Source organism: Sylvia atricapilla, chromosome 1 (genome assembly GCF_009819655.1).
Source record: "Sylvia atricapilla isolate bSylAtr1 chromosome 1, bSylAtr1.pri, whole genome shotgun sequence".
NCBI lineage: Eukaryota > Metazoa > Chordata > Aves > Passeriformes > Sylviidae > Sylvia > Sylvia atricapilla.
This window is the reverse complement of record NC_089140.1, coordinates 4,988,551-5,059,031: the sequence shown is the minus strand read 5'-3', so window position 1 is coordinate 5,059,031 and position 70,481 is coordinate 4,988,551. Positions and strand designations below refer to the sequence as shown.

The 70,481-nt window shown below is 45.1% G+C and overlaps 3 protein-coding genes across 3 annotated transcripts in view; 1 reads left to right on the top strand and 2 right to left on the bottom strand.

The window, feature by feature from the left end:
- Positions 1-9,191, bottom strand: part of GORASP1 (golgi reassembly stacking protein 1) — a 9,239-nt gene extending 48 nt beyond the window's left edge. The window contains exons 1-9 of the mRNA XM_066314078.1: positions 9,052-9,191; positions 7,099-7,179; positions 5,904-6,107; positions 4,615-4,701; positions 4,150-4,280; positions 3,467-3,608; positions 2,820-2,958; positions 2,375-2,530; positions 1-2,078 (exon numbers count right to left, since the gene is read on the bottom strand). The exon at positions 1-2,078 is cut by the window's left edge and continues 48 nt beyond it. Coding sequence (XP_066170175.1) covers positions 1,795-2,078; positions 2,375-2,530; positions 2,820-2,958; positions 3,467-3,608; positions 4,150-4,280; positions 4,615-4,701; positions 5,904-6,107; positions 7,099-7,179; positions 9,052-9,114 — 1,287 coding nt within the window. The 5' untranslated portion in view covers positions 9,115-9,191 and the 3' untranslated portion in view covers positions 1-1,794. The remainder of the gene's footprint in view (positions 2,079-2,374; positions 2,531-2,819; positions 2,959-3,466; positions 3,609-4,149; positions 4,281-4,614; positions 4,702-5,903; positions 6,108-7,098; positions 7,180-9,051) is intronic.
- Positions 9,192-31,342: 22,151 nt separating this feature from the next.
- Positions 31,343-39,860, top strand: LOC136359395 (elastase-1-like). Its single transcript, XM_066316009.1, has 6 exons — positions 31,343-31,374; positions 32,859-32,990; positions 33,655-33,791; positions 33,893-34,020; positions 35,034-35,183; positions 39,807-39,860. The coding sequence occupies exons 1-6, from the start codon at positions 31,343-31,345 to the stop codon at positions 39,858-39,860; spliced, it is 633 nt and encodes a 210-aa protein (XP_066172106.1).
- Positions 39,861-44,507: 4,647 nt separating this feature from the next.
- Positions 44,508-60,550, bottom strand: CSRNP1 (cysteine and serine rich nuclear protein 1). The gene is made up of 5 exons (XM_066314064.1): positions 60,437-60,550; positions 53,271-53,466; positions 50,715-50,974; positions 49,958-50,254; positions 44,508-48,823 (listed from the first exon to the last, which is right to left on the bottom strand). The coding sequence occupies exons 2-5, from the start codon at positions 53,440-53,442 to the stop codon at positions 47,840-47,842; spliced, it is 1,713 nt and encodes a 570-aa protein (XP_066170161.1). The 5' UTR covers positions 53,443-53,466; positions 60,437-60,550; the 3' UTR covers positions 44,508-47,839.
- Between the last annotated feature and the right edge of the window lie 9,931 nt (positions 60,551-70,481).

The window sequence follows — 70,481 nt, the reverse complement described above, 5'->3', positions numbered from 1 at the left end:
TTGACATTCCCTGCTCTTAGATTTCTAAAAGGTGTTTATGGTACAGAGCCACTTAAATGAGCTGTTACCTTTTCATGGCCATTTTTAAGGTAAAGGACTAGAAATAGTCCTAAATAAACAACATGAATAAAACACCACCTATGTGTCTTCAGGCATCAGGCTCTAAAATCAAACAAACCTAGGAATACTTTAAATTACATTTATTTTTAGTGTTTGGCTGTTTGCCTTTGTAACAGTCAGCGGGGAGAACAAAATAGGAAATTTATTTTAGCAACATAGGAAATACAATTGGCTCACAATTAACAGACCCTTCAGCAGACCAGAATTCACTGTCAATTCTACTCCCTTTAGTTAGAGCTTAATACATCCTTTAAAGCAACAGGTACTTTGACAATCCCATTCAGAACTACTGTCCTTGCAGTATTTCAGACTAACAACAGATCAAGGACAGATTTTTTTATCAGGGTGGACTCATCTGAAGCCCTCATGTGCTGTGACTTTGGCTGAAGCTCAGCTGTGACAGGCAAATGCGTGGGACCCTGAGTCCCTCCCTGCATCAGTCCCAGATTTCAGCCCAGTCAGCTGCCACTTACTGACCTGCACAGTGCAGAAACAGGGCAGGAGCCAGGGCAGGGCAAAGGAAATCAGGCAATATTGTGCTACATAAGTGTACACATGCTAGCCTTGTACCCCATTCACTTAATTTACAAGGCATTTTCACTGCAGTAGCTGTATTATTGTCTACCAGCAGCTTTAAAATTCCATTATAAATCACTGCCCTGAGGATTATAAAACCATCCATGTCTTCCATTGTTTATGTCATATTTGCCATTACATTCTGAAGTGATTCTAAAGACAAATGCAAAAAAAAAAACAAAAAAAAAAAAAACTACACAAACCAATTGCTGGTGCTGCACAACAGCCCCATGTCTTAAACTTACAATTTGTATAAAAATAGCACTGAGTGAATAGAAAAGCAAAGGAAATCTATTTCTCAGTCACTACAGAAGCCAAGACATTCAATCTTCACCAAAAAGATTCATCACCTCTACTTTAAAATCATCTTCAATTCGTTTCAAGTAACCACCATCATTCCCTCTCCCCTCATGGTTTATTTAACTTCAAGGCCACCACCTGGTCCTCTCAAGAGCAGAAGTGAATGACAGGAGCCACCACCATGGCTTTTTCCCATTTGGGGCTGCAATTTCAAACCCCACTGTTTCCTTCCTTCCCAGGTAGGTATGAAGAAGGTACAATGAATGACTGTTGCAGAGAAGGGAATGAAACCAAGAAAAATAACAGTCTACTAGGAGTACTAGAGTAGTAAGTAATCTTAGTGTAAGAATTGCCTTGCAAGTCTATCCAGGTAGTATACCATTAGAAAAGCTTTCTAACAAATCAAAACTATAAATATTTTTTAGTGCCATCAAACATACCAATAAAAATCATCACTAAGTGTCACTGTTCAGGCACAGTGCCTTTGCAAATACATTCAGGAGCATTTGTAGACAAATGTGAATTCCAGAACCTGACATTGTGCCAGTGTCCAGCTTGTTTCTGCATCAATTTCTCTATTGATTGGGTGATTTTGGACAGCATTTAACTTCTGAACATAGCTCAAGCCATTAAACACTGATTGGAAAAGACAACAGGATATGTACTTCATGTGATTTCTTTTCTAGTATTGTCTACACTAACAAAATAGAGTAACTGTAATTCTTTCAAGATCAGAAAAATATTCCAAGCTGTAGCACTGCAGCATTCAGCAGTCTGTAAACAGCAGCAAGGTCCATTTCACTCAGGGCCTTGTGCAGCTGCTTCTCCTTTCTGCTCACTTGGTGCTTCGTGCTCTGGTGTCTCTGGAGCAGTGGTCAGTGAGCTCTCAGTGCTGTCCACAGGCAGCTGGGATTCCTGGTTCTCAGCATCAGTTCCTAGTGTTGTTTTTGAAGAAATGTCATGAGGAAGATCAAGAGAAGGTAAAGATGGAATTGAAGGCAGGAGGTCATCCAGTGTGGGTGGCTTGTCTGAGCCTTCAGGATATGGGCTTAAACCATCAGGGTCCAAAGCTGAGGCATTTTCTGGGAATGGAGATAATTTGTAAAAAACCAAAACGTATCAGGCTAACGCAGTGCTTCAGCATTTGCATTTAAATGAAACGCTAAAGAGATCCACATTCTATAAACATATGGAAAAGCACATTAGAGATTTCCATTTCTAAACCTGATTAGTGCTACTTTTTTCCATCCCATTTTTTGCCATTCTTGCCAATTTTTATTAAAATATGTCTGTTTCCAAAAACGGTGATGATGTTAAGTGAGCATGAATTGGTGCCATTCCAGAAATAAGATCTAAAGGAAATCTTGAGTGCACTTACCAAAATAAGCAGAGGCTTCACTATTTGGCATTAATGTGTCAGAGCCTACAGAAGCCCCTGCTACTGGCGTGTTGAAAGAGGCAGATGGGGACAGGCTGGACACTTCTGTTAAGCTTGTGAACTCAGAAACTGAAATTCCAGACATATCCAGAAATCCTGAAGGAGAAAGCAAGTATTAGTTAGATGCAACACAAAATCCTAGATTCAAAAGGAGATGCTCTATCCAGCCTGAAGTCAGTGAAGTCCCCTTCCCTGCAAATAAATGTAACTTAAGTGGTAGCCAAATTCTCCACAGCTCTGAACTCCAAGGAAGTCAAAAACCTCAAGGACAACCACCACCACTGCTCACAGTTCTGAATTTAAACCTCTAGCTTGTTTAAGACCATATTAGTTGATTGAGATGTACTCTAAAGAATTGGTGAAAAAAGCACCCAAGAAAACGTACCTGGATCCATAACTCTCTGGAGAGGGGGAGGAGGAGAAAGGGAACTTTCTGGTGAGTATCCACTCATTTCTGTGGAATGATCCAAGTTCATAACTGTTACAGAGCTGTCATTCTGAGAGGTAGGTGCCAACAATGGAGTCTGGAATAAGACAGCAAGAAGTAAAAACCTTGTTTTACAGCAGAAGCTTCACCTGTAGCCAATTGTCCCATGAAAGCATCGTGCCTGTCTCCACGTGCACCAGTTCAAAAACTGTGATGCTGAAACTGAAAGTCAAACACCACTTAGGACATGTTCCAGTTCAGCCTTTTAAAGCCATTCTGTTCTCAGAACTTGGTTCCTGGAGGTGTGTCTTTCTCCTAGTGAAGGAGGAGTTCTGGTATGATCCTCATTGACTGTCACAGCTGTAGGATGCAAGACTTGAAAATAGGGAGGAAATACCTGGCAGGAATTTATATAAGCTGACATTAGTAACCTGGCATCTGCTCAGTAGCATCAGCTCGCCCTTTCTCTTCACCCAACTCCATTTCATTCAAGCAAAATTGAATGCTGCTGTACTCAAATATTCTGCATTACCATTGTCCCAAACAGCAGAAAATTTTGAACCTCCAGAGAACACAGCAGAGATTGGAATCTATTTCTTTCTTACCTCTGTGTAACCGTTAGTGGATGGCACAGGAGTTCCAGCTTCTGGTGAGGGTGAAGGTGATTTGCTTTCTGACTTTTTCTTTGATGTCGTGGACTGTGTTGGAATTCTGTGCAAATAGCCATATCCAATACCACATCCTAAACTGTACAAGAGAAAAAAGTCAAGACACAAAAAAGGTGTTCTTAACAAAGCTATTTTAAATTTTGACTCTTTTAAACAAGAAGAGTTTGTGTCTTTTATCTATAGCAGGAAATACCTACCTGCAAGAATTCCCACTGAAGAGTACTCAAGGAATATTCTACAATCACCTTTGAGACATGCACAGCTCAGCTTTCAGTGCATTATTTTATATCTTTACAAAATACCTGACCTGATATGGGTTTTGTTCTTGCTTTAGCTGCACGTTTTGACTATGAGAAGCAGATAATGAATCTGCTAATGGGGAACTCAAGATAGGAGTTTTGCCATTTGATTCAGCTTGAACAGGATTAGATCCTGAAGGTGCTGAATTTCTAGTTCTAAGCTGATTTTTTTTAATGTAAAGATTAACAGTTTTGGGTGACAAGTGTGAGGAAACAAGGCTTAACTTGGAAACACCAGTAACTGTATTAACTAGTAGTAATACTCCTAATAGGAGCTCATTTACAGCACATGTAAAACCTGTCATCAAGAGAGATCAGTACCTTCCTTCTCCACCCCAAGCTCCATTGGGAGTCACAACTACCTCTCGGATGGAATCTGCTTCAGTGTTATAAACCATCAGCTTCAGGGGCTTCCCCTCATGGGCTTCAATCAGGGAAAAGAAATCCTCTGACTGGGAAAAAAACCCAGAAACAAATAGTAGTTAATAAACTCAAATGTACAAGTCAACATTTTACATAGTTATTTACCCAATCTGAGATATTAAACACTCAGAGACAGAAAAATCACCAATGTAGTTTGACCTTTAGTGGCAACTTCTTTTTATTGGCAGACTAAAAAGATAATATTTACCTTAACAATAAAGCTTCTGACATAAACATCAACCTTCCAAAATCCAACACCGCCGCCATCTGTTTGACTAGATTTCTACAAAACCCCAATCCTACAACAAGCACTTGGCAGGCACAAAGACAATCACTCCCTGCTGGAAGGAACATGCACCCTACCTCCTGGAGAATCTGATCAGATCCAACGACGTAGTCAGTGTACGGCTGGAGGCCGGCCAGAGCCGCGGGAGACGAAGGCTCAACGTCCTGGGGAGGAATGACACGAGTCATCTGCACCCACAGCAGCAAAACCCACCGAGATCAAAAACAACACCTAACTCCCAGTGTGGAGACCCTCGTGCCATTAAAGGAATTTCCAACTGCCCTTCCCTGGAAAAGTGAAGATTAAGGATACCTTAGAGGTAAAAGGCTTCTCCCCCATGGATCCTTGCAGACAGTGTGCAGTCTTCTCCCTGGGTTTCACCAGTCCATCACCCACCCCATGGCATCCCCTTTCCCTGTTTCTCCATTGGCTGTGGGGCCTGGTGTCCTGTTCCTCTTCCCTATGGTCACTTACCCCCTGCCCTGCCCTGCCCCTTGTTCCACCCACGAACCTCAGACCCTATATAACAGAGAAAAAACACACGTTCTCTCTCTTTGGCTCCGGATTCACCTTCAGCACTCTGGAATAAACACTTGCTGGAAATTGATCTGGGGCTGGGAGCCTTCTGCCTCTCTGCTGAGCCAGCCCAGCAATGTGTGTGGTTGTGTGAGCTTGACTGCTGCCTGAATACTTCTCAAGCAGTTTCTCTACAGAGAGGCTGACTGCGATTTAGAAAGGCTGTAGCTGCACTCCAAAAAGACACACTGTAACATCCCAGAGCAAGGAAGGAAAGACTGTTTTGTTTATGGGATAAAAAAGTTCTTGAATAGTCTACATCTGTGTGTGAAATTCTGTAAAACATCCTGAGTAAGAAAGATTCAAAACATGATGAGTAAGAAAATCTTGCCAATTTAAAATTACATCCTCTGAAGATGTTGAGAAATTGCATTTACTTAAACAACCAGAAACATAAACATTCTTTCCTATTCAGCTCTTCCTCTTTAATTTTAAAATAAATTTGTGGTGCTTTTTGTAACTTAATGAAGTTTAGCCAGCATAGACATCAATCAGGCCAAAATCTTTTTTGCTTTTGCCATTGATTCTTCAAGATAAAATTAAAAAACCCTTCCCACCTATCCTGTTTGGTCCAGTTGGGATGGAGTTATTTTTGTTACTGTCACTGGGAATCCTGACAGACACACCCACTCCTTGTCCCTACTCAAAAACAGCTCAGACAAACCTTCAAGACTGTGTTCCCTTCCTCTGTGTGATTGCATCACTGTACTTTACCTTACTGCTAAACATCACATTGTAAAACAAGGTTATTGCATGAATAATAACGGGCCAGCCAAGAATTCCTCCTCACCAGAACATGCCAGACGTGTTCATTAGCTCCCTGGAAGCTGCAGAACCTCACACTGGCTCCAAGGAGGCCTTGTCCTCCCCACATGTTACTGGGGATCACCTCCACCTCTCGGATTTTCATTGTTTTGATGTTATACACCTCCAGCTTCACTGCCTTCTCAGCATTTGCCTTCAGCAGGTCTTTCAACATATTGTTTTCCTTGTTCTGTAGAGCAGAGATTTAGGATTATTTCCAGTTGCACCTGTAGCATTTGTGGCAGAATTTGAATACAAAGAACCAAAACTATTACAAGTTTAGGCTCATAAACAAACCCAGCAATTTCCAATTCAGTTTTCTTTTACTAAAAAGCAGTCAGTAGTGTCAACACACATCCCTCTACATAAATACTTCCTGTTATTCCATTTCATCACTGGCATTCCTGTCCTTTACAACTGCTATTACATAATACCAGCAGTATCAGATGCCAACTGTGTAGTCTCACAATGAGCAGCAACATTTCACTTCATGTCTCTGAGTCCCATTCCTCTTCAACAGCCCTTCAAAGTCGCTGCAAACTGACTGTGAAAGAATATCTTAATTTCTGTCACATCAGAAGATTAAATGATCTTCCCCCAAAACCTGCCCTTCTAAAAAAACATCTCCTCTCATAGAACCAAGACAAACTTAATGAATTCAGCTTGCCTGTGGTTAGGGTGGATGGAGCATATGAGGGAAAGCTCTGAGCCTTTAAAATAAACAAAACCTCATCAAACCAAAACTTAACTCTTCTCTCATAACACACAGGAACTGTGCTCTTGGTCTCAAAAGTATAAGTAGACAAATGATTATAATGATTCTTTTTCATGTTTTATCAAATTTTGAAACAAGCTAAACAAATGTTGAGCTCTTGACTATTGAGTCACCAGTTCATTATTCACCTTGTGGTAGAAACTATGTACGAGTGAGCAATAACATAAACATTGTGTTAACCTGTTAAAAAGTCAAGGTGAGTAAAGGCATAAACAAAACCTTTTCTTCAAACTTGGATGTAGCCAAAGAGACTTTGAACACCTGCAAGTTTTATTTTACTTTCAATGTCCAATGTGAGAAGTTTCTTTGCTTGTGACAGTTATGGCTTTTACCTTCCATCATCACTACAGCACCCACAGTTCATGGAGGGTGGAAAGAAACAACACTGACATTGCTTGAGACTTACAAGCCTCGTGTGTCCTATGGCAATGATGAAATCAAAGAAAGGTTCCAGTCCTCCTTGCTGGGCTGGGGAGTTCTCTTGAACCTGCAGAACATAACATTTTATTATTATTCTACAGTGATCTCCAGTTACGTAAGTGAAAGTGTTAATCTTTACACTTGATTCAATATTTGCTTTTGAGTTGAGCCACAGATAAGGCACCAAAGGGCCTCCCTCAAGCAGCAGTCCATAATTAGGATCTTACTTTTATAAAACTATGACGAGGTGTCCAAATCAAGCTATAAAAAGCAGGTTTTGAAGCCCATATAAGACACAAACGTTGTGATTCAGAGCTGACAGCCCAGAATTATTAAATACTAAATACTTTAGAGAAAAAATTGGTTTTCAATGTGCTGCTGCAGGATTTTCTTCCATAGCTCTAACTACCTGAGCACAGTGAGAGTCCCCACTTGCATCAGAGCCATTTTTCCATGAACACAAGTGACAGCTGGGTTCCACTTTTCCAGCCCACTGGAACAGGAATATTTACACATGTACACTACAAGCACACACCTGTCCACAAGTTCTGGTCAAGAAAACTGCCACCACTTACAAAAGTTTCCTAAGAGAATTTCATTAGAACCAAAGTTGTCACAGAAGAGATACCAGCAATAGAGAGAATACTCATAACACATATTCATACCAGGAAAAAAACCCAAAAGTTCACAGATTACATTAAAGTCCACTCACTTTCATGTACAGGGATAAAGCAAGATGGTGGTAAGGAACCACTACAAACCTACTGACAGTTTGTTTGCTCTTGACTTCACTTTTTGTTAACTCAGTGGCCCTTAACCTAAGATAGATATATTTGACTCCTGAGGGCCACCTCACAATTTAAGCACAAAATTACAACCCAGGCATCATTCAAACTGGGAAGTTCATTGCTAGGAAAGTTAAAACTCCGACATCTTATACTTGGTCTGATGTTCCAAAAATGCTAGATATATATTTCTACTTTTTTTTTAATACGTAATATTATATTGGTGTTGGGGCTTTTGCTGGGAGAACTGTTTATATAAGTTATAAAATATATTTAATAGCATAGTTACTTCAGCAAAAGCTTCTAACGCAGAAATAAAAATAAAAAGTATGCTTTATTTTTAAATAGTCAGGACTAAGCGCTGTAACCACAGCTGGAGTATTAACTTTCATCACAGCCCTGAACTGCATCCGAGGCTGACAGCTTTATACTGGACACAGAACGCAGATGAAGTAAAACAGCACGTGGCAGCGACGCTCCCATTCTTATTCCAGGGAGGGGAAATACCCACTAAAAGAAACGATGACTCATGCAAACAGCTGTTTTCTGCCCATCCTTTAACTTCCAGATAGGCATTTACACCACCGTACGTGCAGACAATCTGCTGAAGAGAGGAGTTACAACAAACTCGATCTACATCTGGAGGAAAGCACCGCTGGAGCGGGAATGAACCCCCTCACAGGGAAGGGAGCAGGGAAAGGAGGAGGGAAGAAGGGGAAAAGGGAGAGAAAAGAACAGGGAAAGAAGGAGAAAAGCAGAGAGAGAGAACAGGGAGAGATGGAGGGGAGAAGAAGGGGAACAGGGAGAAAAGGAGGGGAACAGGCTGAAGCGCTGTTCTACTCTAAAACTGCTCTAAGCTCCCCGAGAGCAGCCCACAGGCTCCCCCAGGCTGTTCGGCGCCCAAGTCCCGGCAGGTCGCGGCCCCGAGCTCGCTGCAGCCGCCGGGAAAGGCACCCGCTGTACCGGGAGCGGCGCGGCCGCCCCGCCCCTGCCGGCGTGGCAGCTCCGGGAAGGAGCCAACAGGTGCCGGGGAATCCCAGCCACCGCGGCCGGGATACGGCAGCGGGACCCCGCCGCAGCGCCCGCAGCGCCCGCCGCCCCTCGCGGCCCTCCCTCCCCGTCTCTCCCCGCGGGCCTGGCGCCGGCCGCCTCACCCCGTGCACGTGGAAGCCCTCGGCGCCGCCGCCGGGGCCCTCGGAGCTGGATCCCAGCCCCATGGCGGCAGCCCCGCCACCGCTCCGCCGGGAGCCGAGCGGACCCGGCCCTCAGGCGGCGCTGGCCCCGAGCATCGCCCTCACTCCCCCGCAGGCGCGAGCAGCCGAGCGCCGAGCGCAGCGCCGGCACACGGCGGAGCGATGCGGGAGCGCGGCTCGGCTCCGCGCCCTGGCGCGTGACCAGCGGGGAACGCCCCCTAGCGACGGGGGCGGGGCGGGAGAAGCGAGGCGTTGCTGTGGGGGGCGGGAAGGGGGCGTGGCTATTGCAGAGGGGGCGTGGTTTGTGTTGAGGGGCGGAGCTATGAGCGAGGGGCGGGGCCAGCGCTGCATTCCAGAATCGCAAAATCGCTGAATCACGGAATTTTTTAAGTGGGAAAAAAACTTTGAGATCGCTGAATCCAGCCTGTCAACGCAGACCACCGTTGCGGCAATCCATGGCACTGAGTGCCACGTCCAGCGTTCCCTCAAGCATCTCCACCACCTCCCGGGCAGCCCATTCCAATGACTGATAACCTTTTCTGTGAAGAAATCCCTCCTGATGCCCAACCTAAACCTCCCCTTAAGGCACAGCTTAAGTCTATGAAAAAAGATCCCAAACTGATCCAATACTCTTCTCATTCTAACCACCTTTAAAAATAACCTCCTGTTAGTATAATCCGGAAAGAGATTATTGCTAATTTTTTACCAGTACTGTGTTTCTCTTCCTCTCCACAGGCAGAGAATTCTGCTCAAAGACATCATTTCTACCAGCTGAGACAACTTTTAGCATTAATAGCTGAAGAGGTAAATCAAGAGTCCAGTGTTGTTGTTTTACATGTGGTAGGTGATCTCTAAGGGGTTGTGGTATTTCCACCCCCTGAAATTTCACGTCTGCCCCACTGTGTTCTACTTAGGATGGATCCTTCTGCCTTTTGCTCATGAATGGAAAAGTTCTGAAATATTTCCAAGCAGCAGAATTAATTTGAAGTGTCGTTAAATTAATGTTGTTAAAATGTTAGTTATATTTCCTGCATGAACGTTTTCATTTCAGTGTAAAAGAACAGATTTATTTCAGTAGAATTCTGTGATAGTACTGCTCTCTCCTCCAGGAGAGAGAACCTCCAGGTTCTCATTTTCCAAAGGAGCCATCCACATAGTATCTGTGGTTCAAGTGTGATGCATAAAAACAAAACAAAACAAGAAAAACCCACAAAAACCTGTTTTTTCTATCCTCTGCCTTTGCTTCCAAGTGAAATTCTTACATTCCCTGTCACTTCAGGAGTTATTTATGCTTGAAAATCCACACACTTTGGCTCATATTTATCCAAAGAAAGCACAGGATATTCTCAGGGGCCTTTTTAAGTGACTTTTCCCTGGAGTTGTCTCTAAGCTGGGACTGCAGATCTGTGCATTGCATCCATTGAGCAGATGGGAAGCAAAAGTATTCACAAAAGAAAATTATGCCAAACGTTTATCTGTGGGATTTTTTTTTCTGTGCATATTTGGGAACCTTATCTGTTGTATTTTATATTAAACTGCATTTCTTCAGAGTGTGTTTTCTACCAGGTGAGCCAGTGAGGAGCTGCAGTGTTGGCTGTGTGATTGTATTTTTGCAAACAACAGAAATGAGAAACATTTCTTCAAATGTACCAAAAGTAGATGCCAGAGAAGAGATTATGGTTCGTGAACTAAATTAGTTCTTAGGAAATAAAAGACCATTAAAAAAAAAAAAAAGGAAAATCTAGAGGAATTCTTTGCCTTGCTGTTTATCACAGAAGGCAGTGAAGAGGTTCTCATCCCCAAACTTTTCTTTGCATTCTCTTGTGTTAAAGTGGAGGTGGAAGAGCCCATGAACAGAGAAAATAAGCAGTAAATTTGCAGGAATGGGTGGTACTTATCCCACCTTTCTGCAGGAGCAGGGGAATGCACTGGCACACCCCAAGCAGATGTTTTGTACTGCTCGCTTCAACCACTTTGGCTGCAGGGGACTGAGAAGTACTAAATATCCAATTCTTTAACAAGGAATTTTAGCAGAGATCTGAAGGGGAGGTCTGCAAGCCTTAATAAAGTAGGAGAAACTGCAATAAATAATATTTTTAGTGTATATCTGATATTATATTCTTGGGAAAGGCCAGCACGGCTCTGATAAAGGAATATCCCGTCTCACACATCTGGAAATACAGGGAAAGGAGCAATCTGCTTGCTTGGATTTCAAAAACTCCCTCATCAAAGCTTTATTTAGGTGGGTTTTTTCAGGAAACTAAGCATTGAAACTATGCTTTGAGTTATATTTATATCAATGAGTGGCAAAAAGATAAAAGTAATATGAATGATCACTGAAAGATCAAAGAGTTATTGAAAAACCCATAAACACTGGTTCTCCTTATAATCTAAAATCCTGGAAAGAGAGACAGCACTGAGATGACAAAAGATATAAAAATATGGATAAGGTGGTCTTTTTTTTTTCTTTTTTTTTTTTTTTTCTTTTTTTTTTTTTTTTTTAACTTGTGCCTTTACATTTTGCTTGTCACAAGTTCCAACAATCTGAAACTTGATGATCCATTAGCTCAGTGTTTCATCCATCTCTGCAACTTAAATGAGAGTTGTAGAATAAAAGAAAACTGGGGGTGATTTGGTAAACGTAGGCATCTTTTAAGTGGTATTTTATCTAATTTACTAAAGAAACTACCACCAAAAATAGTGCTGCTGTCAATAAATTGCTGAAAAAAAAATCTAATCTGCCCCAGGCCACTCTTTTGCAGCAGTTTTGTTTGTTTGGAAAAAATACTTTAGCTCATGTTTATTCAACACTTGACCAGTGCTTCCATATTAAATTTGTCAGCTCACCCAGAGACTCCAATAAATTATTAAAGAGCAGCATTGCATAGCAGGATTTGTAGTGACACATTGTGTCTTCTCACAGAGAGAAATCAAACTTTATTTTCATGGGGCTTCCTTGAGGGTGATTCCGTGCTGCACTAAAGATTTATTTTAAATTTTATAAATAAATAATATATAATATATTATAATATAATTATATATAATATAATTATATATTATATAAATATATAATATATTATATATTATATTTATAATTATAAATAATATAATAAAGATTTCATTTTAAATGGTTGCATGGGTGTTACTGGAACATCAGCACAAGAGTGTGTCAGACACTAGAGGAGAAAATTATTTATTCTTTTAGAAGTAATCAATTTTAGGAGAACAAAGATCTGTCAGTGGAGAATTACATATATATTATATGTATATTAATATCTGATGTTGTACATTCAGTGTGACTTTTTGCAAAAATATTTAGTTTTTAAAAAATATACTTCCTAAAGGAGAAAACTTACTCCTTTACTTTCCAATCTGGTAAATTATGAACAATTTTGCTTTCAGCACCACAATCTGAGAAGCCCTGCAGGTGGGTTTCAAGCATTAGGAGGGTTTTTTGGTTGGGTTTTTTTGGGGTTTTTTTGTTTGGTTTTGGATGTGTTTTGTTGTTGTTTGGGTTTTTTGAGTGTTGTTGCTGCTACATCACTTTTCAAAACTTTACACATTTAGCACATTTTTGGTTTAGTCTTTAAAATGTGAATATATTTTGGTTTTAGATTTTGAGACTGGTTTAGAGCAGGAAAATCAAAGAAACAGGAAGAATGTAGGGACTAATTAATTATATTATGCAAGAATATTTTTATAGCTAATGGACAAAAATGATGGAGGACTTGACAGAAATCTGAAAATGTCTCCTGGATCTTGAGAGGGAGTGTACCAATGGAATTTCATCCACAGCAAGGCAGAAGGCCTCACTACTTAAAAAGTAAAATGAGATCATTCAACTTTTAGCCAAATATGAATAAATACAAATATGCAAAAATTAATGCATACTGTACTTTAGTTTATAATTATCTAGATTACAGTTCTTGTTTACTATAAAATCTGGGATAATTAATTGAGGTTTTATATTTAGTGAATATTTCTTTATTATTCCAAGACTTTTTCAGATGAGGAAGAAAGTTTATTTGCTTCTACAGAGGGAAAATAAAATAATGGTTGGGGGTAGCACTGTTTCACCGTGTCTACTTACATTTGGTTGTAACTCTGGAATTACTTTGATGTAATTCCATGCCAGAGGCAAGGAAGCTGGAATTAAAGAGCTTTCTGAACAGGTCTTACTGACTGTTTCACTAGGAGGCAAATCCTGACCTAGTGACAAAAAGGTACAAAGATTTTAAGGTTTCCAGCCTCTTCTCCCTGTTTTTTTGTTTTGTTTTGTTTTGGTTTGGTTTGGTTTGGTTTGGTATTTTTTTGGGTTTTTTGGTTTTTTGTTTTGTTTTGTTTTGTTTTTGTTTTTGTTTTTTTTCCCCCTGTAATTATTTTTCCTCATTGGTTGTGTCATACAGGAAACAGGGAAACAGTCTGCATTTAAAAGTTCAAGTTTTTGCGTTTAAAAGAGTTTCTGAAAACAAGCAAAGGAGACTTTTTGATCCCATGTGACCCTGAACAGAGGTGGCACATTCATGTCATAAAAACTGGTAAATCCCTAGCTGGTGGGTGAAAACTGGTGTCAAATTTCTTGGCACCAATTTGACATTTAACTTTTAACTTTTTAAAATTTTAGACAGTATCAGACAGTGGAAATAGGATTTTATTATTGGTAATAAATAGCTAAGATTAACATTTTAGGTATTCTCCAAAGCAGCTTGTCCACAAAAGATTTACCTTTTATGACAAAATCAGTCCATGATAAAAAACAAGATTATTGGCAGTGCAAAGTTAAAACCATAACAAGTGGCAGGAAATCAGAAATATATTGTGGTTGTTACAGGGCTTTAAGCTACTACAATTACTGCAGTGTTATGGCATTTCCACACAACGATATCTGCATCAGGTCTTTGCTTTTGCAGATACTGAATTTTGAAAGAAATGTCATTTGTCATTCGTGGCAATGGAACTAAAACAATGTCACACAGAAGTGGCAGATCCTGCAGGGAACTGTACATTTTATATGCTTATTTTTCAAAGCTCTTTGTGTGCTTAGCACTTACAGCTTGCCTTCAATATCAGTCTTTTCTAAAGGTTCTTGTGTAAATGTGAAATGTGTGCTGACTGCTCTACATTTAGATCTGTAGATACAGTATAAAAAGCTGCAGCTGAGCTAGCTGTGGGTTTCTTTTTTCAGTCAGGGGAGAAAAAGAGGCAATTCTTGACTGTAGCTATTATTAAAGATTTCTCAAGCCTGTTGTACAAATAATTTTTCAGTATGGCAAAAGGATTGTGTAGTAGAAAGATCTTTGGCTTCTTTCAGAACTGTGTCACTGCAGAAATATATTATTGTTATTCCTTTATAATTTCTGATGAGCAAATATGAAGGAATAACATTCAAAATTTCAAAGGATTAATGTTTTCAAATATTGACTGTCTAAAATCAGTAAGCTTCAGACATGAGCTTCTAATACAGAGGAAATTCTGCGAATGAGTTTCATTAGTTAAGAATGATGAAAAATTTTAATAGAATATTGGTTCTTTCCTCATTATCAATGCAAAATGTTTATGAAGTAATATGCCTATAGTAAATTTCAGGATTATGAAAGAAGTTGACCCTAAACAATGCTTTGGGTTGAAATAATTTGGACTAGGAATTCAACATTACAGAGGACAATAATGTTTACAGAAATTCGTTAATCAGAATTAAAAGGAAGAGCACCTCGTGGATCAAACCTGTTTAAAGTGCATTTTCTTAAGGAGATTCATTTCATCTTCCACTTGTGCAGATGATTTGCAGGACCTTTATTGTGTGAACAATTGAATTTAGTCCTAAACAATTATGTATCTGATGGAATTATCCACTTCACTGGCAAATATTAAAAATCTGTCATGATCTTCAGTCATATTTATTTATACCTCTTGAATGGCATGCCCAGGATGCTCATGAATGGGAATTCTAACAGTGATTAGACAACATTTTCATATATGCATCATACATAAACAATTTAAATGATCATCGCCTTGTCAGCAGCATCACCTCTTCAGAACTTGTAAAACATTGAATCTTTTAACCTTGGAGAAGCATAAAGAAATATAATTCTACATTTAAGAGTTTCCAGGCAGAGGCAAGGATTCAGCCATGTCCAGTTTTGTGGATTTTTGCTGTACTGGTATTTTTAAAGCTCCCTCTGGTATTCACAAAAGAGGATTTCCCTTTCATATAAATAAGATGTTGGTATATAACTTATTTCATATAAATAAATTGCTGTAAAGGAAGCTTTGTGGTGCTTCCAAATCTCTACAGTGCAGCTACATTCAGTACATTTGTATAGAGCATTATATGAGTTTAACAGTCTGATTTTTCTTATTAATAAGCCTTGCAGAGACTACCCAGCTTATTCTTTTGTCTCCTTTCCTGTACCACTGTTCTGGTGCTATCAGAGCTGCTCGGGTTGGTAGGCAAAGGTATTTCCTGTGCAAACAGAGCTCTTGGAAATGTTCCAGCATTTGAGCAGCACTGCTGGATGCAGGAGGTTGGTAGCAGTCAGTAATGCAGCCATCAGCACACTGGAATAACTGGGATTTTGGGATAAGTCATCTCAGAGCTTCCAGAGTGAAGTTTCCAGCCAGTCATTGGATGGAGTGCTCTGGTTTGTACCAGGAAAAGGTGATTTCAAAGTCCCCTTCCTCCCTAAAGGACCCACAGACACAACTGAAACTGCTCTGAGAAACTTTCAGAAATTGTTGTGGTGTTTTTTTCATCTTCTTGCACTCTTCATCGTTGCTGCAGGTTTTTGAAGCACAGCAAAGGACACTGAACCCTGACCCTTCCAAGCAGCCAGGACCAATTTCTTCCCAGCAGAATTTGGTAGCGCTGATTAATGTCCAGCACCATCAGCACCAGGACTATGTACAAGCTGCTGAAAGCTATAAAGATGCATCAACCTCTACTTCAAAAAATAGTCAAGAAAGTATTTTTAAAATCTCAATCAGCATCTCACTGTACAAAGTGAGAGAAGTTGTTCTTTTGGTGTCAATGCCTCAAAAATATAGAAAAGGAAATATTGCCTAATTTTTTCAAAACCATAGAATTACCATGGGGGAATTCCTAAATTGTATTTCTGGCATTGAAATGGAATAACAACCAAAAAGGAACATGAAGTTAAAAAGGAAATCCAGCCACATTAGCAATTTTTGTACTTATTTATCCATGAAATAAAATGTATCAAATTGAAAAATATTTTAAAATTCACATGTAATACAGTAAATCATCAGAAGAGAGCATCATATTCCAGATATAAAAATCAGGTCACACTCAAGAAAAGGGAAAATTGCTCAGGTATAGTTTTCTATATAGCAGTAAAAGCCAGTTCTTAAAGCCAATAAAGTATTGGTATGGAAAAACTCCCATTTACATTTGTGAATGTTTGATTCTCAGGGCCATTAACTGCAGAAAATTGCATTGAATTAAGTATGAATTCCATCTACACTTTTCCTGAGAATTAATGATATGCAACATATCACAAGCTTTAATGTCTTGCAGCTTCATTTAAATAGAACAGCCATTAACATTTTGCAGGATTGCTCTGATTTTCAAAGAGAGGCCATCTCCTCGTTATTTGTACTTGACTTCCTCCGTGTTTCCTCTACTTGTTTATTCATGATAGAAATTATGTTAGGCCTGTCACTTCAGATAATTAATGATGCACAAGGAAAATCAGTAAAGAATACCCTTGGCTGATTATTCCAAATTACTCAGATACTGCAATAGTTGTACTAATGGGGAAATCTATCTTTGATTTAATTATAAAACTAGATTGAAATTGTTTTGGAAAAAAAAAAAATTGATCTGCTCTGTTTCTGTCTTTTATGATAGAACTCGGTAGAGAGAAAATAAGAGGCACTTGATACTTATTACAATTGTTATCTAAATACTTCATTTTTAATTACTTCTTATTTTCTCAGACAATAATGAAGTTGGCTTATTTTAATTTGGGTGATTGATTATCAAGATGCAATAACTGTTTCTCCAGTCTACACACCAGCACACTGTTTTTACATAAAAGCACCCAGCATGAGATAGGTTGGTGTCACTAATTCTTTTCCAGAGAAAGTCATAGAAAAGGAGTAAAGAAATGAAATTATGAAAATGAGAGATCTGTATCCCCTAAATACTGCCTCTGTAGGACAGAAAAAATATTCACTCAATACACACATCTAAAAATAGAAGAAATACTTGGGTTTTGCAGGTGATTGTCACCCAAAGTAGTGACACTGATCCATCCATCCATTACAATGTGACGCCTAATGGTGGTTTGGAGCTCTTCCTAAAAAAGGGAAATATCCTACATGATTTTTGGGATGGTAATATTAGTTCTTTTTATTATCTCTTCTGATAGTATTTAAAGTAAACAGATTTAGAATATTGTTTAATGCAAATTCATGTGCAGGGCTTTTTATTTGTTCATCTCCTTTTATTTTCACAGGGTTTTGTATTCTAGATGAGAAGAGATCTCATGTTCAAGAGACAGAAATACGAAGGCAATAAACCTTTACCAGAATGTTGTATAGAAATCCTGAGTATATATAACATGAAATAAGCTTGAAGATTATGATTTTAGTCAGATTTCTACTCCGAGTTTTAAAAAAACAACTTATGAAAATATGAAAACTCTGTTTTCTTAATGTCACCTACAAAATTTTTCCCTTCTGGGCAAAATCCAGGATTTCACAGAACTTTCTAGTAGTGTGACATGGAGAATTAATAGATTTGACAGTTTTGGAAGAGCTTTTTACTTCTAGAAGCTGGAGATGTCAGCTGCATCTGAATTCCTCTTGGCTCTCTGGCTCTGCCATTATTTCTTTTAAAAACCTTAATCTTTTCCCAAGAGAAAAGCAGTAATGCTCTGTCTAATTAGTTACATGCACAAAACAAAACAAAATTAAGTCTGCATGATTTAAGTCAATATTTAAAATTTTCCAGATCTGATATCATCTGAGTTACTGTAAGGTAGTGATAAAATGAAGTTTAATTCTTTATAATTTTTAGATAACTTTTCAGCCCTGAAACATTAAAATTGCTGAGAAGTAGTAACCTTAATAAAACTAGAAAAGAATTAAATATTTTTTTAAAAAAAATTTTGAATGTTGAAGGAAAACTAAATTTTGAAATCTGACTATAACTCCTTCAAAGGACTCTACTGCTGGTAAGAATGCAAGGGAATGTTTGTGGATTTGGGATTTTCAGAGCAACACCTCTGTGCAGTTTGTGTGACTGCTCTGAGGCTCAGTTTGTAACCCAGATTTTGTTTGTAGCTGAAATCTGTTCTCATCTTTAGTGATTTCCTGGTGTTTGCTCAGGGTAGCTCCCTACAGGCTGGGATTTGTGTGAGAGTGGATGGCACAGACCTTTTATCTTGCATGAGACTGGAAGCAATGGATGAAAAGCACTGTAAAATGTTCATTCTTTAGGTGTGGGGGTTTGGTTTCGGTTTTGTTTGTTGGGTGTGGGGGGTTTGAATTAGTTTTTTGGGTTTGGTTTTTTTTTTTTTCTGTGTGTGTGTGTGGCGGGGTTGCTTTGCTTTGGTTTTTTTTTGTTTGGGGGAATTTTTTTTCTTTTGTGTTGTTGTGGATTTTTGGGGGGTTTTTTTGGTTGTTTTGTTTTGTTCTTTTGGTTGTTTTTTTTCTTGTTTTGGTGTTTTTTTGGTTTTTTTTTTTTTTTTCTTCTGTAAATACTGATGTCCAACTAAAAAGCACTTCAAGAACTTGCTGTGCTGAAATGGGGTGGTCCTGCTCCTCCTCCAGCTTAATTCTCATCACAGGCTCTCACCTGCCTCTTCAATTCTGCACCCAATTCAGCTTTCTAATGCAGCAAGGAAACAACCAGCAAAAATAAGAATACATTTTCCCTGTGTGAGTGAATCAAATCCTTTCACCCCATGAGAGGAAAGGTTCCAGAGCCCAAGGCAAGTGAGGGAGCTGTTGCCAGGAATAGTGCGATAACAAGTCGTTTCTTTTTGCAGCAACAAGCTGTGGGAGCAGCTCAGCCATGCCTTGAACATCACCCTTGGCACAGCTGATCATCACCTCTGATCTGTGCAAGTCCCTGGACCCCACGAGTCAGTGCCCGAATACTGCTCATAAATAAATTATCCTCCTGTCTTGGGTTAGATAAACAGGTATCAACCAGGGAAGACTGGAATTTCCCTTGGAATGTATGCCCCTCCTCCTCCTCTTTCCCAAATTATTATAAATTTGCAATTAAAAGGCTGTCAGGCAAAGATTTTGGGAATAGGTATAGCAGTTCTTTACTAGGGATATTAAAAATACAAATGTTGTAGTACAGAAGAAGAAACAAGCAAACAAACAAATTAGAAATTCTAGAAAATCCTGACAGATTCAGAAATACAACCTGACTCCCTGTTGGTCAGGGTGTTGGAAACAGTCCAAAGTCAGCCCTCCTGAAGTGGCAGATGTGGTCCTGTTGGAAGCTGCGATGGTCCTGTGGAGCCAAAGGGTCCAGAGATGGGTCCAGTCTTCCTTTGGGAGTCCCGTGGGAGCACTGGATGTCTGGTGACACTTTTTATCTAGCTGGAGATGGTTTGGGCTCCTCCTCCCTGGGTGGAGCATCTCACAATGGGGTGATGTAATGTGTGATGTCATTGGTGAGCTTTAATGGCCCATTAACAGGAGATATCTCCATGGGGGTAGTGGAAGAGTGAAGAGACATATGAAACAATGCCCCCCCCCCCCTACGGTTTTTAAGAACTAGTTTGTTGTCAGAGAAGGCAGTAAGGCAGTTACCCCCTCCTTAACAGATAAAGAAAAAATCTCCCCAACCAGGTTTCGGCCACCTCTTTGTTTAAGTATCCAACATTTTGTTTCCTTGATAACTTATGGGGAAAAAATTCTTTAGAGTGAAAAAGGGACAAACCTGACCCCCAACACCTCCCCAGCTGCTCTCAGGGATTGCTCCTTCCAGAGTGCTGCTGTTAGAGGAATTGCTTTTCTTTATCAACGCTGGGCTTGATTTTTATTTGTCATCATCACCATCATGCAGGTGTCTCTTTGTGGATGGTGTTAAACAGCTCAGTTAACACCTGGCACAACCCTGAGAAAATCTCTTGCTCAACAAACGGAGCTTTGTGCATTTAACAGAGTGCAGGGGTGTGCTGCAATTTCGGGGTGAGAGGGGGAGCATCAGCTTGGAGATTTAAGGGAGAAATTTGGAGAAATGCAGGCATCTGTGTCCCAGGGAGAGATTCGAATTGGCAGCTTTCCAGCAACACATGCCATTGACAGAGTTTAAATTTATTTAGTGCCTGACAGAAGTACTTCATTAATTGCAGAAGCACTCCTTGTCTAAGGGTATAATCAGAAAAAAAAAACGTGCTTGAGCTGTCATGATTCAATGCAAGAGTTGTGGTACTTGGGAAAAGTAAATAAACTAATTTTCCTCCGAGGCTGACTTCTTCCTTGGCAGAGTTTATGTGCTTAGTGCCTGATTTGTGTCTTTTTAAAGTGGTTGATTTTCCATTAATCTGTGCATCAGAACTGGCAAGCACATTATCTGTAAAACTGTAAGAACTGTGAAGCTATAAATGGCATATGAAGGATGGCATATGCATGAGAAAACCTGTTCATTCATCAATATATTGTAAAAAGTTAGACATCTATCTGAAAGAAAACCATGCACTTTATAAATTTATATACAGACCTATGCTTACTGCAAATATTTCAATTTTCTCTTTTTTGTAAAACAACTTTTCTACTCCATGGTTGTGAAAAATGAGTTTCACTCTCTTAGAAAAATTTATAAGTTTAATAAAAATATAAAAATAGAAAATTAGGAGAGAGAAAGGCAAAATTCCAGGTGAAGTGCCTCACCAGAAAGCACACCTTTACTCTTTCAAATCCTGTTTTAAGGATCGCTGTGTTACATATTCAATAGATCCAAATGCATGATTCAAACATTCTCTTTGGGTTTGATCTGTTTCAATACTCTCCCCAATCATTTTATCTGGTAGATCCATCTGTAGGTGGCTCCACCACTTTATCTGCTGACATGGGTCTCATAAATTCCTCTCCTGAGATTTTTTTGTTATCTTCATTTGGATAAGAATCAGAAAGTCATCAGCCTTTATGCAGGAATGCAAGGTGACCCTCCATACCTTCTGGTTTAGTCAGTTTAGATATTACAAAGAGAAAAAAAAACTAGTATTTTTACTGTTAACACTTTAGTACAATCAGAAAATACATTCATCACCTTTCTAAACTCTATTAATAAAGCATAATACAGTACAACTATACCTATAGTATTCATTTTAATATTTGCCAAAGGCCAACTTCATAATATGCTTTTATAACAATGGTGCTTTATATGGGTAAATATGGAAACTTCATGTTGAGAAGATTGGTCAGTCTCTGTTTTTTTCCAAATAGGCACATGGACAATCTAATCAAGCTCTGGGATAATTTGAGAAAGGACAAAGAGCTATGAGCAGTGTGCTTCAGATTTGTCCAGATCCTCTGGGGCTTTGGCTCTTCATGTGGCAGAGGACCACAACTTCTCTGACAGATTGTCTATGACTTCTGGAAGTGATTTTTTTGCTCTGGTGAACGTAACCATTTCTTCCTTTGTTTGGGTTAAGGCTACATTCCCAAGCTTTTTCTCTATCAAATCCAACTCTTGTACATGTAGGGCTGTCTATAAGGAAGGTTGGCTGTTGTCTTGAGGATTTCCTGTGCATTTTCATTTAACTGTTAAGCACAGAACTCATTTGTGGGGTCATTTTTCAGTGCTTGAACCAGTGCTGACACTTTGAAAAGGATTAATTTGATTCACCACTTCCAAGGAGTTATCCTGTTATTCTCCAGGGAGAGAACAATGTGCCACTGTGCCCTCAACTCCTTTAAAGCTCACAGTGTTCTCTTTGCTCCAGTCACTGTGAGCCCTTGAGAACAGCATGAACCTTTCAGAAGCTGACAGTACTGACAGTACCCTGTGCTTTGTGCTTGAGGACCTTGGCGTGGCCTTTAACACCAAAACAGGAGTTTTGAGTTCATGTTCCAGGTGTCAAAGCCATTTTCTCTTTCATTTCTATTCCCCCCTTTCTGCATCAGCACATGTTCAGTTGCAAAGCTCTGTTGCCCCAGGGCCAGGAGTGGTCAGCATTCTGCCCTGGAGTTGCCTGGTTCAGTTCTCCTGTAGTCCTTTTCCTTGGATTTCTCAGGACAGGAAGGAGATTCCAGTCAGGACCTGCCTCTCCTGCAGGTGAACATCTTACCCTAAAATACCAAAACCCATCTAAAAATATTTCAAGGGCAGAGTTCCTAATAGTTATTTGGTACTATTAAAGAATAGAGGAGGCTGGGAAACCACTGAGGCTTTGAGGAACTTGAACATAGTCATTCAAACCCTGTTATTAAAGTTTGCCACTGAAAATCCTCATTAGGATATTGGTTTACTGTCTTCTGGTGTCAGTCTGTTTGAATTATGTTGTTTACCATGGGTCATGAGTAGAGAACTCTGTTGCTCAACTGCTTTGCAGTATCCAGATTTCTTTAAAAGGTAATATGGCTCATCCCACACTTAAGGGTGAAAAGATTAATTGCAACACTTTGCATCAGTCAGGCTCACAAAGAAGGCATCTGAACAGGGTTTCAACTGATGAAAAAATCATTTGGAGTCTATTAGTAATGAAATGGGTGGCACACATTATTTATTCCTGAGTCCAGCTGGCAAAACACATCTCACACCCACGTGTTAAACTCTTTTATCTCTAAACAAGAGTGTGTGCAACCCAGTTGCCCACTGGAATCATTCCTAGCCCATATTATGCTCTAAAATGTGACCAAGGATTGTCTGGGACTGTGGTGGCTGACATGGGCCAAAACCACTCCAGAAACTGTGCAGTTTCACAACATAAGCAACAGAAAGAAATGCCAAGCCTTGGGCTCTGATGCAGTTTAGTTCTTGGCGTAGAAAGAGATCTGAGTCTGAAAATAGTGTGGAAAACTTCCCTTGGAGGCAGCTAAACCTCTGGATTAAACCTTTGGTTTGGGATCGATGATCTTAAAAATGCCAAGCATGGAGGTGGTCTGTGCACCAGCTCTCCTGAGCACTTCATCAGTTCATCAGCATGAATGTCCCTCTTTGTACAAAGTCCTGGGCTTTTATTTCTCCATGGAAAACATGGAGAAAGGATGTGTCAGGATGCCTTTCGTATTATCTTTGCCACTCTAGTTAACAGTCATGTTTGCCTCTTTGCCTGGTTGGAAGGTTCATCTCAGTGATCTGAAACCTCAAAGTTTGTCATGTTTAGGAATATCCCAAGGACCCATATCGAGAAAATCCATCAACTCACACAGTAACAGGAAATCCCACTGCTGTAACATCAACAGATAAGATACTGCAAGGTTCCCATCTTCTTTACCAGCAAACACCATCAAGTTTAACAGCAAGGAACTCATTTTCCAAACAGCAGTGAAAGTGCTGATTTAAAGGGCTGGCCATGAAATGGGGAGTGGGGGAAGGAGGGATGAGGAACTGCATCCTAAACAACACAGCTCAAGCAGGACAAGGGCAAGGACTGGAGCAGCTCTCTCAGGGTACAGCCCCAGGAGAGGCTTCTCAGGTGGTTTTGATGCCTTGTGGAGGCTGATCTGGAACAGAGACTGGGCAGAGCTAGAGAATAAAGTAGGTATTTATTGAAAGGTCTTTAGGGTACACCTTGAGCAGGACATGAACCTGGCAAGGGCTACACCCAAGATGGACTTCAAATGGTCACAAAATGGACCATAAGTCACAAGGTCTCACACTTTTATAAGTTTTGGTCCATTTGCATATTGGGGTTGAATTGTCCAATTCCAGCTGCAGATGATGCAGTCCCATCCTTCTTGTTTTCTCCCTTCAGCCACTGTTGTTGGTGCTTTGGGGCCTGAAAACTTGTAACAGTTGTCCTGGTCTCCAGCAGGAAAAGGATTTGTTTTGTGTCCCTGCTGTGTGAAGGAAGCTTCCTAGCACTGAATATGAGACTCAGAACTACACCTCTAGGCAGCACAGAATCTGGAAAACATGAAAGCTAAGATTTAAGGCATCACTTTTCTTTCTCATTTATCATTTCCTCCCATGGAGCAGCTTCCCAGCAGTGTGACCCAAGCTCTCAGCTCTGCTGTGTCAGAGCTGTCCCTGGGCACAGACAGCTCAGTGCCCAGGGCTGGGAGGGCAGGGCTGCAGCACCTGCTCTGCACACACAGCCCTTGCCAAGGGAGTTTGCCAGCAGGGATTCAGCTGGTCCTAGTCTGGCCAAGGATCTCCTGGTTTGGAGGTACCCAGTGAGTCCAAGAGTCTCATCCTTCCTTCCAGCCCTTCTTGTACTCGTTTCAGGCCAGGCATGCTATCTCTGGCTCTGCCGTCCCTCTTTAATGTGCTGGTGTTGGTTTTCCTGCTGGATGAGAGCACACCTGCAACTTCCCACCAAGGGAAATCCTGATCCTGGGGCAAAAACAACTTTGCTGTGCATCCAGGTACACGTGTCCTTCAGCTGCTGCCTTCTCAGGGGCTCTTGTTGGTATGGCTGGAACACGTGGCACTGTAAACATGGTGAAACTGCAGCTGAACTGCACCAACCAGAGAAAACAGAGTCACATCCACACATCCACACGTGGAAGCACTCAGCGTTTTTCTGCTCTTTATGTTGAGCTTCCTGACATTGGTTGAAATTTGGTTGAAATTTGGTTGAAATCCTGTTCTTTCAGGTATGTTTTTGTGTGTATATTCCTGCATCTGATCATCACTTTGAGGCCAGTTGGCCTCAAAAAAACCAAGTTGTTTTGTTTTTTTTTTTTGGTTTTCTTTTTTTTTTTTTTTTTTCAGAAATTCTGAATAGATATGGCAGGGTGTGTGCCTTTCTTTTTTACACCAGGAAAGGAGGAAAGATAAAAGAAAGGTGCATTGGTGCTATTCCCTGAGCTGAAATAAATAATAAAACTGAAATAAAAATTGATCAGTCTTGAGTACATGAATATACATGCAGGAAAAGCACAAATGTACATACTGACAGCCCACTTAGATACAGAATATGAATTTCTAGACATTCTTCTTTTTAAACATCTTTTCATTAAGAAAAAATAAATGAAATTGCAGCACTTCTAAAATCCTCCATGCTGCAAGAGTAGGATAACATCAGCTCCAGAGCAGGTGTGCAGGTTGTAGCAGTTTAAGATGAATTTCCAGTCTGAGTCAAGGTGTGATTTATGAGACAATTAGAAAACTAAATGCATAACCACCCTGTTTACACATGGGGCAGTCAGGATTTATAGGCAAAAACTGCATTTTGCTTTATATTAGAAACTATCTGAGAAACTGGGAAATGTCAGTGAGAATTTAATGTTGTTGTAATTGAGATAAATAGAAGGAAGAGGAGAAACAAGGTGTAAGAGCAGCAGAAAAGTGATTAAAGGAGTTTTGTCCTTGTTTGCAAGAGGGCTCAAATCATCTAAAGACCTTACAGGATACTATGTAATGGCTACTACAGACAGAAAAGATGTAGAAAAAGCTCTCAGTCTACTTGTAGAAATTGCAAAAATTAGTTTAAATAGTCTTTAGATCTTTTCATGTACATTCCTTCCTGTTACAAAATGCACATAAGCTCCTGAATTGTTTTTCCACCTTTTTTTCTTCACAGGGAATAGCATTTTATTTTTCCCTTTAAACAAAAAGCATATTGAAATACTATATGTGAATGTTTTTACTACTTTTTCCATGTTGAGTAAGGACTCAGAGACAGAATGTAAGCTGTTTATCTTGTACTTTTTCCTCTTTACTTAAGGTCAAAGTGAACTTTTCCAGTCAGCACGGTGGGCGAGATTCTGATGTCATAAATACTAAACCTTTCCTTTAATTTCAGTGGAGTTAGGAATGTTTATAATGTTCCACAGACTAATTTTTCTAGAGCATACAATTTATTTGCTGGTAGAAAAATCACACCCATAACTCTTAAGAGTTATGAAAACTGTGGATTTCAATAAACTGCTTTCTAGTGCAATGGTTACTTAAATACTGAAACAAGAGATTGAGTTGTAGACTGAAGGTTCTGCAAAATTTGGAGCAAAATCAAGCTACTCTGCTATTAGAAGTAAACAAAAAAGACTTTTTTTTCTCAAGACTTTTTTTTCAGTTCTGTGTGGTGCTTAAATAATTTGAACTATTGATGTTTTGCTCCTCTCTTTAGATTTTTCAACATAATCAAATCGGTATTGAGAAATAACAGTGTGAAATTGCAACTAACTGAGCACTTTGCTCTGACCCAACAAAACATTTCATTACGAGCTGCGAATGAACAGTTAATGATTTTAATGGGGCTTTATGAATGCTCAAAATTAATCATCAATCATTAAACATATTAAAGCAGGTAGCAAGGTTTGCTGCTTAGAGGAGCTCTTTGACCTTGATTTGATGAGCAGTGTTTTGGATAATTAAGAGTCTAACCATCCTAATTCTTCATGCAGCACCCAGCTGTAAAATGTTATTCCTGAAAATGGTATCATTGCCTTTACCAGGGAAGATGGTTTTCTTTTTGCATCTTCTGTGCTCAGACAAGCTGAAAAGCTTTCATGGGGGGTTTAATGATAAGAACATTTGATTCATCTGTTCCATCTAGTTAGTCAATAATATGTTGCAATAACATAAAGATTTAATATATAGATTTTATATTTAATATATAAATTCATTTTTTTATGAGATTCTATCAGTAGGAATTCAGGTGCACAGCTGTGCCAGTGCCCCACCACCCTCAGGGGAAAGAATTTCTTCCTAAATATCTAATCCAAACCTTCCCTCTGTCAGTTTGAAGCCATTTCCCCCTGTCCTAACACTCCATGGCCTTGTCAGAAGTCCCTCCCTAGATCACTTTAGGTCCTGGAAAGTGCTTTAAGCTGCTCTTTTCTTGGAAGGAAAACATTCATATTATTTTGACAATGACCCAAGTTCATGTGACACTTAAAACAAAGTTCCAAGGGCAGAATTCAACTCAAACAATTAGCAAAAGTAAACTGGGTGTTGTCAGATGCTGCTGGTGATAAAAAAAAATGGGGTGTTAGTTGTTGTTACTCATGTCCCCACTCACTGAGCCTTATGCACTGGTTTACTCTCTGAGTAGAACATTTGCCAAAGCCCTCCTGAATCCATCACCTCCCCAGATGGTGCAGAAAGGCTTTAAATAAAGCCAGTAACTCTGTCATATTCAGTAGCCCATGTTAAGAGCATTATATAAGGCCTGACATCTCCAGCAAGCCCCAGAACCTGGGATTTCTCCTGCCCAGCTGCTGGAACCCAGTCTGGTGTGTCCTCCATGGGAACACCAGGCCCTCATACCTCATACCTCCTCCTTGCCTCCAAGTCACAGAATCGTGGACTCATTAAGGCTGGAAAAGATCTAAGATCATCAAGTCCAACCACTTGTCCTGCACAGCCCCATTGAGTATCCCAAATCCTCAACCTTCTTTTCCCCTTCTTATCAGTTGCATCTTCCCAATCAGCTCCCTCCAAGCTCAGCCTGTAGTTACCTCCTTAACGGCCCATCAGTGCTGGTCCAGACACTTTTGTTCTTCATCCCCAGCCTGTTCATCCCTTGTCTGCCAGATCAGTGTCCCTGTGGTTTGTTTATCCCTTTCCCTTCTACTTGTTAAGCCCTGTGAACTGGGAAGACCTTGATTTTGTAAGTTGCTCTCCTGTTCCAGGTGTCTTCGACAGTCTGTCCATCAAACTTGTTTGAAAAATCACTCTCAGAGCAGTTTCTGTGTGCATTAGAACTTCCCTGCACCTCAGCTGCCCTGTAAATTTATCAGGCAGCATTTCTGAGCCTCAGCTGCCTGGTAAATTTACCAGGTAGCATTTTCTCATGAATGTGAACGTCCCAGGGTGTGCTTAAGTGGGACCTTATTCAGTCCATTGGCCTCTCCATCAAACATCATCTTGTGAAACATCAGTAAATATGGGTTAAGGGTCGGTATTGCATGAGACCAACCTTAAATCTGATAAACATTTTAAACAATAAGATGAGTATATTTATATGTATATGCACATATATATATATGTATGTATGTATGTCTGGAATTCAGTTTGTGCTTTAAGGCCTCCCTAAAATATTACTTCATCCTCATTTCTGTGCTCAATAACTGGCACTGGATCTCTTCAAGTCCACCCAAATATCCTTATTTGCTTGTACAGTCCTGGAATCTTTCCTCAAGATCCTTGCTATCCCCCACAACCCCCTTATGCTTCCTATCACTCCTAAAATATCCTGCTCACCTAGAAAATGCTTCCGTCATCAAAATATTTAATCCTGATCCTCTCTGAACGAGGACAAAAGGCTGTATACTAATTAAAGAGTGCTAGGTCACTAATTATTGAAACAATGCCAGAGGACAAATGAAACTAAACAGTGCTAGAGAACCAACTCCAATATTCTGCTTTTTTTCTGGACAGAAAACTCTTAACACCCTCTGGCATGACATTGGCTTGCACCAGCCCGTGCTCCTCATAGCAACTTTTACACATGGTTTGGAAAGAAAGTATGGACAAGGGCTCAGAGGCAACAGGGATGAGACCTTTCTGTTCCAGAGATAAGAGGGTTTTGCCATATGGACACTAAGAGGGCTGCTTGAGTTGGTTTTGTGGTGTTGGAGTTGGATGCAGTGATCCTTGTGGGTCCAGGGGGAAATGCAGACATCCCTCAAGAGCTCTGCACTGAAACAATGCCTGGAGTGGAGGAATTCTGAAAACAGCTGTAATTCATCATCCCCAGTGTGATTTATTTCTCCTTTGGGCATTACAACACAGCCCAGCATCAAAGCCACAGTGCTGATGGTGTGTGCATGGCTGTGGAGGACAGATTATGGACAAACAACTGCTCAAGATAAATGCCTGATGTCCAAAAGGAGGACAAACAACTGCATTCTTAAACATGGCTGTATGTAGGGGACACAAAAAAGCTTTTGGAAAAAATAAATTAGTGATAGGAAATGAATGAATTGGCCAGGCCTAACAGGGATGATGAATGCAGTGAAGGTGAGGGAAGATACTGCTTGGGTAGGAGGCCACTTTCTGACCTCCTAGCAAAACTGGGAGCTAAAAATGATCTGTGGTGTAAGAGGGAAAATGTGCTCAAGAAGTAAAAGAGGTTCTCAGTGTTGAAATATCACATTGAACTTCTAATGGCTCCCACCAAAATAAAAATGATTTGTAAAAGAGGACTGTAGGGATCATATGGGAAAGGTCCTGGATCATGCATTCCATGGAGAGTGGATCCCATTAGCACACTTGGCTAGGTGACCCTTGCTGTCTTCTCCAGTTCATTTCCTTAACTCTCCCTTTTTTTTCACTTGACAGCTACTCTCTGACTGCAGTTCAAGGTGAGCTTTACTTCCCACCCACTGATGGCCTGTGTGTCATAAGGGGATTTCCCCTGACCATGGAAGCCAGTCTCTGGATTTCCATCAGCTGCAGGCATTTCTTATTTCCTTCCTCTCTGGAAACAAAAAAAAAATCAGGACTGTGCCTTCCTCTCTGGAAACAAAAAAAAAATCAGGACTGTGTTTATATTTATTTATTTCTATGTATATATTTATATTATCTATTGTCCTGGGTTGTAGTTTAGGATGTATTCTATCACAATCTTCAGTTGATGGCCCATCAATGCCTTGTGCATGACTCACAGATAACTCCCTCCGGGTGTTATCTCTCTTTAATGGGCCATCAAGGGCCTCCTCTATGACTCATCATCCCATTGGGAGATGCTCCACCCAGGGGGAGGAGCCAAGCATTCTCACCTGGATATAAACTGGGATTTGGGACAGTACAGGCAGTCTTTAGCCACTGGATTCCCAGTTGACCAGAGCTACCAGACTTTTCTATGAGATCACTGCTTGAGGAACACCACCTCACCTGGACTGCTTCCATCACCCTAATCAGGTTGTATTCTGACTCTGTCAGTGGGGGGTTTTTTGTATTATTGCATTTATTTTATTTATTTTTTTTTCCTTTTCTTCTCATTAAATTGTATTTCTGACTTGGAGCCTCTCACTTGGTTTGTTTTCAAACCACAACATCTATTTATTATCTATGTTTATATCTATGTCTATAATCTATATCTATATTTAACTGAAGAACTTATGCATCTACTATGTTCCCTTTAACCATTACATGGATATAAATCATGCCATTCCACAAGCACAAAATACAAGGGACTGCAGTTTATGGGGTCATAAAAAGAGCTGTGGTTTTGTTTCTCCATTTGACAAAGATCAGTTCAGGTCACCTGGAGCAGCAGAAAGCTGCACTGACAAAAAAATCTCTTACAAGAAAGATAACACAACACGTGGATAATAACACCACTTGTGCACCCACGCTGGTCTCTCTCTACCCTGCATTGTTTTTGACTTGATCTGAGAGAACTCCAAATTTTTCTGCCTCGTGGCTCTGTGGGAACCATACAGTGTGGAGGTGTTTGTGTAGCCTTGGGCTCTGCATTGAGCAGATGGGGTTTTTTCCACACAGAGAACATTTTTTTGATCAGTTTAATGAGTTATGGGTATAGATAAGCTCCATTGATCCCAGATTTAGACACAGTTTCTTAGCAGATATTTTAGTATAAAAAGACATTTTCTTGGGAAAAAAAATAAGAGATCATTTCTTTAAAGATGTTTCAGTTTGTGGTTCTTCTCAGTTGCCTGGGTAAGTTGCAATTTATTTGAGCTGGGAAAGGGTGAAGCTCTCAACCTCTATGTGGTGCAGATTAGAGCATATCAATTTTCTTTTCTCAGCAGTTTCTGTGCTAGGGCAAAACCTAATGTGGAAGGGTTTTCCTCTGTTGTGGAGCATGACCTCCATGAGAAAGATTTGGGAATTCTCTGACAGAGCCAAAACCCTAAAGAAAAAGGATGTAGGTTGGTGAATAAATGTGGGGTTGGAGTGTGGGAAAGGAGTCACTTCATATGAGAGCTTTGTGTCTTGATTATGGTATTTTTCACTCATGGAGGATGAAAAATTCATTTCAGGATGGAGAGTGACCACAGTGTCACCATGTGCAAGCCTCAGCCACTCCATCTTCCAGACCTGCCTGGCTGTGGGGACTGCTGCCCTTCAGGAATCTACACAACAAACTGCTCTCCTTCTTTTTTGTGTGAGAGGCAATCTCTGAGACTCCACTGAGGGATGTTCTTCAGAAGGATGTGCTGGCAGGGAGAGTGATTGGACGCCATGAAGCCCAACCTAACAGCTGGAAATGGCAGGTATTGCTGGAGTCTTATACTTGGAAAAAAAGCCCTTAATTTAAAAAACAAACAAAAAAAAACCCAACAAAAAACCAAAAAACAAAACAAAACCAAAAACAAAACAAACAAAAAAAAAGCAGTGAGAAAATAACAGCTTCCACTGTCCAAAGCCGCACACACTGTTTCTGCAGAGGCATGGTATGGCTTAGGTGTAAAATATGTTGTTTTCTGATGCAGGTGTGACTTCAGATTTCTCACCCCAATGACCAGAGGTACTACACCCACATTTGTGGTGGAACCCTTATCAGCAGCAAATGGGTCATGGCTGCAGCACACTGTCTCAGCGTGTGAGTAGGATAAAAACTGTTAAACCTGCTCTTTCTGCTCCTCATTCTTGCTGCAGATGGGAGCCAGACCCTTTTCCTCCCCAGAGCTCCCCACTGGTTCTATGCATTGCACAGCTGGACATCTCCTTGCTCACTTAATCAGGGAAGCTGGAAAACTCTGCTGGCTTCAGCTTTGATTTTACATATTAATCGCTGACTTCCTGGGAGTGGAAATCAAGCTGATTGCTGATTTGCATAAGCGGAGGTGCATTTGCATGAGTGGGAGCATTCCTCACGGGTTTGCATCCTGAGAGGCCTGCACAGAGATGGAAAGGTGGAACAAAAGGGGTGTTTGTCTGCTCTCATGCCCTGCTGTACAACCTGCCAATGCCATGGGACACCAGCAAAGCCAACACTCCCCTCTAATTGCTCCTGCCTTTGGAGATGGCACTTAAAATAAAGTGTAACCAGCTGGTTCTTCACACTCTGCTCCAGAAAGGTGCAGAAATGGAAAATGAACCTTCTTGTTCAAGACCAGGCTCAGCACTGCAGCAGCTGATGCTGCACCTCCAGTTTCTTCACCAGCAAACTGCAGGCAGCATGTGCCTGATTCATAACACCACTTAGGAAAAAAATTTAGGTAAGAAAAGTCCTCTAAAATCTTAGAGTCCAGTCATTAACCCAACACTGCCAAGCCCACCACTAAACTCTGTCCTCAAGTGCCACATCTACACATCTTTTAAACACCTCCAGGGATGGTGACTCCACCACTGCCCTGGGCAGCCTGTTCCAAGGCCTGACCACCCTTTCAGTGATGAAATTTTTCCCAATATCCATTGGCCATTTCCTCTCATTCTGTACTTTTTACCTGGGAGAAGAGACCAACTCCCACCTTGCTGAAACCCTCTCTTCAGGCAGTTGCAGAGAGCATCAAGGCCCCCTCTGAGCCTCCTTTTCTCCAGGTTAAACACCCCCAGCCCCCTCAGCTGCTAATTCACCAGCTTCCTTGCCCTTCTCCACACCTCTCACAGCAAATTTGGCTACAGTGTATTGAAAATCCTCTGGTGGAAGGTGCTTTGGGACTGATGACACTGGAAGGTCTGGGTTGTGCAGGAATTGCACTGCAAAGCACTCAGTGGGGAGCATATCACCAATTACTCTGTGATTCCTTTCCAGGCCCCCAGGAGCATCCTACCGGGTGGCTCTGGGTGAGCACAACCTCCTGGAGGTGGATGGCACTGAGTACCACCTTGGTGTGGATGCAATCTTCATCCATGAGGGCTGGAATCCCAATGACATTGCCAACGGGTAATTATTTCTACTGTCACATAGCTGAACAATAGTGAGCATCCTCTCTCACCAGCATTTATGTGTGTGTTCAGCTCCCAGCCAGGCTGGATTTGTGGGAAGCACTGGAAGGTGCTGCAAAGGAGATTTCTCAGATGGTCTCCTCTCTTGGAGGTGTTCCATGGTGTTCCATGTGGATAATCTCAGTTCTGTTTTACCCAAGATGGGGAAAAGATGGGCCTGTTTTCCCCGGTTTGGGAAAAAACCCAAATGGACCCAAGATGTGCAGAAGATTCAGGGGCTTGCCTGCAGCCACAGCCCTGTGTGCATCTGATGAAGGAAAGCCAACAGGAAAATGCTGAAGGAAAGCCAATGTCTCAAACCCCTCTCAGAGACATGCCTGCCCACCCACGGTCTACAAAATTCACCCCAAATCTGTAGAAGAGTTTTGGGGAGTGTTATCCCTCTATCAGTCCATACCATTGCCTTTTCTCTCTTAATTGCTCTTATTTTCCTGTCACCCGTGAGAGCTGTAAGGAATAATTAATTATATTTGCAAGGCACTTTCCTATCATCACACAGAGGCTGGAGTCTCGTGTGGATGATGAAAGGAGAGTGAGGATGTGTGATCCAGGCCTCAGCCAGGATTTTCAGTGAGGAATCTTTCCCCTGTGCCCTGTTTCAGCTCTGACATTGCCCTGCTGCACCTCGACTCTTCTGCCAGTGCCAATGGATTTGTTGAGCTGGGAGTGCTCCCACCCAGGGGAGACATTTTGCCCAATGACTATCCCTGCTATATTACTGGCTGGGGAGTGGTCAGTGGTGAGTAAGGGGAACCACCATGGAGATAAAGCTTCTTTCCCCAGCCCCTGGAGCTGCTGGGATCAGGTGTCACCTTTCCTCGTGTCTCCTCTCCTGTGCAGCAGCTGGTGGCAGCACAGACAGGCTGCAGGAGCTGATGCTGCCAGTGGTGGACCACAGGATCTGCTCCCAGGAGGACTGGTGGGGATCCCAGGCAAAGGACACCATGCTCTGTGCAGGTGGAGATGGCGTGAGGGCAGGATGCATTGTAAGAGCATTGAAATTCGAGGGGTTTCAAGCTGCCCTCTTTCTTTTTCCTTCCTCTCTCACCTTGCTGTGCCTCGGGTTCTGGTTTTCCCCATTTCTCCACCTGCAGTAGTTCTCCTGCAAATCCTGGTCCCTCTGCTGCTTTCTGCTGAATGTCTTCTGAGCCAGACCTTCTCCACATTCCTCCAGAGATCAGTGAGCAGGGAGGAAAACCTCCAGATCCTCATGGTGCACCTCTGATTTTGGAGATTAGATTGGCCCTGTCCCTCAGCAGCATGTCCCAAGGACCAGATTCTGGCGACAAGGGGGAAACTTTGGCAGTCACCTCTGACCCAAAGGGTGAAGCTACAAGGAAGTTTGTCCGTTTTTACAACGCTGCTGTGTCGTTGCACCCTGAGCCAGGCATTGCTACCTCCTGCTTGTCACCATTCTCCTTCCCATCCACTCTGCTTACGGCTGAGCTTGCTGCAAGTTTGGGCTATGTCCAACAGCTCCCTCTGACCCAGCTTAGGTGGAAATAGTTGATCTTGTGAGATTTCCATTATCCCAGAGGATCCAGGTGGCCTCAGCATCAAGGCAAGGAGGTTTGGCATGTGGAGTCAAGAAATACTTGTTACCTCTCCCTGTATCCCCTTCACTGCAAAGGTGGCTTCGAATAAGAGCAACCACTCAGAGCCCTTAAAAAGATGTGGAAAAAATGCATAATGTGTGATTATATTTCTATCATATAAAAACATATAGAAATAAAGCAGGTCTATGTACAATTATACATAGTACAGTTATATGGGATAATTATAAGTCTGTAGATACTTAGTGTATTTTTTTTGTGTGTGTGTGTGTGGTTTAATTATGTCAGAACCTTGTGACAAACCAAGTTGTGAGCCCAGGAAGAGCTTTTATCTTCTCACATATTTTAAGTCTCTAGTGCTCCTTAATCCTATCCAGTCATTACTCAGATAATTTAGCTGAATATTTCCTTTCCTTCCTCCAATCCAGGGGGACTCTGGGGACCCTCTTAGCTGCTACAGGGATGATCACTGGGAAGTCCACGGGATTGTGAGTTTTGGGTTAGTTCCCTATTGTAACACCTACGAGAAGCCCACAGTGTTCACACGTGTGTCAGCCTACGTGGACTGGATCTACAGTGTGAGTTGCTTCATGCCTGTGCATCTCCCCTGAAAGCAAGGATCTGGCTAAAAGAATTTTTCATTTATTTTTCATTCAGAGTAGGGTTTTTTGTGTATTAAACCATCCGGAGTAGAACAGGGAGATCTGGGGAGGTCTAAAATCAGGATATTTGATGCTGCTTTTTGGTGTAGGTAAACAATTGTAAGGAAGCAGCTGCTGCCTCAGAGCTGAAATGCTCTGCTGAGGGCCACAGACAAAATTTGAGCCAGGCAGGAGCTGGGCTCCGTGTCCAAAAAATTATCATCACCATTCACCCAGACAAAACCTTGCTGCAGGAAACCACAGGAGGAATTAGCTGGATGGGAAATGCAGCAAACATAAAACATCTCTAAAAGTGCAAATCCTGCAGTGCTGCACTATCCACCCTCAGCTTTACATTTGGGAATGAACAACGAGTTCTTTTCTCCATAAATAATGCTTGGCACAAGGAGCAGCCTTTCCCCAGGCAACACAAGGGATGGTTTTGTGGAAAAGCCTCTGTAAATTGTGGGTTCTTCTAGAAAGAAAGGTGGGGAGAGGTGTTTTAAATCAATGTGGGCTAGAGGGAGGCACATGTGGTCCATAAACCTTTTTGGGTGGGAATAGGTTGTTAGAGCAGTCCTCTGACTCAGATGGGAACAAGCCCTTCTTCAGACCATTCTCTGGGATGGAGACATGCCTTATTCTGCCTCTCTGCTGAATTAATCTGTTTTTTACTTTCTAGACTATGGAGAATAATGGAGGTTTCTAGAGAAGGATCGCTTGGTGTGTGAATATTTGAGATAAAATTAAGTTTCTGTGCTCTTTAACCCTCCTTTAATCCCCTTCTGCACCTCTCTGGGTTATTAACAGCAAGATTTGGGTCATGTTGGTGTAATAAAGTCTCAGTGGGTGCTGTTGGTGTGTTTGCTTTGCCTTAGGGTCCAACCCCACAGCAGGGAGGAGGCTCAGGGAATGCCCCAGTCTGTGACAGTGCCCTTAACCTGGGGCTGAGCAAAGCCATAATTTTGGCACCAAGCCTGCAAAAAATGGCCATGATGGATTTTTCTCATTGAGAGGTTCCTCAGGGAGAACTCCACCAGAGGCAGAGGTGGTCAGCTCGGTGCTGTCAGGGGGAGCAGAGCAGTGTGTGATGCTGCTGGGCACCAGAAATGAATGCTCCTGTCCTGATCTATTCTCACTGCAGCCAGCAGAGGTTTTGTCTGCAGAACTGAGTTCTCTTCATATTCCAAACAGCTTCAACCATGGAGGTGCTCCTAGTGTACTTACTTACTGATGCACAGATTTTTTGTCCAGTAACATCTCGTGGCCAAACAGTGTCGTGCTCTCAGACTGTCTGAAACAGCAAAAGGCCAAGGCAGCCTCCAGGATCCTTCCTAAACACAAAGATTTATCTCACTCTAAAAACCAAAAGCCTTCAGTTTTCAGCTTGGTCTTCAGATCTTCAAAAACTGTAATCACAAGATAAAAAACCTAATAAACTTAATTTCCATCTGTCTTGCTTGAATGGAGGTGCTCCTAGAGAGAGCATCTGCCTCAAGTGTGTTGGCAAACTCAATCCACAGAATGCACAATCCATCCAACTTGTTCTTACTTAAATTCACTCTGTGCAGGATGATTTTTTAAGACTGAGAACATAGAAAAGGGCACTTCTGGTGTGTGCTCTTCTAGGCAGGAAACAATAAAATCCATGTAAAACAATCCCCTGTGCTGTTAGGCGTGCAGGGGTCCTTATTCAGTCAGCTGGGCAAGTCTGTCTGCAGTGAATAATATTTCCAAATATTGTCCATTCCCTGGTAGACACACAGCAGAGCTGGTAAAAGGAGGGAAGGGGGAAGATGGAGGAAGAGATATATGTGAACAATAAAGCAAGATTTGTCTTTTGATGATCACCATCCCTCATGCATCCCTGGAAGAGTTCAAGGCCAGGTTGGATGAGGCTTGGAGCAAGCTGACACAGTGGAAGCTGTCCTTGCCCATGGCAGGGAGGCTGGAACGAGGTGACCTTTGAGGTAACCCAAATCATTTTATGGCTCTATAAACTACAAAATCGTCCTCTTGGAAAACACAGGGAATCTCACAACCTCCCCTCTCTCTCTCTTGCTGTGTGTGAGATGCTCATTTATGGATGAAGGATTTCGATTTAGCCCTTTTAATAATTTTAAACCGCCTATGTCTCATCTCTCCTAAGACCTGCACGAACTCGGGGCACAGCAGGATTTTAGCAAAACCCTCTCTCTTTGGAGAATGCACGATTCTCCTCTCCAGAAGCCACTAGAGGGCATTGGCCAACCAAGGGAATGTCCCACAGGGTTATCACCGAGTGCTAAAGGAGTTTTGTGGGCCAGGACAGATAAAGTGCCATGTCTCAGCCTTGCACTCTGCCCTCCGTGTTTGCTTGCAGACCCATAGATAAGCAATGCCACACAGGAGCTGCTTTTCACCTCTGTTCCCCTGAGCTCTGCTCTGCAAACAGTTAAATCTTCCTTATTATGGCAAATGAAAATGAAACCACAGGCCTTACAGGCTTGTGAAGGAGCAAAGTCCTGGCTGTATTCTTGGCTCTCAACTTTATTGTGCTGCACTTGGCAGTGTCTCCTGGGTGCTCAGGAGTTTGGCAGTTGTCCTCTTCTGACAAACTAAAAACCCCTGAATCTCAGTTTTTATACTCCTTTAAAGTACTGAATTCTTCTTGCTCCTTTTAAGACAGCATGTGTGATTTCTGCTGTTCTGTCATAGAAACCTAAAATGGTTTGGTTTGGAAGGGATCTTAATGCTATCATCTAATTCCAGCCTCTTTCCATGGACAGAAACCCTTCTGAAAGAGCCTGGATGTTCTCTGTCCCAGGAATGTCCATTCTAGGAACACTCAGCAGCCATCTGTCAGGAGCTCACTTGGCACTTGAGATCTTGCCTGGCTGTATTTAAGTTTTTCCTTCAAGTTGCAGAAGGAATTAAAAAGACTCAAGATCAAAGGCTTTGAGAAATGACAGTTTACAAAGGCAGCCTCTCAAACTACTTCCAAAAATGACTCAGATGCTGAGAAGTGAAGTATTACTCTGTGCCTGATGCCTGGGCTGGGGGTCTAACCCTGAGTGCTTGGTGTAAGGAGGGATTTGGGGATGTCCCAGGGGGTCCCAATTTTCCATCAACCTCCATCCCTGGCCAGCAGAGTCGGGAATCTCTGGGGTTGTTGCTGCTACTGGGACCACACCAGGAATTTAGTGAGTGTGCACAACCTAAAACACCACGGCCATACCCTGTTTGTACCCTGATGTGACAACAGTGACAGGCTGTCCCTGCTTCTGCCCACACATGTGCAACTTCCCCTGTGGTCTCCACGGGGCAGCAGATGCTTGAAACCTCTGGTCACAAGCTGCCCTGAAATCCAGGCTGGACATTGCTCCTTTAAATCCTTCCTCCACGTAAGCAACTCCTGGACTTGTTCCTACAACTGCCAGGAGGAGAAACCTCGGGCTGTACCCACAGGAGCATGAGAATCAGGTGCTGGAGACATCCAGCTCTAATTCAGGGTCATTATCACATCCCTGGTGCCAAGAGCAGCGTTTTCTTTCTGCCTTTTGCTGACAGGAACAGCTTGTGCTGCTCAGTCATGATTTATTGTGCAGGATAAGAGGGAGGCAGGAGTTGGCAGTGCACAGGCAGGGCATGTGTGCCTCTTCTGTGTCTCCTTTCCCTCTCACTGTCCAAGTGTCTGACTAGAGCTGTGTGCTCCTCAGCACTGCTGGGCAAAACTCTGATCCCAGGAGGCCACCTTGGAAAGCCTGTGGAAAATGCAGTGCTCCAGAGGATTTGCTGTGTGGAGATGATAGGTTTAACAGCACTATAATATCCAGTGGTACTGGGAAAATACAGCTGGACACAGTGTTTTAGTGCTCAAAGGGAATATCCATGTACTTTTCCCCAAAACTGAGTGGTAAGGGTGCAGTTGAACCAGGGAATTAAGCGGATTTTGGAAAAGTGGTGCTGTCCAAGTGTTTATGAAGAGCAGAAAAAGAAGACAACTGTAACCACAGGAGAATTAGCTCCTGGGGGGTTGGCTTTACCAGTTGTGGGGTACTCTGGTCAGGTGTAAGGCTGGCTGCAACACTTTGGGATATTTTGGGAGGTGAGTCTGCAGATGCTGTGAAACAGGGGATGCACAGATCAAATACAGGGGTCAATGCCATTAGAAATGTCTGAGAACATCCCATCCATCCCATCCCATCCCATCCCATCCCATCCCATCCCATCCCATCCCATCCCATCCCATCCCATCCCATCCCATCCTTCTGTGTCAAAGGACCACAGCTCTCCTGAGGCCCCTTGTCATCCCACCACCCTCATGGGGATGTCTTCATACCCTCCAGCACCTCAGCTGGCCCCAAATCCAACAGAGCTGGGGAGCTTTTAAGTCACAGGGTGCTAAACTCAGCAATAGGGCCCTCAGCCACACCATGGCTGCAAAAAATATTCTGGTTACAGACCCTTCCTCATCCAAATCCTACCCTGGCACTGCTGTCCTTTATCAGGAGAAACCCCAAAACCTTTGCAGTTGAAATTGTACCATTCTTTCACCAATCAGTTCTTGTTCACTTGCAGGCAAAAGTGATGGATATTTGGGAGAGTGGCTACAAGGGCCCTGTTGCCTCCTGACAGCCATTCAGCCTTAATTGCCAGAGAGCACTTTGGGATTCTTTGTCTATGAAAAGCACTTAGGTACCATTAAGTTTCCCTCTCTATTTACTCCAAAGCAGTAGCCAAGTATTGATTTCCAGGGAAATGTTATAGGTAATAGTTTCATTTGCAAAGGATCTCAGAGGAGCAGGTTTATTTTGGAGGCAGATCCTTGTATGTTATTAATTCTGTAATGTTTTAGCCCAGTGTGTGGCTCATGTGGTCCACAGGGAATCTCAAGTCTTTCAGCCTTCTCAGCTGGGCTGACTAAAAGCCTCTGCACTTGTGACAGAATATTTCAGCTCTGTGGTTGCAGATATTCCAATTTTGGTGGATTTCATGCACCTACTGATGTAATGGAGTCAGGCACATCCAGCACATTTTGTCCTCACTCAGCTTTCCTGGTCAAAATAATGCTGCATCCATGGTGGGGGGTTGAGCATTTACCCTCTGCAGATGATTTCACCCAGCTGAGGATGTGTGTGCCAGGCCAGTCAAGCCCCAGGACAACCTCATCTCTTCTCCAAACCACAGTGGGTCATTTAAACAGTTTTTGAGTTTTTTTACTATGATATCTTAGTGAGATACACGGTGCACCTGGTCCCACAGAGGAGGACAAGCACTGCCCAGCAGCAATTTGCCAGCTGAGAGGTTGGGAGAAGGAGGCAGCTGCCCAGTAGATGGCAATGCTGTCATTTATCCAGCAGCAGGCTGGGCGGGGTAAAACTAGCTGATGGGAGTGTGTGGATTAAGCAGCCCTGAAAACTCCTAATGGTCGTAGCTGCGACAGAGAATCATAGAATCTTCTCCTGGTTTGGGTTGAAAGGGACCTTAAAGATTGCCCAGTTCCCTCCCCCTGCCATGAGCAGGTTTTCCTTCCACTACAGCAGGTTGCTCAGACCTTTGTCCAGCCTGGCCTTGGACACTTCCAGGGCTGGGGAATCCAGAACTGCTCTGGCCAGTGTCTCACCACCCTCATAGGGAGGGATTTCTTTCCGATATCTTATCCAAACCTTCCCTCTTCTAGTTGACAGCCATTCTCCCTCTTCATTTTAAAGCCATTGCCCCTTGTCCCACTGCTCCATGCTCTGTCCCAAGTTCCTTCCAGCTCTCCTGTAACACCTCTATGCTCTGGAAGGGGCTCTAAGGTCACCCAGGTGAGCACCCCCAGCTCTCCCAGCCTGTCTCCAGAGCGGAGGGGCTGCAGCTCTCAGAGCTGGGAGCCTGAGAAGACCTGCAGGCAGCAGTTCATCACGGCCTCTCTGCCAAGAGGAGTTGACATTTCCCCTGCAGAAAGAGGCCAGAGATGCCCCGGAGTTCTTCCCCGGGCTGCTTGGAGCTGGTCCCTCTGCAAAGTGCCCTGTCTGCTTTTACAGAGCCGCACCTTGCAAGGGGTTAAACCAGCTGCAGCGCAGAGCTTTGCCCGTCCTTGGCTGTGGACACCAGGCGGCTGTGTGCACACACACCTGTCCCAGCGCAGTGACACCCGGCTGCCACACCGGGCCCGTCCTTCCATCCCTGGGCGAGTCACTGACCCCAGAGAAACCCGTCCGTGCACTCCCCACCTTGCTCGGGGCATCGCCACCCTCTTTATTTCCATTTATTTTCTTTATTTCTGTCCTCGCCCGCCCTGCTCGCAAGCACAGCATCATCACTCATCGCCTGCTTTCGCTGCGTGGCGAGGGGCCGCAGGGCTGCGGCTCTGTGTGCAGCCACCAGCCCAGAGCAGAGTTTGTGTCCCCGTGTGTGCAGCCACCAGCCCAGAGCAGAGTTTGTGTCCCCGTGTGTGCTGCCACCAGCCCGGAGCAGAGTTTGTGTCCCGTGTGTGCAGCCACCAGCCCAGAGCAGAGTTTGTGTCCCGTGTGTGCTGCCACCAGCCCAGAGCAGAGTTTGTGTCCCCGTGTGTGCACCACCAGCCCAGAGCAGTTTGTGTCCCCGTGTGTGCTGCCACCAGCCCGGAGCAGAGTTTGTGTCCCGTGTGTGCTCCCACCAGCCCGGAGCAGAGTTTGTGTCCCCGTGTGTGCACCACCAGCCCAGAGCAGTTTTTGTCCCCGTGTGTGCACCACCAGCCCAGAGCAGAGTTTGTGTCCCGTGTGTGCTCCCACCAGCCCGGAGCAGAGTTTGTGTCCCCATGTGTGCACCACCAGCCCGGAGCAGAGTTTGTGTCCCCGTGTGTGCTGCCACCAGCCCGGAGCAGTTTGTGTCCCGTGTGTGCAGCCACCAGCCCGGAGCAGTTTGTGTCCCGTGTGTGCAGCCACCAGCCCAGAGCAGAGTTTGTGTCCCGTGTGTGCTGCCACCAGCCCAGAGCAGAGTTTGTGTCCCATGTGTGCAGCCACCAGCCCGGAGCAGAGTTTGTGTCCCCGTGTGTGCTGCCACCAGCCCGGAGCAGAGTTTGTGTCCCCGTGTGTGCACCATCAGCCCGGAGCAGAGTTTGTGTCCCGTGTGTGCAGCCACCAGCCCGGAGCAGAGTTTGTGTCCCCGTGTGTGCAGCCACCAGCCCAGAGCAGAGTTTGTGTCCCCGTGTGTGCTGTCACCAGCCTGGAGCAGAGTTTGTGTCCCCGTGTGTGCAGCCACCAGCCCGGAGCAGAGTTTGTGTCCCCGTGTGTGCAGCCACCAGCCCGGAGCAGAGTTTGTGTCCCGTGTGTGCAGCCACCAGCCCGGAGCAGAGTTTGTGTCCCCGTGTGTGCAGCCACCAGCCCAGAGCAGAGTTTGTGTCCCCGTGTGTGCAGCCACCAGCCCGGAGCAGTTTGTGTCCCCGTGTGTGCAGCCACCAGCCCGGAGCAGAGTTTGTGTCCCGGGTGTTGGAGCCGCCCCCGGGATCGGGATGAGTCACTGCGGGACCGGGGCCGCCGGCGACAGGGACACGCTGTGACGCCAGCCTCGGTGACTCCAGACCTGGCGCCGCGACACAGTCCCCAGGACTTTTCTCGTCAGGAACAGCTATAAAATGACGGGTAGGATGGACTTTAACTCCGTCAGAGGAAAATAAAAAAAAAAAATTAAAAAAAAAATAATAACCCCGAACAAACAAAACCACCAAGCGAACCAAACAAGCCAGGAGCTGCAGGGCAAGGTGAGGGCAGAGGTGTTGGCTCTGCAGGGTTTCTACAGGGTCTTGGCTTTGCCTTGCAGGCAGAAGATTTGGGGGAAAAAAAATCTTTTTTTCGTTGCTTATCTGGCTGATAGAAGGAAAAGGGCGGGTTTGTAAAGTGTGTCTGAGCAGCGTGACACTGCAGTGGGTAAGAGTGTCTTGGGTCCTCTGCAGAGGGAATAAAAACATCCCAGGTGATGCATCCCCTGGGCTTCGAGACCCGTGTCACTGCAACAGGCACTTCCTCTGCCCATCCGAGAGCATTTCCCATGGAATTCAGCAGAACTGTGCCAGAGCTGAGGCTTTAACTCAGACCTGCAGGTCAGCTTGGCTTTCCCAGGAAAAGGGCACTGCAGAATCACCAATTATTTGCATGCTCCCATTTTAGTTTGTCCGTGGGATGGGATGGGAAAAAAAAACCCCAAGGTCCTGCACCTGGGTCAGGGCAATCCCAAACACAAACACGGGGTTGATGGAGCCCTGGGGAGAAGGACTTGGGGGTGTTGATTGATGAAAGGCTGGACACAATCTGGCAATGTGCACTGGCAGCCCGGGAAGCCCCAACCACATCCTGGGCTGCATCCAAAGCTGTGTGCCTAAAGGAGCTGGAGAGGGACTTTGGACAAGGGCACGGAATGATAGGACAGGGAAGCTGGCTTTAAATCGACAGAGGGCAAGTTTACATCAGATATTAGGAGGAAATTAATTACTCTGAGGGTGGTGAGGCCCTGGTACAGGTTTCCCAGAGAAGCTGTGAATGCCCCATCCCTGGAAGCGTTCAAAGCCACGCTGGATGAGGCTTAGAGCAACGTGGTGAAGTGAAAGGAGAGGGGTTAAACAAGGTGGTCTTTAATATAATCCCTTCCAACCCAAAGCATTCTAGGATTCTGGAATTCCCCGTGGGGATGGCCATGCCAGGGGCTGGCTGATGGGATCCAGCACCTTGGGGCTGTTTCAGCACTGTCCCTTGGGGGTGACGGGTCCCCTGGTGATGATGTCTTGTGCCAGGGCACGACACAAAGTCATCACCATGAGTCCAAAACCCACCAGTGCTGCAGCTGGAGCTGTATGTTGGGGACTATTCCTCTCCCAGGCAGAAAATAATTAATGTAAGAGGGAATTACAGACATAAACCCCATAAAAGAAAAACCAACCACCCACAACCAAACACATCCCTCTGGGTGGGTAAACAGGCTGAGCTTCACTGTGTGTTGCACAGCCTCCACGGATGAGCCTCTTTTCAGTATTTCTGCTTTTACAGCTCAGCAAATAATTTGTAACAAATAGTTTATTCAATTAATTGAGCTTCTCTGCTCTGGGGGCAGATGGAAACCTTTAAAAATGGATTCCCAATGGAAAACTAGACAATGGCATTCTTTGGCCAATTTCCCTTGCTTTCAGGTCAATGGCAGTGGTTATGATTTATGCCTGGGCTGACAGCCACAGACCCATGGGAGAGGTGTGCTTTTCCCCATCTAGATTCCTGGGATTTATTCATCTTTTTTTTTTTTTTTTTTTTTTTTTTTTTTTTTTTTTTTTTTTTTTTTCTCCTTTGTACCATGGGCTGCTTCACATGCTACTCTCCTCTTTCTGTGCTGTTGCCATGACCAAGAGTATTTTTTCTGTTTTTCCCCAGGGGCACAGGACCATGGTGATGTTTCTGTCCATTCTGTCCAGCTGCATCCTTCCAGGTCCCAGGGGGGCCATGGGGCAATGAGAAATGGTTTGTAACCCACGAGGGAAAGTGGTTTCCAGGGTTTCCCAAGATTTCTCCTTGGTGATGTGGATGCTGCCATGGCTGTTGTCTATTCCATCAGCCCTTAGAGACAAGCAGCCACCATCCACAAGCCCAAAAAGTTTGGGAAAACCACATCCCGTGCACTGATTTTTACTTTATTTAGGGAAAAGAGAAAGGGTTATTGTGTCCCACAAAGGGCATTAGTGAAGACGCTGCCGTATTCAAACAAAATTCTTTTATTGAAAGTGTAATGGAAATTTCTTCATATTGCTTCGATGAAATGAGAGACAGCAGCTGTAGACAAATATGCTTTTTTTATAAACAAATGCAAATGGATAAGGTAAAAATAAAGCATTTTTTTAAAACTTGTACCTTTAAGCAACATAATCACAATATATACACAAAGAAAGCTAAAATAAAGCTATGTTGAAACCAAAGTGTTTCAACCAATACATTAGATAATTACAGATTGTGTCAATAAATACCCAGTTTTTAAACTGTTTAACAGGCAACTTTTTACACAGATACCGAGAAGAAAAAAAAATTATATATTTACAATTCAGTGCCCTGGGGGAAAAAAAAAAAAAGAGAGAAAAAAAATCTTTTTTTTTTCTTTTTTGGCACCAACACAAATAAAAAGAATAAATTATTGAAAAAAAAAATCCACAAAGGCAGGAGTCAATCCCAATCATTCCTTAAAAAAAGTGTGTGTGTATATATATATATATATATATATAAAATACAGGCATATATTTTATATATATAAATATACATATGCAGAGAAACCTAGGAATGTTACAAAATATATTAGTGCCAATAAATACAGAACGCTACCAGACTTCCAACTGTCAGTAATTTTGATGCAGTCTGAAGGATCTACCACCTAGGAGATAACTGAAAGGAGGGGGATTTTTCAGTCTAAAGAAACGACAACGATGACAATGAAAAATAATAATATTAAAAAATAATAATAACAATAACAATAATAATAATAATAATAACAATAGATATATCCAGGAAATCCTCCATCTGCCAGTAGTATTCCTACAGTCGCCCTCCTGCCCTGGGGGCGATGCCTTGCTGGAGGAAGCGATGGAGAGTGGGGTGGTCAGCTCCACTTCCAAGTGGACTGGCTCAATACCAGAGAAGATGTCCAATTAAATAGCAATAATAAGGATTAAAAAAAACCAAAAAAACCAAAAAAACAAAAAAACAAACCCCAAGCAACCCACGCTTCGTACGCCAGAAGTTTCCTAAATTGCCGGCAGGTTTGCAAGTGAGGCACCTGTCAAGGAGCAGGTATCCAAGAGCACCATCCCTGTGGTCGGGGATAGAAACAGTTCAGCCAATAGAAAAATCCTCAAATCCGTGTTTCGGGGTTGTTTCCCTTGTCTGTGTGTCTCTGCACTCCCAGAAGTTCCCTCTGGCTGCTCCCAGGGCAGCAGGGCTGGGACACCAGAACTGTCTCCTCCTCCTGCGCTGGTAATGCCAGGTGAATCACTCCCATCACCAAATTTTCCAAGGGGGAATTTAAAGCCGGTAGGTTTTAAATCCGTTTTGCTTTTTCCATACCACTGGTGTAGGCACTTAGTGTATCACTGATGCACAGATTTTTTTGTCCAGTAACATCTCGTGGCCAAACAGTGTCGTGCTCTCAGACTGTCCTGAAACAGCAAAAGGCCAAGGCAGCCTCCAGGATCCTTCCTAAACACAAAGATTTCTCTCACTCTAAAAACCAAAAGTCTTCAGTTTTCAGCTTGGTCTTCAGATCTTCAAAAAACTGTAATCACAGGATAAATAACCCAATAAACTTCATATCCATCTGTCTTGCTTGAATTCCTCGATTCACCTATATAAAAATATAGTACAATCAGTGTGACCCACTGGATTTTGGAGCTGTGACATCCTTGGTGCTGGGGAGTCCTAAGGAGCACTTCCTGAGGAGCTTGAGCACTGTTGCTGTTTTCTCTCCCAAAGCCCCCACGAGGGCTGCCAAAGTCCTTATGGTTACACCTCCCCACTGTTGCTGACAGTTCCTCTGCATATTCAGGCACCATAACTGATGGGAAAAGATCTCATGGCCAAATCCTCAGAAAAATTAAATAAATTACAAAATAATTTACAAAAAAGGGGTTGGGGTTTGTTTCGAGCCAGTATTAATGTTACTTCTTAAACAGTTGAAGTTTGCTTGCTTTGCTCTCCACAGTGATATCGTGGAGACCAGACACCATTCCCATGTCTACAACAAGGCTGGGAGAAAGCAAGGAATGTTGCATAAACTCTTTCCTTGTCCCTCCCTTCCCACGCCACTTCTGTTCAGCGCTTTTAGAAATGTGAAGTGAAGACCAAACAGCCAACATCATTCAGACTCAGAAAAACCAGGGTCATCTTCTTCTTGAAGACCTTATTGCCCTTCCAGGTCATCGACAAACCACAGTGCTATTCACGTACTACAGGTAGAAAATAAATAAATACAGATATATTATGCAAAAAAATATGATTGTACACATAATACATCTGAGGTATTACCAATTTAAATAAGGTTTCATGCTAGTTCAAGCTTCAGTGGCTAGTTAAATTCTGGAATTTGCAATAAATAGATGAAGAATGATTATGTATATAGTGTATGGATCTTTTCTGTAAACCTCGTCAGATTTAAACGTAAGAGTGTGTTGGGCCCACTCTTACGCAAACCACAAATTTTCACAATAAATACAGCTTCAAAAAGTTGCCTTAAAAAGTTCCTGCAACACTGAAACATTTCTAGAAGGGGCTGTATGGACGACTGGCAACGTTAGCGAGGAGTATTTCTCAACAGGTCTTTTCATATAAAACACAAGGAAATTTTCGTGTGAAAGTCTTTCTCCCTCCCTCCCTTCCCCACCCCATCATGAAAGTTTAGAAATTTTTGCACAAACAGCGAGAGAACTGATTGTAGCTGCAGTATGTCAAAACGTCCACGTTCTATAAAGACCAAAAATAGTTAATTTGCTTAGAAAGTCTTCTGCTGTTGCTGTATTTCCCGCTTTATTTTCGAGTAGCACACCATCCTTTCAGTGAAAGTTTGCCTGTCCAACTGTTTCTCTGTTTTATTTTCAGCATCAGTCCTTGCCCAAGCCAAATGGGTGTTCACACTTTCACTGTCTCCATCAGCGATGACTTGATGGCATCCTCCAAAAGTTGATTGTCTGTGAAAGGGGCCGGGGTTTCAGGGACGGATTCAGACAAACCAATGAGGGACTCCAAGAAACAGGAGCCCTGATCTCCGGCTTGCGGGAAGCCGGGGAAATTAGGCAACTGAAACTGTAACGCTGAGAAGTTATCCAGGTTCTCATACTCCTTTAAGGAGTTGTAAAGGGGTCCCAAGTTATAGTCTGAGAAGGACTGGAAGAAATCCAAAGAATCAGAGGAAAGGCTGAGGTCGGCGTAGCTCTTGGAGCAGGGCTCAGTGGAGGACGAGGCGCAGCAGGACAGCCCATCGCACCTCACGTGGGCCGCGTCCTCCAGCAAACCCCCGCTGTCCTGGTTGGCATTCTCATCCAGGCACTCCGACAGGTGGGACAAGTGGCCGGGGACAGGCTTGGCCTCGCTGTTGTGGTCCTCGATGAAGAAGTCGGTGGGGTGGAAGCAGCCGAGGTCCTCCTGGCCGCGGGCGCTCTCCTCCTCGGCGTCCGAGTCGTTGAAGTGGAGGATGCGCGCCAAGCCGTCGTCGTCCACGTCCGACTGGGATTTGTCCGAGGGGAGGCTCTCGTAGGGCTCCTCCAGGTCCTCGCTGGGGTGGGAGGAGATGGAGGAGTCTGTCATGTCGCTGCTGCAGCTGTTCTCCCCCAGGGCCTCCAGGTCGGGGCTGAACTGGAAGGCAGGCGCCAGCGGCACCGCACGCTCCTCCAAGGAGCCCTTCCCTGCCGTGCATCCCAGCGGCGCGAGCCGCTCCCGGAAAGGGGGCTCAGCCTCTGCCGCCTTCTCGCTGCTCTGCTGCTGCTTCTCCAGCTCCAGCTTCATGATGGTGTGGATGAAATGTGTCTGCACACGGGCCTGGTTGAATTCGATCCTGCCCTCGGTGTTGCCACAGCCGTCCTTGGTGCAGCCGCAGGGGAAGGAGGTGTGATCCATCTGGGAGAAGCAGAGGGGGAGGATTAGGATTGAACCCAGTGGCATAAAACCAAAATTAACTAGTCTGCCCTGAGAAACCAAGTAACAGCTGAAGGGTTTAAAAGAAGGAAGAAAAAAAAATTTAAAAAGACACTCTGCTCTTTTGAAGAGGTCTCATAAAAAGTTGGATTTCAGTACATGTGAAGAAAATTAAAATATTAAAAAAAAACAACAACAAACCAAAAAAACCAAAATACAATGGTCCAAAAAGGAGACATAAGGGGGCAAAAGCGAGGGTTTTTTTATTGCTATTTAATGATCTCACTATCTGATCTGCAGCAGCCACTAGAGGGGGGCTGTGACACACACATGGAGCACCCGTGTGCACGCACCTCCGCCACCCCCAGCCTCCAAACACGGCACTGAGGGAGTGAGCAGTGCCCAGAATAGGGAATGAGGCTCCCCAAATACAGCTGGGCAAAAAATACCCCGAAAAATATAACTCACTACTTGAATACAGAGGGATTATCCCACTGTGCAGGTGGCCTGCACAGCTCACTGTGGGCTGATGCTCAGCTGACACTCCCACGTTTTGCCTGAGAGCGCTGGGATTTGTGATACACACCAAAAGAAAAAAGAATTAAAAATAAAACCTGGGGGAGGGGGAAGAAAGCGCAGCCTCGTGCAAGGAGCAAGGAGCTCCTCCTTGCAGACATTCCCACGTGGCCCACCTCCAACAGGTGATCAAGCAGGTGTGGGTCTCGTGGGGATGTACAGCAGGGACATTCTCACTGCAGGCTCTGGCAGTATAGGGACGGCTGCACATATGATTTGGGAAGAGGACACTTTGGAGCAGCATCTGCCTTGCACCTTGAGGGATGCTCCAAGAGCTTTCCTCACTTCCAAGCACAGGTGGGAGCAGATGGATTTACAGGCTGCCCCAACTTTGCTCATAGTCCCCTGCTCTAACGCACAGCTGGAGCTGCATCATCCCCCTGACCCCTGTGCCCAGGGGTGAGGGCAGCACCTGGCATTTAATGTCCGCCCCAACTTTGCTCACACTCCCCTTGCTCTAAGGCACAGCTGGAGCCCCATGCCCAAGGGTGAAATGTCGGTGCAGTTAACACATCCAATGCCCAAGGGTGAGGGCAGTACCTGGCATTTGATGCCTGCCAAGCTGCAGCTGCAGGTCTCGGGGTCGCAGACCTCGCGGCAGTCACAGCCACAATCCTCCCGGGACAGGCGGATGTTGTGCAGCTCCCTCTTCTCCTCCTTGTCGATTTTCTTCACCCCCACAGCCTTCAGCAGGGCCCGTCGCTTCTTGGCGGGGTAGGGCTGCAGGAAGAAGCCATCCTCCAGGTCCACGTTGCTGACGTCGATGTCGTCGTCGGAGATGTCCTCGATGGTGAGCTGGTTGGCCTCTTCGGACTCCTTCGTGCCGTTCATGGTTAGCTGAGGGCAAAAAGCAGGCAAAGTGTTAGGGGCTTTGAGCCACTGGAACTCCCAGCCGAGGGGAAACAAGAAAGGAAGGACCTCTCCCCTGTGGTGGCCAGCCTCAGGATCAACATTTAAATCAGAGCCCACAGAGAGCCGGCACCTGACTGGGGATATCCTGGGATATCCGGTATCTAAATCAGAAACAAAAGGCTTTGGGAGATGGCAAAAAGAATCTCAAGTGGATCCCAGGATGGAGAGGTACTACCAAAAGAGCAAAAATGTCTTCTCTGTCGTTTCACTTTTCAAAGGTGGAGAAGTAAATGAAAACCCCCACTGGAGCCTGTGTTTTTTGGAGAGCCAAATTGAGAGCTAAGGATTGACACCCCCAAGCCTCAGAGGCTCTTACAAAAACTGGCCAATTAACTAAGGACATCCACCAGCTCCTCATCAACTCAGCCCCATGCTCCTAACTCACCTTCCATTTCAACGCTTCCAACTTCTCCTCTTTTAATTTCTCCTCGAGTTTGCCCCGCCGGACGTTTTCCTGCTCCTTTGAAAACTCTGCCAGCGTGAACTGCCTGGAGGAGCTGTGTTTGCTCACCATGCCCAGGGTACAGCCCCCACGGCTAGGCACGCTCGTGAAGCCCTGGCAGCGTGGGAAGTAAAACACAGTGACCCGGTCAAACTCCACATTGTTCTTCTTTAGCCGCTTGGATTTCTTCAGGATTGACGTGGCTGGAAAGGGGAGAATGGAAAAAAAGGGAAAGCACGAAGTCAGTGCTGCCGTGCTGCAGATGGAATAGAAATATTACGAACAGGCAGGACTTGTGATTATTACTCTCTCAACAGGGACACAACGGGACAAGGCTACATCATTGCTTGGTGGTGTTTTGGGAGCTAACACTTCAGAGGTGGGATGAGGATGGAGAGGGAGCTGAGCCAAGTCCTGCTGCATCAGAGTCACCCATCACATTTCACCCTATGAGGTGGGCTGCAGCTTCTCCTTCCTGCTTGACTTCCCCCAGGAACATCCATTTGCTTATTCTTCATGTGCGGCAGAGCATAACGAACAAGCAACCAGCCATCCTTCACATCTGCCTAAATCCACTCTGCCCCACACTCAGGAGCCCCTGGTCTGCTCCTGGGATGCCAGGGCATTGGCATTCCCAGCGCTTCATGGCTCCAGCTTTCGAGGCAGGGCAGAAAACAGCCCAAATGGCTGCTTTTTTTGGTACTTCCTTTCACCATCCACTGGGAGGAACTCTGAATCTATGGCGTATTCTCAAGAGACTCATTTGAGAGCAGCTGCAAAGATGTTAATCTTTGTGCAGGTGATCCCCGGGTAAACATGGCAATACATGACTCTGGTTTATCTTAAACTGCTGAAACATGCTACACACCACTTACAGCAGAGCCTCTCCAGAGATACCTGGCCCTGCACATCTGCACATGCAAACACAGTCGATGGAGGGGGACTAATTAGTCAGGGCAGGTTCAGAGTCAGTGAGTTTCCACGAGTGTGGCTGGCCAAGAAAGCAAAGCAAGGCACAGCCGTGTGAGTGTGGCAGGAACAAGAGCCTCTACACCCAAATTTGTGGTGAGGAGGTATTTCTGGTCCCATTCTCTGCTGGTGCATGGGTGCCTTGGTTGCCTCCACGGAAGAAAACAACCCAGAAAGGATGGGTGACTGCTGCAGAGCTGGGATCAAGCTCTGCTCTTTGGAAGGCAGAACCACAAGCAGCCTTACAGTGGGACCCAAGGAAAAGACTGCAACAACACAAGCAGCTTGGCTGGTTCGGTGGGCCCCAAAGGCTGTGAAAGTGCAAGACTGGACAGTTAACTGCACCCACATTTCACAGGTCTCACTTGCCAAAATATAGTGTTTCGGTTTCATGTGAAAAAAAAAGAAAAAGAGAAAAAAAGAAGTGTTCACCCAGCTGTGTCAGCAGCTTCTGCTCAATAGCTGGGGGTTCACACTGGGCCCTGCAGTCACTCTGATCATATCTTTGCACTGTGCGTTGCATTTTCACAATAACCTTGACTCAATCTCCTAAAACATGAGCTCTTTATCAGAAGGCAAGTTAACCACCACGATCATCTATCGGCCGAGCTGCTGCACTTTGGCATTTGCTTCTCTCTCCCTGCACCCTCCTCCAAAATTGTTTTCCCATTCCTGACCCTTTTCTGATTGAGCCAGAGAATACAAAAAGTTCATTGTTTTGTCACAAAACCTGGGAAGACAAGCAAGAATGAGACTCTTTATTATTACAAGACTTCTAAAGCCTTTTCAGACCGCTGCGTGTTTGTGTATGTCTGCTAAGTGGACCTTAACTGCTATATACAGTGGGTGTTCAGTATAATTTACTAGGTTGGACTATTTCTCCTCCATGAAGATGTTCCTCTATTGTACTTTTTACTTTTCCCTTCACACGGCAGATAAAGGGCTTTAAAACACTGCCTTCTGTGTGTTTTCCTAAAAGCTCTCAAAACTTACATTGCTGGGAAAACAAAATAGCTTTTATCTGTAGTAGCAGCGGAGGCAATGTCAAACGTGTCATGTTCTTTGGCAAAGTACCCAACTTACGTAGGAAACAAGTTCTGAAATGGTAATTACACTACTGGTTAATCATTTTTTAAAAACAGCATTACGAGCCTTCGCTGTCTGATTAGGGTTTGCCTGTGGAACAGCTTGACAGGGAATTGAGTGTTGGTGGGATGGTCTTGCAGCACAGGCTTGGAGGCACCCACGTGCCTCTGCACACCCATCCTCGGGTTTCTATTCCTGGAAACCTGGACTTCAGCAAAAATATTCCAAAGGAATAATAACTACTGGAAGGAAAGGCTGAGGAAGGCCACTATGAGGAGGCTGGATGATTATAAATCAGTGTCATGACAGGTAGCTGGCACCACAGCCACTTCTACCCATAAAGGTGTGCCTCAAGAGGGTCTCTGTGTGGTGATGACCCACCACCATCCTACAAAAAACCCATGCAGAGGAATGGCTGATCCTGGGAGAGCCAGAGGTACTCACGGGTGAAGCTGGACATTAAGGCAGAGCTGGGCTTGGGCTCTCCATGGGAATTCTCCTCATCAGTGTCCCAGCCTGAGGATGCTGAGGAGGAGAGGGGGGAGCAGGAGGAGGAGGAGCAGTAGGTGCTGTCATCCCCCAGCTCTTCGTACTTCCTTTTCAATACTCCGCTCATGGTGACGCCGTTTTTGTCATATAACTGGAAAACAAAGGAAAAAAAAGCAACATGAAGCCAGGGAAATCCCAGCAGTTTCTGGTGATGAGCAGGACAGCTGTAACCCCCCCAGAAAGGCTTCCCCATCAGATCCCCCTGGCCATGCAGATGTGATTCCCAAAAAGTGCTGCCTCTAAAAGACCTCATCTTACTACTACATTCGCTGTGCACACCTGTGAATTTCTCTCCCCTTTAACAACACTGCAGAAGAAACTACCCCAGACAACAAACTGTCCAGAAACCAATCCAATCAACATAAATGTCATCAAACAGTAAGTATTACATTTTGCTTACTAATTCTTTTATGTTCACTCCTCACCCAGATCGCTTTCTATGCAGTTACAGCTTTAACGTCTTGCTAATTACAAAAATAAGCCAGTTTGCAGAAAACAATCTGTTGGCATGATTTACTTGCTAGAGCCCCCCGGGGAAACAGACTTATTAAATGAAGCACTGAAATACAAATATATCAACTGTGAAGAACAGCCCTTCTCCTCACGGTGCCTTTCATAGTCAGTCCCCCATTCAATAAGCTATTCTTGTTTAGGCTGGGTTATGTATCAAGCATAGAAGCAATTAAAAACAACGTAGCTAATTAAAAACAAAGGAGCTCTGTACTTGCCTAGATTCCTAAATTTCCTGCATGCTTTGCCCCTGCTCATCTTAAAGGAAAAAAAAATAAAAATAAAAGAAAGCCAAAACTAACTGTGTTGCATCTTTTAAACTTTGCTTTCATAAAGTTTATGCAAATTTGGGAGACGGGAAAAAATGCCCACAAAAGCTAAAGACTTTGCCTCCAGTATTTTTGGAGAATGCTCTCAGGCTCAGGGTGGGATTCTTGGGGTGGCCAGGAGTTGGGACTTGATGATCCTTGTAGGTCCCTTCAACTCAGCATATTCTGTGGTTCTAAAGGACATCAGCACCCACCCAACTTGGGATGCTCCTGCACTGATGATGGATCATTCCACCCCTTTTAGACTCTGGCAATACCACCCCAGCCCCCTCTGCTCCTGCAGAAGCCACTCCAGCTTATTTGGGAGCCAGTGAGCCATCTCCAGAGCTGAGAGCCAGGCTGCCTGAGGGGTGACTTGCTCTGATCCCATCCCTCCAGGCTGTAAGGCACAACCACGGTGGGAGGGATGCAGCCCCAGCCCAGGAACTCCTTCCAGAGGAGGGGAGAGCCCCAGCAATGTGGGATGCTAACAGCCACCCCATAATACACAAAAGCTAAAGCATCCCTAGAATTTGGATCATGCTGGGACAGCAGACAGCCCTGGGATGGTGACAGTGCAGGTACAGGGGTGCCAGACACCCAGTCCACATCCCCTCCCACCACACGAAACTTCTCCACAGTCCAAATTCATTCTTTGCAACCCAAACGCTTTCTCACTTGGCTTTGCATGTCTGAAGGTAATTTAAGTCTCTGAAAAAGAAGAAGAAAACCCAAAAAACAAAAAACCTCTGACAAAAACCAAACAAACAAGCCACTAAACCTGCCCTTCTGCCAGACCTGAGGAGGCAGCACAGACACCACACCACTTTCAGAACCTCCCCACGATGGGATTCTCAGTGTCCCGACAGCACAAGCAGTATCACGTTGCAGGACAGGAGCACTCACAGTTCCTTCCATGCCCTGCACCAACCCTCCCTAATTATGTTTACCACCAGCTTCCCAGGAGACAATAGTCACCTAAAAGGTCAGAAAAATCCCTGGATGAAGCACTTCCCTGGCCTGGAGAAGTTAATCATTGGCTGCAAGGCACCCTCACAGGGCCAGTACGTCCTCCTGAACCTGGGGAGAAGTGATCCCTCAGTCCCTCCTCCTCCTCAGCAGACCTGGAGCTGCAGGTGGTTTTGCCACAGAGGGGTTGTTGTTTTTCTGGCCTTAATCCAAAATACATGCAGAGAAGGTGGATTTGGCCACTCTCCAGCCCCAGCAGCACATGTCCTACCCAACACCTGGATTAACCCCTTTCCTGCCTGCTCCATGGCAAAGCTGAGCTCTCAGGCAGCCACAAAACAGCAAATAACAAAACTTTCATTTGTATTATTTTTGTGTACGCATGTGCTTCCTGCTCTCTCTCAAGTTTGCTTTAAGAAACAACCAGGAGCAAAGAAACTCTCCAAATCCATGGCAAGGGTCCAAATCAAAGCCTGAGCTGCAGCCAGAGGTTTGCAGACCCCACTGTCCACCTGGAAGGGGCAAAAACTTTGCCAAAAAAAAAAAAAAAGAAGGAAAAAATTCCCTCATGTGCCTTGCAAGAGCATCAGTTCCTGCTGCAGAGAGAATGCTCCAAAGGACAGTGAGGGATGACAGTGAGAGATGCCACTATAGCCATGGGAGGGTGGAACCAGCTCCCTAAAATGCCTCTAGGACACATGTCCAACAGCAAGTGCCCTCAGAGATGCAATGCTGACCACATCCAAGCCCCGTGGGAGACAACTGAGGGTGCTGGAACAGCCAAGGTCACACTGCCGAGACAGGGATAACTCCCAGGTGCGGACCAAAGATGCTCAGGTCACCTGCCAACCCAATAGTCCACCAGGGACTGCACCACATCCCCCCAAAACCAACCCCAGAGGGAAAGCAGAGTGCTCTCCTCCAGCTGACACAAACACCAAGCCAGAGCCAAAGGCAAGCTGTGCATAAGATGGCGCAATTCTATTTATTTATTTTTTAAATACTATCACCAGCCAGGAGGATGAAAGGAGATGTGTGCAGCTCCCCATCAATGAGAATGAGCCAAATGGATAGGGAAAAAACCCACTTTTGGCACGCTGTCTTCTCCAAGACACCTATTGTTTTGTTAATGCAAAGGAGGTGTTGTGCAAACAGGATTCCCAGCTTAATGGGAAAAAGCTGGTGAACCTGCTGCCCACCAGCCAAAATACAGTAATTTTCTCCTGTTACACCTTACCCCTCATTGCTGATTTATGGCTGTGACGTTTTCCAAGTCAAGTTTTCAAATCCTTCTCAGGAGGGACGTAGTGGAGCTGCACCCATTTGTGTCTGCTTCTACCCTACCCCCAAAACATCCTCCAGATGGGCATTTTACTGTCAAAGCCAGGAGGATCCTCTGCTCCCCTCCTCGCCCTGGCATGTGGAGACAGAATTCACACCAGCAGTTGGATGCTGCCTTTAAAGCCATGTCACTGAGGCCACTGGCCCCTCAGCCAAAAAAGCCCAGAGGCCCATTCAGACACAATGAGGATATTTGAATTGCAGTAATTTTGCAAGGAGCCTTGAACCCACAGCAGTGTCTTACAAGTAAGTCCCAAAAATGTCCACAGCAGCATGGAAAAAGTAAATATCTGTATCTGAGTTTGCCATTGCAAATCTCTGCAGGCACCACCGAGTGCAGGATTTTACCACCTTCTCCTTCTCTCTCTCTCTCTTTTTTTTTTTTTTTTTTTTTTTTTTTTTTTTTTTTTTTTTTTTTTTTTTTACATAACCTGAAATAAAATAATCCTATCTTCCTTTCAGTTGCCAAAAAAGACATTCTGTTCTTGGCTAAGACTTCTTACTCATCTATTTTACTGAAAACAGCTTTTGGAACAAGTACATAATGCAATGGATCAAACCCGCAGGAATTCCTCTCTGGCACCAGAACTCCCACTATCCTGGGAATACTTTCTAACAAATATTTAGCCCAGATGTGCATTCCTTTCTTTCTCTCTCCCTCCTTTTTTTTTTTTTTTTTTTTTTTAAAGCATTAAAGTTTGGGTGGGAGGAATGGGGGGAGCAGTATAGTTGGGGGGAAGGGAATCCAATCTGCAAAGTCCCATTTCTGGCACCCAGCAAGTTGCAGGGTAAAGCCCTAATACACTGGAATGCAAGGAATTAATGTTTTAACTATCCTCCTCTTGGACGACGTCTCAACAGTAAATATTTCGAGTAATTTAGATTTAAGAAGGTTTGGCATTTGTTTAGCCAAGTGCAGAGGAAGGCAACTAAAAAACCCTACCAGTGTCCAGTCTCCAGGAGACTGCACAAAGAGGCATCATGGCTTTGGGCAGAATCATGAGAAGATGTTTCGGTGTTGTATTTTGGGGCTGGGGATGTGCTTTGAAGCGTCAGGCGATCGCAGCAGTGCAAGCAAAGCAAAGGAAACTCCTCGCAGTGAGTCCAGCAGCTGCCTTTGCTCGTGCCACAATTCCCATGGTATCACAAGGAGAACACCCAGGAGCAAGAATATTTCAAGTTTTGGTCGGTGGGAGGATCCTAAAGAATGGAAGGATCCCGAATTCGTGCATGAGTTATTGAAGCAAAGTTTATTTTTCCAAGCGGTTTAGCGAACACCAAGAAAACAACAATCCCCCCCAAGACTCAGCGCAGTGCACTAAAAGTATTTGTTTCCCAGTGACTTTTTGAGCTGGTTTGCTGGCTTTAAAGCCCAGGAAGACAAACTGGATTTATTCCAGCACACCGGGACGAGGGTTGGGGCACTGGGAGCGAGTTCAGGACTGTGCTGAGCCGTGAGTCAGAGCGGCTCCCGCTCCCTCCCCCAGAGCCGCAGTGGCTGTGCAGGTCTAGCAGGAGTAAATATTAGTTTAAAAAACACCACCGCATATTTTAGGCAGGTATGGCTCCAAAAGGCAGCTCTCGGAGTTGCTGGGGTTGGTGTTTGTTTGCACGCTGCCGTTTATTGCGGGCAAAGTGGTCTTGCTGTGAGAATCACCGAGAAGCGCTGCGGAGCTGAGCTATCCCCGAAACCTGCCGTCTAAAAGCACCGCTGATCCCAGTGACACCGCCGGGTTATTTAATAATCGTCACACTATCAGCACTGATTCATTGCTCGATCACGTAACTATTTTAATTCTTCGCGTATTTACTTAAGTGGTTTGCCCTGTGTCGCCGTCACAGCCTGCCGATGACAACACTTCCCAATTTCGGGGCTGACTGGAGCCAAGCGGAGCGGGATCATCCCACCAGGACCCTCCAGGGGGACAGTCCCACGCGTGTTCCCAGCCACATAAAGCTGTGCTTTCCAGTTCAGACCAGATTATTTTCACCCAGCTGGGTCTAAGGTTTCATAACCTTGCTCCGGTTAAAAATAGCCTCTGCCTACTATGCAACAGCAAAACCCAAAGTACATCGTGCTGCGGAGTGGGAGCATGAATCAGTCCGTAGCACCACGAGTTTATGCTCCTGTCAGAGACTGAACAGGCAAAATGCCTTCCCCGGAAAGAGCAGCAGAAGTGTTTACTCCATCTCCTAATTTTTGGAAGGCCACAAAGGAAAAAAAATTATAAAATAAATTAAAAAAAAAAAAAAAGGCTTGTCAGATTTTTCTACTCTTACGTCTTGCTGACAGCTTGAAAGGTAAATAAGAAATTTTAGCAAATACATTAAAGGTTATCTGACACGGCCCAAAATGAAAGGAGGTTCAAACGTACTCGGCGCAGGTTGTGCTGTAACAAACAGGAAAACAGCGAAGTGTGCTTTGTCTAGGAAAATCCTCTATTTGATCACACCTCATGAATAATTCACACCAGGTTTCCACATTTGTCCTCCTGTAGGTACACGCTGTGCGTTACCTTCCCTGCTATATATACGCACGCATTTCCTGTGCTGAATTATTAAAGCCCTTGCCGGGAGCTGCGGAGTCTCTCCGGGAGGAGAACAAACCCAACCATCCTGAAAATAACCCCACCTCCCCCACACCTTGACGGGCTACATCTGCAAACTGCTCAGCAGAGGACCATTCAAATAAATTTTCATGGGAAAAAAAAAATAAAATGAAGTCATAAAATAAAACGGTAATTGGTGATCAATTCATGCTAAATGGCAAGACTTAACCCGGCAGCGCTGGGTTAAGGGTTGGACTCGGGGATCTTAGAGGACTTCTCGAGCCTGAAGGATTCTCTCATTCTGTGACTTGGAGGGTTGTAAAGGGCCGTGAGGGCTTTCTCTCCATCCATCCATCCATCCCACCCAGGCGTTGGCACTCCAGGCGTTAGTAAGGCTGAGCTGCTTTAGGAAAGGGCTGTCCCCGTGTGTCAGCCTCTTCCTACAGCGACATTATGTAACTCGGAGGTGACAGACACTTTTGAGGATGCCGGAGGTAAGGGAGAGAGCGGGGGGGCGCATAAAAAAAATTATAAAAACCTAATTATAAAAACCTGAGAAAACTTAGTAACTGGGGGCGGGGAGACGGGGTATCCTTTTTTTTTTTTTTTAAGGTTTTTTTTTTTTTTTTAGCATTTTTTTTTTCAGGTGGGCTGTAAAAGCCGCGATGTTTCATTGCGGGAGGCGGGGGGTGTGTGGGGGGTGCCCCGCTCCGTCTGTCCGCCCGTCGGTCCCTCCGTGCGCCCGTCGGTAGGTGTTGCTGTAGCGACGGGAAAGCATCCCCAGCCGGGCGGATTTGGGGAAGAGCGAGCCGGCAAGGCTCCCCCCGCCCCCCCAAAACCTTTCTCTCAACATCAAAAAATTGAAACCGCGGCCGCGGGGATGGAGCAGAGCCTGGAATTAAGCGGGGCGAGGGGTGAGAGAGCAACTCTACGCTACTCCTAACAAATATTATAAAGGTGTTCCGCGGTCTGAACAGCACAGCCGATGGCAAAGTGCGGGAGGGGCGGCTCGGGGGCGCAGCAAACCCCCATCCCTTCCCCCAGGGAACGCCGTCCCGCTGCCCCCGGCGGGTCCCGGAGCCTCCCGGCGGCTCAGCCGCAGCCTCAGCGCCGCCGGGCTCCGCTCGCCCGCGGGCAGGAGCAGCGCGGCCAGACGGCGCCGGGGCGGCGCGACCGCCGGGAACGGGCGGCGGGGCACCGGCAGCGAGCCCCGGCCGGCGGGACGGCTCCGAGCCCGCTCCCGGCAGCCCAGCCCCGCGCCGGGCAGGCACCGAGCCCACCCCGCGGTCGCAGCCCCCGGTGGTGCGAAAGGCGAGCCTCCCCCTCGCCCCGCACGCCGTGCCCCCATCCCCATCCCGGCGCCTCTGCCCGCGGCGCTCCCTACCTGCGGCGGCGGCGGTGTCGGCGCGGCGGCTCCGGCTGCAGCGGCGGTGCCTGGCGCGGCGCCTCCCGCTCCGCTGCCGGGGCCGGGCCGGGCTGCGCCGCCCCGCGCTGCCCTTTTCCGTCAGTGGAAAACTCCGGGCTCTGACGCAGGCGGTGACAGGAGCGGGGCCGGCCGGCCCGCCCGGCTTCCTGCCCCCGCCGGGCGGGGCGCTGAGTCAGGAGCGGCGGGAGGCACCGCCCCGCATCTCCCCGCACCGCCCCGCACCGCTCCGGACCGCCCCGCACCGCTCCGGACCGCCCCGCATCCCCCCGCATCTCCCCGCACCGCTCCACATCTCCCCGCATCTCCCCGCACCGCCCCGCACCCCTCCGAACCACCCCGCACCGCTCCGGACCGCCCCACATCTCCCCGCATCTCCCCGCACCGCTGCGGGTCCCACGGCCGCGCTGTGTCCCACGAGGAGTTGGGGAGGGACAGGGACAGGTTGGACCCCAAAGTGGGTCTGAGTACCACAGAGGGCTGAGGACTCCAAAATGGATTTGGGTCCCATGGGGGAGCTGTGTCCCACTAGGAGCTGGGGAGCCATAGGGACAGTGTGGACCCCAAAGTGGTCTGAGAACCACAGAGGGACAGGGACCCCAAAATGGCTTTGAGTCCTAAAGAGAAGTATCTAGAGTACAAGGGCTTAGGAAGCCACAGGTACTGCTTGGACCCCTGAGTCGTCATGGGGTAGTGGGAACCCAAAAATGGATTTAAGTCCCATAAGGAAGCTGTGTCCCACAAGGAGCTGGGGAACCACGGGCACAGCATGGACCCCAAAACACATCTGGGCACACAGGAGTCTGGGGACCCTGAAGCAAGGGAGCATTGGCTGCTTTGAGAACGTCAGACCCCACAAAGGGTTATGAATCCACAGGAAAAACTTGAACCCCAAAACACATCTGGGCACACAGGAGTCTGGAGACCCTGAAGCAAGGAAGCACTGGCTGCTTTGAGAACGTCAGACCCCACAAAGGGTTATGAATCCACAGGAAAAACTTGAACCCCAAAACAAATTTGGGTACCACAGGGGCTTTGGATCTTAGAAGGAGTTAAACACCTACATGGCAAAGGTTAGATCCCAAAATGGATTCAGGCACCACAGAGGGCTGGGGACCCCCGAGCAGGCTTGGAACCTGAAGAGGATTTAGACCTTTCAGAGAGTTTGGGTGCCTGCAAAAGTTTGGGATTTGGGACCCATGGGCACAACTTGAACTCCAGAATGCATTTAAATACCACAGGGGGCTTGGGAACCTGAAGCAGGTGTGGACCCCAAAAAGATTTGGGTGCTTCAAGGGCTTTGGAGCCCGTGAAGTATTGGGTACCCACAGGCAAAGCCTGGACCCTGTCACACATTTGGGTCCCACAAGGGCTTTGGGCCATGCAAAGGTTTGGTGACCCACACAAAGGCTCCAAACAGATTTGAGTCCCACAGGGAGTTTGGGACCCACAAGGGGCTTGGGCTCTGAAAAAGCTTTAGGCCTCACAAATGCTTGGATCTCTGCCTGGGGTTTGGGACCCACAGGCTCAACTTGGACCCAGAAAGGATGTGGCTGTTTCAAAGGGCTTGGAGCCCACAAGAGGCTGGGGACTCACAAGAAAAGCTCAGCCCCCAAAGGAGATTTGGGCACCACAGAAGCTTTGAACCCCACAATGCTTTGGGACTCACAAACAGAATTGACCCCTGGAAAATGTCTAGACCCCACAGATGGACAGGGCCCCACAGGCAGGGCTTGGATCCCAGAACAGGTAATTTGGGACCCATGAGAAAGGCTTGGAGCCTGGAACAAATCTGGGCATCACAGGATGGTTGGTCCCACAGGGATTAAGGATCCACAAGCAGGATGTGGCCCCCATAAGGAATGTGAGCCCTTGTTTGAGTTCCACAGGAGAAGCTTGGCCTCCACACTGGGTTGAGGTCCAAAAGCAGGGCTTGGCCCACAAGCAAGAATTAGCCCCAAAAAGGCTTCTGGCCCCAGGTGATTGGGATCCAGGAGGAGGTGGATGAGGCTGGATTGAGGTGTGTGGGATAATTCCTGTGCTCCATTGTGGACTCCTTAGCTCCAAGAGGCTGCCCACACAGTGCTGCAAGCCACAGTGCTGACACTTCAGCAACATTATTTTTCCTGTAAACATTTTGAGATGCCTCTCACAGGTTTTCAGGTTTCTTTGGTTATTTGGTTGGTTGTTTTTGTTGTTTTGGGTTGGGGTTTTTTTTTTTTTTTGTTTTTTTTTTTTTTTTTTTTTGTAATACAGGTGTCCCACAGGAAGTGGTACCATCAGGATTTTCACTTCTGGTCTTGCCTCGGTGTGTGTCAGTGATTCCTGTGGGCATGACATCCCTACTGGTCACCCCAACAACCCCACTGCAAGGGCGAGGGTGAGCTGACGACATCCTCAGGCTGATTTTCCTGCTGCTTGATTCTTTTCCTCTCCCCTCTTCACCCCTTTACCTGGCTCACCCTGTGGCTCTTTCCCGAGCCCATGAAACAACAGCTGGGTACAGAGGCGCAGGAGGGATGAGCTGAGATTTTTGCTTCAAATGTCAGGGAGGCAATCCATAATTCAAGGTGGTGCCCTGATGACGAGTGGGTCCTGTCTTTGAGGCACAAAAGCCTTCCTGAATATACCAGCACACAGCCCTCCATGGCCAAAGGAGTGGTTTCCCTGAGGTTTCACTTACCATGTTTGGACATGGCCGTGATTAATATTTCCTAACAGGAAGATGTCATGCACGCAGGCTTTCCTCTTCGGGGTTTGGGTCGACGGTGGCCAAGTTCAGGTTGTACACTGGCTCCTCACTTCCTGCACCTCACAGGCTACACCCTCCCCACCAACCCCGCAGTCATCCTGGGCTCAGCCCAAAATGGATCCTGGCGCCAGGGAGGGGTCACCACACAGCCCCTGGGGGTGCAGAGAGCTCCCATGGGACTAGATCAGGGTGTACCGTCACCTGTCCCTACTCAGTGTCTGTGGGAACAAGGGAGGGTTACTTGCTGCCCTTCCCGAGCTGAGTTTGGCATGAAACCCAGGGTATGGGGAAAAGGGGATATCCTGGAAAGCAGCTGGAAAGGCTGCCAGCAACCCCCAGGTTACTCATTTTCTCTTTTGCTTCTAATAGTTTTAATGAAAGTAAAGCCACTGTGAGATAAGAGTCCCACACAGGGCAGAAATTATTTAGCAGTTCAATAAGGCCATGAACAATTCTGCCTCCACACTGCCCACAGTTGTGTGTGTGTGTGTGTGAAAAAGAAGGGAGACTTTTTTTTCAAGTGGCAATTTTTAGTGGTTTTTTGTTTTGTTTTATTTTGTTTTAAATCAACCTAAAAGCACAACTACCGCAATAACTGAGAGTTTACACAGGAGGATAAATAGCCCTCAACCAATCTAAGATGTTTTCCTGTGTTGAAAGAAATAGGTTAAAAGAAATATCTCAGTTTGACTCAACACGTATTTCGTCGTTTCTTTTTCTGAGCTTCATTCCGCCAACAAATTAATTCACGAGGAGGAGAGAGAGGAGGGAGGAGAAAAAAAAAATTCAGTTTCTCTTTACCCCAAGCCAGGTCGGTGAGGTTTTTAACTCGGCTTTTTCACCTCTCAAGGAGCATCCTTCTTTTCCCTGCGAAAGCCGGAGCGGCTCCGCAGCCCCTGCGCCCAGGAAAACCCTCTCTGCTTTGGCAAGGGCTGCTGGCAGCAGCGGCCTGGAGCTGGTTTCCCTGGCTGGGAGCCACACGAGCGCTGCTCCGGAGGGAGGAAATTCCCTGCTGACCGGGATGAGTGCCCTGGCACGGAGCAGAGCCCGCAGAGTGAGCGCAGGGATCCCAGCGGGAAAGGACCGGGGGAGGATTTGGTGTGATCCACGAGCAGGGAGATAAGAGGTGTGAGTTGGACAAGTTCGGGATGTCAAGTGTTCCTCGCTGCCAGTTTTGTGCTTGCCCTGTGGTGGGAGAAGTGCTTTTCCTGGCTTTAAAAGCCTCTTGGTGCTTAAGGATGGATAAATCAGGAATATCTGGGCTTGGAGATAGGAGGGTTTTTTTCCTAGTTTTATGTCATATCTCTACTGCAGTTCTAAAAAAGCTTATCAGCTGTATCTGGCTGTGGTTGTGTTGCTGGGTACTGTAACGGCACATGTCAGAGTGACAACACAGGGACATGGGAAAAGAAATTGTGGCTGAACCAACCCAGCCTGAGCAGTCAGATGTCCAGCATCACCCCTGTGTCCCCAGCTTGCCTCCTGACCCTGGTCCTCAATGATTTTACACCAACACAGCTCCACCATCTTCTGCAGAGCTGCTCCTGTTTTTTGAGCTGCTGCTCTAAGACAGTCACGTCTATAGGATTTAAAGCCCTGTGTGTTGTGGTGTTATAGACCAGCCGGGTAATTATTTTATGCATTTACCAAAATGTGTTTTCTTCATGCTGTCAGTCCTTGGTAGAGATCAGGACAGGGTGATTCAGTGTTCTCCTACACCTACAGTCACCCTGGCAGCTTGGGAGAGACGCAGAATGTGACCTGCTTGCCGGTGAGCGCTGATATAATTGTTAGATTCCCAACAAACACACAAAAAAAATCATCACCCTGAGCGAAGAAGTGTTAATTTAAAATGCAGGCATGAAATGGGAATTGTGAAAGCACCGCGTCGCTTCAGCCACTCACCAGCGACGGTTCGCGGGCAAGGGAAATGAGAGAACCCCACGTTGTGCAGACAGCTGGATTCAAGTGGGGCACCTGTGTCCTCAATTAACCCAACTCACAGTTAACTTTGGTGCTGTCAGAGAGCCTCACACCAGGGTTTGGAGGTGGGGAGCGCAGCAGTGCTGCGTTTTTCGCTCCTTGACATTTCGTGAGTCGTCTGTTCCAGCGCTGAAACGTCTCAAGTGATGGGGCCGCTGCAATTTCTCTTTCAAGGGTATCGCTCTCACACAATAATTAAATCTCGGGCTTTCAAGCATAATTGCCAATGACAGTGCCTTCAAAATTGCTTCTTTATGCTCAACAGTTCTGTCTCCTGGCAGAAAGGGCTTCTGTAAAAATAAGCCAGGGAAGAGTTTTGAGTGGCAGCAAAGGCAAGAGGAAGCAACACAAACTCCATCCTTCTCCCCCCAAAGGACAAGAACTGTCCCTAAACATTGAGGTGGCCCAAAACCTGCACCGTCCTGGATGCCTAACAGGCCCAGGAGGAAATGGCAGCTCACAGCACAGCTCCAGCATTACCAGGCCTGTTGGAAAAATGCAATTTTTCAACGCTAAGACCTGTCTCCTGCTCCAGGTTGGTAATTGGTGGTGTTGGCTGTGAGCCAGGCAGCACTCACAGCTCTGTCTTGAGAGGACAAAAACCTCCATTACTTTATGCTCCCTAATTCTCCCAAGGTGTGCTGCTGTCTATCAATGGAGTCACCATGAGGTAATAGAAATTAGAAACCTCCCCAGACTTATTTGTCTGAAAGCATTTCTTGTAAAAATACTTATATGAGTCTCCGTAACCGTGGCACATGAGAATGGCAGAGAAGAGAAAGTTTGCAAATTAAATTGCAACAAAGGGCTCTTTATCATAAACTATGGGGGAGACTGGGCAAGAGAGTTATTTCACTTCTGCTGGGCTGGCTGGTGACAGAATTCAGAGAGAAAAAGCCATTTTTGTTGTCTGTCACTTTGCAGTGAAGTTGCTCTAGATTCTGAGCTGCGTAGGGTGATGGAGTTGGCCTGACACCACTGGGGATTCATTTCCTACCCTTGCCAGTGTCTCCCTGTGAGCTTTGGTAAGACCCTGCCCCGTCACTTTGGTGTCTCACAATGGCAACATCCCAACTCCAGCCTCACTTGCTTTTTCTGGCTTTTACCTGCTGGCCCCCACCAGCCCCTGCTCTCCTAGCAAGAAGCACCCTAAACCTTCATCACACCCCGTTCTTAACCAGCAAAACCCACCCAGAGCAGGGGTGTTTGCAGTGATGTGACAGACCAGTTCTGGAGGAAATACCTGAGCTGTCTGAAAGTTACTACCCCCCTGCCTCCAGCAAAGGCTGACGAGTTGAATCCGGGATCTCAGCATGATCCTATTTTGATGCAAAGTCGGAGCAAATGGGCTGCGCTGTGAATGGGAACATCTGGGCTGCTGCACACGTGCCCCCATGAGTGCTGACATGGAGCCTCCCAGCACAGGACAGGAGTGAAGAGTTTCAGAGCAGAGAAGTCAGAATCCAAATCCATTAAAACCAACAGTATGACTAAAGTTCAATTTTCCCCTCTAACAAAGGTGTTCACAAGCCCACAGTATGGGGCAACAGCACTGACTCCCCTGAGCAGCTGTTATGACGCTTGAGCTGGACTGAAACAACTGTAAAATCCACGTGAAAATTATATATACAGGTAGGTGTGTGTGCATCTCTTTATATTTTACTGGATGGACAGAACTCACAGCAAATCTCCCAGCTAAAAAAAATGCTTCTTCTGCATCAGCAAGAGATGGAGCAGCATTTGGTGGCCACAGTGGCTAAAGGTGATGCTTCAGTGCTTTTTCCTCAGATCCAGAGCTCTGGATGATGGTGCTTGTTTAAAACTGGAAGCTCCCAAAAGGGCACCAGGTCCATATTTGTGTGCTGGTTTTATCTGAGAGCTGTCATCCTTCTGACACTTGCAGGATGCCCAGGGTCACTGGGTTTTAGAGTCAGATCCTGGTGGCATGAAAAACTTGCTCTGAAAAGGTCAGCTGTGTGGAATTAAATACAGAGAGCTAATTATTATTTGTCTTGGCATGTTCTATATGGGTTTGGTGGCAGGTCATGGTCCCAAAGTCCTTGTTGGGATTTCTGAGCCAAATTCTCATCTGCTATAAAGCTTTTTAACTCCCAACAAGGCCATTGACAGAGCTGCTGTATCCAGGGGTCTTGGTGTTCCCAGTGCCACCTTCATTGTTCTCTGGAGACAAGATCCTGGCTCTTACCCCCACTTCTACCAGTGGGAAACTGAGGCAGAAGAAGGGTGAGCACAGGCCCAAGGTTTTGAGGCTGAGCCTAAACCAGCTATTGGCAAACTGCTCTGATATCAGTGCAGGGGAAAAGCTCCAGAAACAGGGATTCTGGATTACTCCATGCAGGAGCTCAGGGGTTTCTGCAGGAATTCCAAACCCTCACTGCAGGCACCTACTGAACACAAGTACTCAGGTAGGACAGGCACTGCCCAGAGAGATGGAAGCTGCAAGGGGAACTCCCACTCAATAGTTTATGGCAAAATATTTGGCCTTTGGTAATTTCATTGCCAGACAGAAGAGATGACCTCCAAAACCTGGAGGCCTGACCTCAGAGGACCTGGGAGCATCCACCTCTCCTCCCATCTACAGCCAGGAGCCACTTGCATCAGTTTTGCCTAAGTAATTTGTGGCTGATCTGGGCTTTTCCTCTCCAGCTCCCCTGCAAACGCTGGCCCCCAGCACACTGCACTTACCTCGAGATGCTGCTCAGCTCTGGCTCCTCTTCACAGAGCAGTGGCTGCTCTGCTCTGAAAGGTTACACAGCCCTGAGCTGCTGCTGCTGAGTCTGCAGGAGGTGATTCCTATTTCAGAGCCAGCGTGGAACGGGGCTGTGGCCCCACCATTCCAGCAATCCCCTGACCTCGTGAGGGTCACAGTATTGGACACACAAAGGATGAGGCAGGCAGCAGAACATCAGGCAGGAAAGTTCTATTTTAATATTTCTGACTCCATTTATATACACTTTCTACAGGAGGCAAAAGGTTGGCTACACAGGTTGCCACTTCTTCGACCTCATAGGTGAACATCACCATTAATCATATTTCTCCTCCGGGAGGAGAAATATGTAAACGAAGTAGATAATTCTAAATATATACATCGTTTACATGAAGCTGCGTGAGAATCTCCACTACAAAAATGCAGCACTCAGAAGGCAAGAAAACTTAGGGTGACACGTGTGGGGTGCAAAGGACAGAAATTGGGGCACAGGGAGACCTCCTGCCTCGCTGGGGCTGCTCTGTCTGAGCCATTACACTCCTTGCTATGAATTAAAACCCACAAAAGGCCTGCAGACATCACGGTGGTGGTGGCAGTGTGACTCAGTGTGGCAGGCAGTGCTGGGCTGAGCTGCCTCCTGCCCCTGAATGAAGGGACATCTCCTCAATCTGCAGTGCTCACAGTCCTGGAGGACAAAACCTTCTGCTTCTCACAGTGCCCCATTAACCCTGTAAAGGTCTTAGGGAGCCAGAGAGCCCCACAATAGAACCTGCCCCCAGTGCAGCACGATGGATGATTCGGGGTTTGATGTGTCTCACTCCACATGAAGGTTATTTTCCCCAGTCATCCTGTGAAACTGAGGAGCTGCATTGATGCTTCTGCCCCTTTACTTTCCCCAAAGAGCAAAAATGAAGATGTAAGGTATAGTACACACACTTACAGACACACTTATTAATATGTGTACATTGTGGTGATGTCTGTGGTTGGTAGAAACTTCTCTAAGACAACAGGATGAATGATTGACACTTCACTTAACAAGAGACAAAGGGAGAAATGGAGATGAACACTGTTCTGTTGAGGCTGAAATACCCACAAACTCATAGGAAATAAGGAGCAGCTTGGCCAGTCCAGTTTAAAGCCAACCATGCTGCAATTCAGAGAGGATTAAGGGAAATAAACCTGACTCTGTTTGGTTTCCATTCTGGTTTTTGAGTTCCTAAACATTTGCACATACAAGATTTTCTCCTAAACTGTGGCAGCTGCGAAAACGAGTTCTCTCCTCCAAGCAAAAGCCAAGATTGCCATGTAATGACCCCAGGAGACAGACTGCTGAGAAAAGGACCCAAACTGTGGCAGTTTTCCCTGCATGGGCAGTGTGCACATGCATGTCCAGACATGGGATTTAGGGGGAAGGCTTTGGTAAGCCAGCACTGACTACATGCAGTCTGGAGTGCAATAAAAAGAGCAGGCTTTTTGTTTCATAAAACACTATTTATTTTATTTTTTAAATTAATCTGTTCGGGCCAATAGAAAGAAAAAGGTGGCAAGAACAGTATAAAAACTGAGGTTAATTCAGAAAGTTAGTGTTGCAGGAGGCCTAAAGTAGCTTTTCAAGGCTCAGCTTCTCCCCATAGGTGTGGTTTTCTGTTCATCCATGGACCTGAGGAATCCCTGCCTGGGGTGCAGTCGAGGTTGTATCATGCACACTTGGAGAACACATCTTCAACTCCACAGAGCAACACTGCAGGGGAGAAATAGTTCTTGAAGTCAAGCATTACAATTTACTAACAGGTTTATTAAAATCTTATTAGAAGATTATTTTTTAAAGTCCGTTTTACACAGCTGTTGTCCTTCTGCTGCCGTCTAATCCTGGAAAATCTCAGTGAATGAGTCATTTGCACTTACTATCTATTACACCCTCTTATTATAAGCCTGAGTGTGTTTGCATTTGCTTCAAATAATATCACTAGAGCCACAATGGTGCCATAAAATCTCCCACATCTCCCCTTTTGGAGTGTCTTTTGTTGTTGGAAGAGAAGTGCTGCCTCCCCCAAAGGTTTCATGGAGTGGTTCTGGAGTGCAAAAGGACTCAGAGAGAATTTTGTTTGGAAATAATCTAATATCTTCACTCCCCCAGTCCTGACCTTTTAGTGCCAGGCTTTTAATGTGTGCCTTTTGGGTTTGGTGGGTCAGAGATGTGCTGTGGAGGGTCAAGGATCTGCAAAGTAGATTCCTGCTTCCTAAAGGTGACCTCAAGGATTTGTGCATCACGACAAGGAAGATGTCTGGCAGTTGTGCATCATGGTTTTGGTATTTGAAGGCTGTTGAGAATTAAATGTGGCCTCCAGGATGAGACCCTGCATTGCTGCCTTCTTTGGCTCCATTGATGTTCCAGCTTCCATGACCATTGAAAAGAGGGTGAAGGAGAACTCAATACAAGAACATCAATTTCTGGGGCACATTAGTTAGCAGAATGTGCAAACACTGCCATAATAATAAAACATAATATCGGTAGGTACAGAGTGGGGTTTGGTCACAGCTTT

Excerpts from the sequence above, each read along its gene's own strand:
- CSRNP1 (XM_066314064.1), bottom strand. The coding sequence starts at position 53,442 with ATGAGCGGAGTATTGAAAAGGAAGTACGAAGAGCTGGGGGATGACAGC. Across the intron at positions 50,975-53,270 it reads CTTAATGTCCAGCTTCACCC|CCACGTCAATCCTGAAGAAA; the intron begins GTGAGTACCTCT and ends TCCCCTTTCCAG. Across the intron at positions 48,824-49,957 it reads TGGCAGGCATCAAATGCCAG|ATGGATCACACCTCCTTCCC; the intron begins GTACTGCCCTCA and ends TGCTTCTCCCAG.
- LOC136359395 (XM_066316009.1), top strand. The coding sequence starts at position 31,343 with ATGAAGCCCAACCTAACAGCTGGAAATGGCAG. Across the intron at positions 31,375-32,858 it reads CTAACAGCTGGAAATGGCAG|GCCCCCAGGAGCATCCTACC; the intron begins GTATTGCTGGAG and ends ATTCCTTTCCAG. Across the intron at positions 35,184-39,806 it reads ACGTGGACTGGATCTACAGT|GCAAAAGTGATGGATATTTG; the intron begins GTGAGTTGCTTC and ends GTTCACTTGCAG.